Source organism: Zingiber officinale, chromosome 3A, assembly GCF_018446385.1.
Source record: "Zingiber officinale cultivar Zhangliang chromosome 3A, Zo_v1.1, whole genome shotgun sequence".
Lineage (NCBI taxonomy): Eukaryota > Viridiplantae > Streptophyta > Magnoliopsida > Zingiberales > Zingiberaceae > Zingiber > Zingiber officinale.
The window spans coordinates 163603537-163672262 of NC_055990.1; the positions used below are offsets into that span (position 1 = coordinate 163603537).

The 68726-nt window shown below is 43.5% G+C and overlaps 9 protein-coding genes across 12 annotated transcripts in view; 8 read left to right on the forward strand and 1 right to left on the reverse strand.

Annotated features, from left to right (window-relative positions):
• Positions 1 to 8967: 8967 nt before the first annotated feature.
• LOC122053293 (WAT1-related protein At1g68170-like) lies at positions 8968 to 10830 on the forward strand. The gene is made up of 7 exons (XM_042615288.1): positions 8968 to 9291; positions 9382 to 9444; positions 9523 to 9639; positions 9731 to 9974; positions 10051 to 10209; positions 10284 to 10435; positions 10501 to 10830. Exons 1-7 carry the CDS (start codon positions 9116 to 9118, stop codon positions 10721 to 10723), a joined length of 1134 nt encoding a protein of 377 aa, XP_042471222.1. The 5' UTR covers positions 8968 to 9115; the 3' UTR covers positions 10724 to 10830.
• A 1175-nt stretch (positions 10831 to 12005) lies between these two features.
• On the forward strand, positions 12006 to 14682 carry LOC122053291 (probable serine/threonine-protein kinase At1g01540). Its single transcript, XM_042615286.1, has 7 exons — positions 12006 to 12772; positions 12876 to 12980; positions 13100 to 13222; positions 13314 to 13484; positions 13589 to 13718; positions 13790 to 13999; positions 14376 to 14682. Exons 1-7 carry the CDS (start codon positions 12117 to 12119, stop codon positions 14490 to 14492), a joined length of 1512 nt encoding a protein of 503 aa, XP_042471220.1. The 5' UTR covers positions 12006 to 12116; the 3' UTR covers positions 14493 to 14682.
• Positions 14683 to 15117: 435 nt separating this feature from the next.
• On the forward strand, positions 15118 to 17190 carry LOC122053292 (RNA demethylase ALKBH9B-like). Its single transcript, XM_042615287.1, has 6 exons — positions 15118 to 15334; positions 15420 to 15722; positions 15811 to 15896; positions 15986 to 16296; positions 16399 to 16470; positions 16559 to 17190. Exons 1-6 carry the CDS (start codon positions 15307 to 15309, stop codon positions 16968 to 16970), a joined length of 1212 nt encoding a protein of 403 aa, XP_042471221.1. The 5' UTR covers positions 15118 to 15306; the 3' UTR covers positions 16971 to 17190.
• Positions 17191 to 17439: 249 nt separating this feature from the next.
• Positions 17440 to 19966, reverse strand: LOC122053295 (V-type proton ATPase subunit c1). The gene is made up of 3 exons (XM_042615290.1): positions 19780 to 19966; positions 19388 to 19673; positions 17440 to 17763 (listed from the first exon to the last, which is right to left on the reverse strand). The coding sequence occupies exons 1-3, from the start codon at positions 19853 to 19855 to the stop codon at positions 17631 to 17633; spliced, it is 495 nt and encodes a 164-aa protein (XP_042471224.1). The 5' UTR covers positions 19856 to 19966; the 3' UTR covers positions 17440 to 17630.
• Positions 19967 to 20056: 90 nt separating this feature from the next.
• LOC122053294 (DNA repair protein XRCC2 homolog) lies at positions 20057 to 27103 on the forward strand. 2 transcript variants are annotated; one of them, XR_006132181.1, is made up of 10 exons: positions 20057 to 20306; positions 20402 to 20549; positions 21147 to 21310; positions 22058 to 22128; positions 24071 to 24133; positions 25396 to 25530; positions 26244 to 26315; positions 26396 to 26432; positions 26511 to 26611; positions 26698 to 26709. XR_006132181.1 is itself a non-coding variant. In XM_042615289.1 (10 exons), the coding sequence occupies exons 1-10, from the start codon at positions 20100 to 20102 to the stop codon at positions 26716 to 26718; spliced, it is 1023 nt and encodes a 340-aa protein (XP_042471223.1). In that variant the 5' UTR covers positions 20061 to 20099; the 3' UTR covers positions 26719 to 27103. The 2 variants fall into 2 exon arrangements, 1 of the variants encoding a protein (XP_042471223.1); XM_042615289.1 differs by having other exon boundaries at positions 20061 to 20306; positions 26244 to 26319; positions 26698 to 27103.
• Positions 27104 to 27335: 232 nt separating this feature from the next.
• LOC122053296 (subtilisin-like protease SBT3.17) lies at positions 27336 to 29771 on the forward strand. The gene is made up of 3 exons (XM_042615291.1): positions 27336 to 27692; positions 27818 to 27915; positions 29515 to 29771. The coding sequence occupies exons 1-3, from the start codon at positions 27475 to 27477 to the stop codon at positions 29595 to 29597; spliced, it is 399 nt and encodes a 132-aa protein (XP_042471225.1). The 5' UTR covers positions 27336 to 27474; the 3' UTR covers positions 29598 to 29771.
• A 2863-nt stretch (positions 29772 to 32634) lies between these two features.
• LOC122053298 (zinc finger protein STOP1 homolog) lies at positions 32635 to 35272 on the forward strand. 3 transcript variants are annotated; one of them, XM_042615294.1, is made up of 2 exons: positions 32635 to 32993; positions 33481 to 35272. In XM_042615294.1, exon 2 carries the CDS (start codon positions 33568 to 33570, stop codon positions 35077 to 35079), a length of 1512 nt encoding a protein of 503 aa, XP_042471228.1. In that variant the 5' UTR covers positions 32635 to 32993; positions 33481 to 33567; the 3' UTR covers positions 35080 to 35272. The 3 variants fall into 3 exon arrangements, with proteins under 3 accessions (XP_042471228.1, XP_042471227.1, XP_042471226.1); XM_042615293.1 differs by having other exon boundaries at positions 32635 to 32942; XM_042615292.1 differs by having other exon boundaries at positions 32638 to 32959.
• Positions 35273 to 52307: 17035 nt separating this feature from the next.
• Positions 52308 to 53492, forward strand: LOC122054228 (myb-related protein 308-like). The gene is made up of 3 exons (XM_042616039.1): positions 52308 to 52470; positions 52557 to 52686; positions 52771 to 53492. Exons 1-3 carry the CDS (start codon positions 52338 to 52340, stop codon positions 53237 to 53239), a joined length of 732 nt encoding a protein of 243 aa, XP_042471973.1. The 5' UTR covers positions 52308 to 52337; the 3' UTR covers positions 53240 to 53492.
• Positions 53493 to 65071: 11579 nt separating this feature from the next.
• LOC122053299 (FT-interacting protein 7-like) overlaps positions 65072 to 68726 on the forward strand; it is a 3685-nt gene continuing 30 nt past the window's right edge. Inside the window, exon 1 of the mRNA XM_042615295.1 lies at positions 65072 to 68726. This exon is cut by the window's right edge and continues 30 nt beyond it. Within this exon, the coding sequence (XP_042471229.1) occupies positions 65379 to 68501 (3123 nt within the window). The 5' untranslated portion in view covers positions 65072 to 65378 and the 3' untranslated portion in view covers positions 68502 to 68726.

A 68726-nucleotide genomic window follows, 5' to 3' on the forward strand; every position in this document is an offset into this window, starting at 1 on the left:
ATGTCTTCCAACACAAGGAGCGTTGGTGCCGGGCCAGGGAAGGGTTCTCGATGTTGGCCCTCCGACGCTCAAGTCAGTGCTTGGTCTTAGAGAAGAAAGTAGTGAATTGAAGCAAAAGACGTGTGCAAATATGAAGCATCGCATACCTCTGTCTGTAAATGGAAACCTAATTTTATAGTGTCACTGTAGCGCCTATGCATGCATCCTAATGTATATATACGTTTTCCAAAGTCTTCTTAAGAAAAGATAAGTCGAAAAGTATCTCTGACACCTTTCCTTAAATGATCACGTAAATCTTTGTGATGTGACAAGCTAGAAGTTTCCAAAGTACGATTTGTTTGCAGAACATTCTCTGTCCTTTTCGACACAAACTTCCAAAAGAGTACGATATGACATATATGTGGGTCTTGTTGTGGGATATTGCCAGCTTGGTTGTATAGAATGTAGCTATTGACCTGTTCTTCCCTTAGCTTTCATATTGTCGGGGAGACACACTATGTCCAATCAACCCAGTCCATTCGATCGGCAAAGATGGTGGGTCGGGTAACTTAGCGTTGGACTCTCAACTTTATCTCTAAGGTACAGAAGACGACTGATCGGATTGTCTGGTCGACCCTTTGTGTTTGATCAGCTCTACACTCCCGCTCGACCAAACACTGCTTGATCCGTAGTCTTTAGGTCCATCCAACTCTATGACTTTGACATTTGACTTTGACTTTGAATTTCACGTCAACTGGCTTCGCTGCTTGAATCCACTTTTCTATTTTTTTTTTTGGAGGGGCATCTTTAATAGCGTATCAATCGTTATCAACTAGAATGGAAGTTCAGATGCTCTCATGTGTTGGTATTCGTCTTCCAACAATGGTCAGACATAGTAGAGTAGAAGTGTAGCTGTAGCGTGAAGACGAAGAAGCAGAACAATCATTTGATGTCGTATGGAAGTCGTACATGACGGGATGCTAGAACACTTCTTTTAAAGCTCATTGGAGGCGCCTCCAACAGCTTCGAGGCGCCTCCTTTGAGGCTTATCAGATCCGAGAGTTGTGCAGCTTATCTGTACAAAGTTCGCAACTTATCTATGCAAAGTCTACAACTTATCTGTGTGAGGGTTCCTCCAACACTTCGAGGCACCTCCAATGCACCTTTGAGGTGCCTCCAACGCACTCAAGGTGCCTCCCTGCAGCACAAACTTCATCTCCCTAAGGATGCCTCTAAGCGTTGCTCCGAGGAGCCTCTGAATACTTCTGAGGCGCCTCAGACAATGTTCATCCGAAGATGATTTTTGCCATTTAATCCTACAAAATGCGTTAGTTAAAAAACAAAATGTAACATGCAAAATAGAATTAGCACAATATAAAATAGAATGATTATTAATTAGATCTTGTCTTTCTAAAATAAGGATTTAGTTATGTTCTCAGCTTAAACTTCTAAAATGGATCTAAAGCTCGACTAGCGCCTACAATTCCACTGGGACTTGTCCTTACTGGATCATTTTTCTCTAGTGACTTACCTCACTTACCATTTGTAGTCTCTTGACTTACCTCTTGACCCACTAGGTTTTTCGGAATCTCACATCCGGACTTCAGCCAATCGTCTGGAATCGAACATCCCGACTGGATTTCAGCCAACTATCAAGTTTTGCAGACCCAGCTGGAATTCTTGCTAGAATCGCACATCTGGACTTCAACCTAGTGTTAGGTCGTATAGACTCGTCAATTCTTGCACACTCGGTAAAAAGGTTAGATAACATAATATCTAACTTTAATTTATTTGTCATTCATCAAAATCTGAGTTTGACAATCGGTGCCAACTGCACCAACACATCTAACAGATAAAGACTGATTTTGATTATGTAATTTTAAATTTAGATTATCCCCTGTAATCTCCGACAACAAAACTGTATAACAGGAACATGCAAATTACGCACTAGGTGACATCGAGGAACAATCATCTCCACAAAGCGGACCAGATTAGCCTAAGTTAATTCACATGATTCCATCCAACTAATGACTCAACTCTTCTCGAGTGCTTACCACAACTCGGTATTCTGCCAAGTCTCTCCCACGTGACATCCTAAGTCGCTCATGAGTACTCAGCAGCCCGAGTAGATCATTCAGCTCGGCAACTTAGCTCCCTAACTTGGCCTCCCCGATCACTCTTAGGTGCGTTTGGTTGGGGATTATTCTTGATAATCTTGGTTATTCATCCAAGATTATCAACAAAAACCCTTTTTGATTTAGGTAATCGATGATTCCCAAGTAATGTTCCATACCCGACACATCAGCAAAAGAGGCATGCAACCAGGAATCGAAAACCTCGGAAAACTGAGGTTTTTCTTGATTCCGGGGTTAACGATTTTTTTTTTACCCAAAATACCCTCGAATAAGATAAAAATGTGACAAAAGAGAAAAACGTAAAGAAAAAAATGAAAAATAAAAAAAATAAAAGAAAAATATTAAAAGAAAACATAAAAAATTTAAAAGTAATGAAAAAATAAAAAATTGGAAAAACTTAAAAAAATAAAAAAACATTAAAAAATGAGAAAAAAATATAAAAACTTAAAAAAAATTAAAAAGGGAAAAATATTAAAAAAGTTAAAAACCATTAAAAAATAAAAAAAAAGAAAAAAACATAAAAATTTTAAAAATACAAAAATAAAAAAAAAGTAAAAAAACTTTAAAAATTTAAAAAGTAAAAAAGTAAAAAATATTAAAAAAAATTTAAAAAATGGAAAAAATAAAAAACATAAAAAACAAACAAAATAAAAAAATATATAAAAATAAAGAAAAACGTAAAAAAGAAAAAGTAAAAAAACATTAGAGTTTAAATAATAATAATAATATAATAATAATAATAATAATAATATTATTATTATTATTATTGATAGTTGGTTTTATAACTAAGGGTAATATAGTAAAATATTAAAGTAGATTATTCGTTAAAACCTTCAAACAAATAAGTTTTTGTTATATTACCTAGATTGAACCAAACAACATTTTTTTATGTTTTATTCTCCATAACGTTGGTTATGTGATTACCTGGTAATCACATAACCAACGTTATACATGATAACTTGAACCAAACGCACCCTTAAGGCACATGTGGTCACGCAGATAATCTTGGTTATCCGCCTATGGTTATCCACGATAACCATGTTTGGTTCGAATTTTTCTCGATTTCGAAACGTCAGCAAATGCCAATAATTAAGGCATCAAACCCGGAATCGGAATACATTCGATTGTCTTGGTTTTTCTTGATTCGTGAGGTTAAGCAATTTTTTTTTCAAAATTATCCTCGCAACCATTGGACCCGAGCGTGGAGGCAGCAGGTGGCGGCGGCAGGTGTCGGGTGGTGGTCGGCGGGTGGCCGCAAGCGTCGCAGAGATGGTTGCAGATCGTCAGATGACGGTAGCAAGCGACGAGCGGCAATCGACAAGCGATGGTTGGTGGGCAGCAGCCGGAGTCGTCGAAGGTGACAACAGATCGTCAAATGACGACTGCAGACTGTGGGCGGCGGTTAATGGGTGACGGTCGATGGGTATTGGTCAGCAGGTCGCTGTTGACGAAGTGGCGAATTGGGAGGAAGCGTGGCGAATTGGGAGGAAGAAGAACGATTTTTTTTTTAACTTTAGTATTTTAATTAAAACTTTAGTAAATTAAATCAATCAACTCTTAGCTATAGTTGGAATAAACTAAATATACTTAATCTAAAGTCCAATAAAATTATCTAAACAAATTCTAAAATAAAAAAAATATAGTATCCAATTTTATTTATTTATATATTATTATTATTATTAATATTATCATTATTATTATATATATTTTGAAATTTTATTTTTTAGAAATTAAAATAATAAAATTTTATTGCATTTTCCTATAGAAAGTATATACACTACAACTTTTAAAACAAATAAGTTTTTCCAGATTTCCTCTCAGTTTGTTTCTAAATTATGTCAAAAACAAAGATAAATAAAATAATCAACATAAAACCGACTAGGGAATGGTTTTCCCACCATCAAATTGACACAGAATCTGTTTATATATCCTAAAGTTGAAATACATAAGTAGGTAAAATATGACTGTGTTCACCTCCCGTTCCTCATCAATCTAGCCCCGGCCGGAGGGTTTATAGACGCCGGATCGTCTCTCGAATTTTAACGACGGAGCTCGTCGGTCTTCCGCTCGGACGTTTATAGACGCCGGCTCGTCTCCCGATTTCCCGGCCGGTGGGTTTATAGACGTCGGTCCGTCTCTCGATTTTTAACGACGGAGCTCGTCGGCGCGGATATTTATAGCCGGTCGGCGCGGCTCTCGATCTTTAACGACGGAGCTCGTCGGTCTTCCGCTCGGACGTTTATAGACGCCGGCTCGTCTCCCGGTTTCCCGGCCGGAGGGTTTATAGACGCCGGACCGTCTCTCGATTTTTAACGACGGAGCTCGTCGGTCTTCTGCTCGGGGATTTATAGACGCCGGCTCGTCTCCCGGTTTCCCGGCCGGAGGGTTTATAGACGCCGGACCGTCTCTCGATTTTTAACGACGGAGCTCGTCGGCCTTCCGCTCGGACGTTTATAGACGCCGGCTCGTCTCCCGGTTTCCCGGCCGGAGGGTTTATAGACGCCGGACCGTCTCTCGATTTTTAACGACGCAGCGCGCCCGGGCGGATACTCATTGCCGCTCCGCGCCGCTCTCGATCTTTAACGACGGAGCTCGTCGGTCTTCCGCTCGGACGTTTATAGACGCCGGCTCGTCTCCCGGTTTCCCGGCCGGAGGGTTTATAGACGCCGGACCGTCTCTCGATTTTTAACGACGGAGCTCGTCGGCGCGGATATTTATAGCCGGTCGGCGCGGCTCTCGATCTTTAACGACGGAGCTCGTCGGTCTTCTGCTCGGGGATTTATAGACGCCGGCTCGTCTCCCGGTTTTTATAGACGCCGGACCGTCTCTCGATTTTTAACGACGGAGCTCGTCGGCGCGGATATTTATAGCCGATCGGCGCGGCTCTCGATCTTTAGCGACGAAGCTCGTCGGTCTTCCGCTCGGACGTTTATAGATGCCGGCTCGTCTCCCAGTTTCCCGGCCGGAGGGTTTATAGACGCCGGACCGTCTCTCGATTTTTAACGACGGAGCTCGTCGGCGCGGATATTTATAGCCGGTCGGCGCGGCTCTCGATCTTTAACGACGGAGCTCGTCGGTCTTCCGCTCGGACGTTTATAGACGCCGGCTCGTCTCTCGATTTTTAACGTCGGAGCTCGACGGCGCGGATATTTATAGCCGGTCGGCGCGGCTCTCGATCTTTAACGACGGAGCTCGTCGGCGCGGATATTTATAGCCGGTCGGCGCGGCTCTCGATCTTTAACGACGGAGCTCGTCGGCGCGGATATTTATAGTCGGTCGGCGCGGCTCTCGATCTTTAACGACGGAGCTCGTCGGCGCGGATATTTATAGCCGGTCGGCGCGGCTCTCGATCTTTAACGACGGAGCTCGTCGGGCTTTTAAGCCTAATTTGGACAACGTTTACCTGGCCGAACGGCACAGGGTCTTCGGAATTGAGCCTTTGGCTCGTACAATATACCTCCGGCTGAGCAGCTCGGGGCCTTCGTCGTCGAGCGCTTGGCTCGGATAATTTACCTCCGGCCTAGCGGCACGAGGCCTTCAGATACTATACCTCCAAATGAGCGGCCTTCGTCGTCGAGCTTGGCTCGATAATTTACCTCCCACGAGCACGGGGCCTTCAGATACTATACCTCCGGCAGCTCGGGGCCTTCGTCGTCGGCGCTTGGCTCGGATGGCCGAGCGGCGCGGGGCCTTCAGATACTATACCTCCGACTGGGCCTTCTTCGTCGAGCGCTTGGCTTGGATATTATACCTCCGGCCGAACGGCTCCCGAGCATTTCGGCTCGGATAATTTACCTCCGGCCGAGCGGCACGGGGCCTTCAGATACTATACCTTCGGCCGAGCGGCTCTCGGATAATTTACCTCCAGCCGAGCGGCACGGGGCCTTCAGATACTATACCTCCGGCTGAGCAGCTCGGGCCCTTCGTCGTCGAGCGCTTGGCTCGGATAATTTACCTCCGGCCGAGCGGCACGGGGCCTTCAGATACTATACCTCCGGCCGAGCGGCACGGGGTCCTCCTATCGAGCTCGGGGCTCGGCTAACATACTCCCGGCCGAGCGGCATGGGCTTCCCATCGAGCCTTGGGCTCGGCTAATACACTCCCGGCCGAGCAGCACGGGGTCTTCCCATTGAGCTCGGGGCTCGGCTAATACACTCCCGGCCGAGCGGCACGGGGTCTTTCCATCGAGCCTTGGGCTCGGCTAATACACTCCCGGCCGAGCGGCACGGGGTCTTCCCATCGAGCTCGGGGCTCGGTTAATACACTCCCGGCCGAGCGGCACGGGCTTCCCATCGAGCCTTGGGCTCGGCTAATACACTCCCGGCCGAGCGGCACGGGAGTTTTTGCTCAAGAAACTACAAATTTATGAGCAACAGAAATAATTGAAGAACTGACCTACTGACCAGCAGGGGATCTGACCCAATTTCTTGACTCCCGAATACCCGTGGAGTGAGAAGAATATATATACTTGTCGAAACTCATCAAGTCTTCCTCGTCGGACCGATATCGGGGCAGGCGTTGCTCCCGCTTGAATTCCTGTCGGGCTCCCATTTTGCCCCCATTTCGCCTGTTGCTCCGGTCGGTCCGATCAGCTGTGCTATCCGCTCAGTTTGAGCCTTCTATTTCTGTTGCTCCACGAGCTTAGCTGTTCTTGCCTCAATTAGAGCGTCGGGCCTTCCTGGGAGAGCATCACGGTGTGAGGTCATCCAGCCTCGTCCATATATTTCGCTCGGATACAGGCGCGTTCCCACAGACGGCGCCAAATTGATCCTGTCCGAACCAGGAGTCAACGGACGCTGGGGACGTGGCGCTCCCTGCTGGATTCTCGAGTGCTCCGGCGAACCTGCAATAAAACCGAGCCAGGAGGGGTGTCCCGGCGACGGCCCTCCGACGCTCAAGTCAGGCGAGGAAATAGCAAAGAAATGGCTTTTTAGTAGGAGACCCTCGTACCTCCGATGAAGAAATGGAGGCCTTATATAGAACTATTGAAAGAGCCCAGGCACGTCCAACGAAGCAGTCATCTGCTTTAGACCATACCCAAGTATGGGCCTGTCAGAAGAGCATATATGAGGCCATACTACTACTGTATCCACCTCTCCCTGATGTGACGGCTAGATCCTCCATCGTGCGATATTGCGTACGGCCTAATCATCAGACGTGCCTTCTCTGACATCCCATATTTTGGGACAAGCGCATAGGCCGCTCGGCTACCTTTGTACCCTCGCCCTTATCCTGGCCGAACGGACCACCCGATCGGCCCTTCGGTCCCAGTCGATCGGACTTCCGCTCGGCCCTTCGATCTTCCTGCCTTGGCGTCGGAAACCCAAGCCCATGGATGGGTTATCTCTTGCTCCGCTCGGACCATTACCCGCTTGGCCAGCCCTCCATCCATCCTTAGGTTGGTACCCTTCAGAAGGTGGGCCCCGCATTCTTACCGCCGGATCACTTGCCTTGAATGGGAGTCCCTATTTAGCAGAGTCAACGCCACGTGGAGGTCGAAAGGCAAAAGGCCAACCAGAAGCTTGGCCGAGCGGATAATGATGGTGACGACCGGCTGAAGCTTCCGAGCGGAAGCAATACACCCCGGCGGGAAGTCGGGGTTCCGACGCTCATGATGAATAGTATAGTAGTGCCGAGCGGATGGCCCGCTCGGCCAAAGGAATAAAGTATCAACACTGCGAACAGTCCAGAGCACATGACCAGGAATACCCCGAACGGACGTATACCTTAGTCCGGTCGGACGTGATGGGACTGCCGAGCGGCATGCCGCTCGGTGCAGAAACAGAAGGGCTAGAATGACAAGACAGAAGATTATGCTATCTCATCAGAAGATTATGCTGTCCCATCAGAGACGTGCTCGGACTGTAGCAGTAAGGGGTCAGGCAAGCTCCTCTGACAAGCCCATACTGGGTATGGGCTGAGGACACGTGTGTGCCTCGGTGTATGTGCATCAGCCTCCTCAGAGCTCTATATAAGAGCCCGCAGACTTCGCCGGAGGTATGAAAACTCTGATATTCGGAGCTATTTCATCGTCTTCTTCTTGCCTGACTTGAGCGTCGGAGGGTCGTCGCCGGAGACCCCTCCCCGGCCCGACTTCTGTGCAGGTTCGCCGGAGGTCTGTGCAGCTGGTCGGAGATAGAAGAGAGCGCCACGTGTCCAGCGTCCGTCGATTCAGCGACTCGGACAGGATCATTCAGTAACGACCACTTAGCTCATTTACAGCCGAGTAAATCTTGTTGGCCAGAATCTGGTCAGCTAGAAATTTTTATCTACCAATCATAATGCATACATGTACATACATGTAATTAATATATATATATATGATATTACTAAAATGCCCCTACATACACATGCATGTATATATTCTGGGTGACTAAATTCTAACCATTTAGTATTACCTTTTATGATCTTGGAAGAGATCAGACCTCTAATAAATATGTACACCTGTTAAAAGTTGCCATATGTCAACTATGTCAATTCGAGCAGGCAAGAGTATTCATCAGGCCAGCTGTATTAGTACAAGTAGTATTCTCAAATCTTATTACTTCCAGATCAGAGTAAAGTTTTAAAAAGGTCAATAGAAATCACGCTTGGTATCCAACAACCCTCCATCCTCCTCCTACTGTCACTTACCTATCACTTAATTTCCTCTTGACTTTGGTACCGTACGTCACTGGAGACGTCACCGTGCTCCTAGATCGAGCTGGGGCAGTGGATCTTTTGGCGAACGGCGCAGGCGTTCGCCACGCGGCGGCCCGTCGAATGCTGCCCTGCCGATCGAGACACGTGTTAGCCGTCCAACACGTGCGAAGATCCCACCCTGACGCAATCGCTTCGCTCGCTCGCACTCAACCGTGTAGCTACTTCTCAGTTTCTCTCGTGAATGCCACTGCCATGCACGGCCGTTCCTCTCCGGCTATAAATATACAGACTCCCTCTCTCTATTTAATGTGTTCATGTCATCGTGAAGGGGTCGGCAGAATTAAGGGAGGGGAAGAGAAATGGAAGGGACGAAGGCAGTAGTGGTGGCGATGGTGGTCGTTCAGGTGGTGTTCGCCGGAGTGAATATTTTCTACAAGCTGGCTTTGAACGATGGCATGGACACCAGGATCCTGATAGCCTACCGCTATCTCTTCGCCACTGCCTTCTTGGCTCCTCTTGCTTTCTACTTAGAAAGGTAATTTATCCATCAATCAAGTAGATACCTTAATTAATTAGCTTAATTATTCTTGCCAAAGCTAAATATATATATTAATTTTGTTTTCAGGAAGAGTCGGCCGGAGATGACATGGAAGGTGTTGATACTAATTTTCTTTTCTGGATTTTTCGGGTAACAATATATTTTCTATTATTAAGGAATTTGCCTCCAATACTGACAGAAGAAGTTAATTATTTGCATATATGACAGTGGTACTCTATCCCAAAACTTGTACTTATCATGCATTCGGCTTACATCCGCAACCTTCGCCTCGGCAATGACTAATCTTATTCCGGCAATGACATTTATTTTGGCAATCATATTCAGGTAATTTAATTTCCTCCTTAACATTTATTCCAGCAAGGGGCCTTGGCTTCTAAACAAGATCATATATCGATCGATCGCGATCATTTGCAAGATTGGAGAGCTTGGAAATTGGATCGATCTCTGGACGAGCCAAGATTTTCGGCACACTTACGGGTGTCGGTGGCGCTATGCTTCTCACCTTCTACAAAGGGGTAGCCATAGCTATTTGGCCAACACACATCGACCTCCTCGACTCTCATCGCAATGCAGTGGACCAAAGCTCAAGTGATCATGTCACGGGCTCAGTCTTGGCCATCACGAGTTGCCTAAGCTATGCAGTTTGGTTAATCATTCAGGTGAACCATTAGACAGTGCTAATTAGATCGGTTAGAGCTCTCGTGCTAAACGTTGCCATTAAATCGACTTCTTCAGGACAAAATTTGCAAAGTGTATCCTTGTCACTACTCGAGCACAGCCCTGCTGTGCCTAATGGCGGCTGTTCAATCTGTTGCTTATGCATTTTGTGTGGAGAGAACTATGTCCAGCTGGAAAATGGGATTTGATATCAGGTTTCTCACCGTTGCCTACTCGGTAGGTAATCGATCGATCGTCTTAATTACATACTTTACTACCCTGTGATCGATGATGAGTTTATACTTATACAGGGTGTAGTGGCATCAGGACTGATTCTTACAGTGATGAGTTGGTGCATCAAGAAGAAGGGGCCACTGTTTGCTTCAGTGTTCAACCCTTTGATGCTTGTTATCGTGGCATTGTTGAGTTCCCTTTTGTTGAACGAGAAGTTGCACCTTGGAAGGTATATATCTATATATCACTCAAAAGTGATCAAAGTTTTAATTGTTATTGTGGTTTAATTTGCAGTGTAATAGGGTCTGCCCTAATTGTGGTAGGGTTGTATGTGGTGCTTTGGGGGAAAGGGAGAGAGGTAGGGAAGGTGAGGGAAACTGCTGAGAATTATGACTTATCATCTATGGGAATAGTTGTCGATTCAGCAGCTTCAAACACAACTGGTTTCCAAGAAGAGAAGAAACAGATAATCCATTTGGGTGGTGAATGGGAGCATAGATTGATACCTCCCAAGTAAAAAAAAAAAAGACAATTCTTTGTTCTTTGTCTTTTATGCCTGTGTAACTATGTAAAAGGTGGTAGTTATATTTCAATTTATTGTTGGGGAAGTCCCAACACATTATTCACTTGTTTAACGAAATCTATTGTACTTTGGCACCCCTAGAAGTCAAACCCTCTTATAACTAAAGTTTTTAAAATTTTTTTTTTACGTTACGGAGAATCTCAATCTCTGGATTACCAAACGGGATCCTCATCACAATTCCTAATTCATTTTTAAATTAAAGATTATTCATAAATGAAATTTCATGAAGGTAGGATCATGAATCTCTATTTAGAAATGAATTAGTCTATTTTCTAAAATTTATTTTATGGTCCAGAGGATCTGTGCTCAAGGAGGTGAGATCCTCTAGACCAAAATGGTCCAGAGGATGCTCCCTTTGCATGCATTAGTGGGGATAGATGTTCTCAATCTATTTTATAAGTGAGGATCATCCATTCCCACCCATATATGCAAAAAGAAGTATCCTCTTGACTGTAAAATGAGATATAGAGGATCACTTCTCGTGCTAAAAAAAAATAATTAATTAGGTTGGAGAACGTCTAGTTTGGGGTGATCGATCTGACCCACGAAAGTTTCTTAAAGGTCACTAGGATAAATCAGGAAATGCTCGCAGCGGACAGCCCAAGAGCCCAGTAAAATTGTGTGCCTCATTTAGAAGAAAAAATCCTACAAATTTGTTATAATTGAGGTTTGAACCATGAGTATCTGAGTGACAACCTAAATGACATGTCGTTGCACCATAGCCCCGGGGCATCACCTCTCGTTGTGGCAAAAAAGGCGAAACGCTCGCCCCCCAGCGCTTTCGTCGTATTCGACCCAAGACCATCACGAGGGAGGTAAATCGCAGCATCCGAGCGAGCATGTGCCGGACAGGGTGTAATACGAGGATAGAGCTTTATTCCACAGCTGTCCCGAGGATCGACCCTGCGATCTCATTGTAGCAATACCCGCCACATACCAACTTGGATGACCCGCGGAGTTAAAAAAAAAAAACTGTATAGGTAAACTTTTTATAGTGACCGACATCACTACCGAAACGGACCCTTATCAGAAACCCCCGAAGGGATTTTTGGGTGAACGATACCACTTAATCGATAAGAATCTACGCAGGAGATGTTCGAACCTGACACCTCAGTCAAAAGGTACAACGTCATAACCAGAACACCCCTGGTTCGGTTGTTCGGGGCATCACCTCTCGTGCTCAAGGGGCATCGACGCATGGCTGCAACCTGCATGAGCTAAATCAGGAATCATAAATTTTTAACAAGCACGGAGTCACTCTGCTCACTCACTCCCACCGCCACCGCTGCGGCCACCGCTACGGCCACCGCCAGCCACCCCTGCATCAATGTCGTCGAGGTTGGGAAGTCCGCCGCTGCTCAACGACGAGCTATCCAAGCGCACCGCCGTCTTCGGCCTCCATATGTGGGTCGTCGTAGGTATCTGCCTCGGCGCCGCCTTCGTGCTCCTGCTCTTCCTCCTCTCCCTCTGGTTCACGTCCAAGCGCGAACCGGGACCCACCGCGGCGCACGGCGCACCCTGCATTCCCGCCGTCTCCAAGGAGATCCAGGAAATCCGCCCTTCTTCCCGCGCCGCCTCCGCCGCTCGCTCGCTCGGCGAGATCCTCCAGAAGCCGCTTCCGGACTCCGATCCCCCCTCTTCGGTCTCTATCGAGCGCCAGGCGCTTCTTACCCCGGCTCTGGAGGAGGAAAGCCCCATCAGGCACCAGAGGATCCACATCGAGATGGGGAAAGGGCACAGGATCATCTATCCGGAGCGTGGAAGGGGCGCCGCGGATGGCCGGGTTGTAGGGCACGCCCCGATCGCGGCGCCCGAGGTGTCGCATCTGGGTTGGGGTCACTGGTTCACTCTCAGGGAGCTCGAAGTGGCCACCGGCAACTTCGCGGATGAAAATGTGATCGGCGAAGGTGGTTACGGCATTGTGTACCACGGAGTCCTGGAGGATCGCACTCAGGTCGCAGTCAAGAACTTGCTGAATAACAGGTATCCGACAAGCAATACAAAATTTATCAAACTTTCCAAATAGAAATAATAGAACCTTTTAGCTTGATGAATAGCTTGCTCAATGTAATGTCATCATCCACAGGGGCCAAGCCGAGAGGGAGTTCACGGTCGAAGTGGAAGCTATTGGCCGTGTGCGACACAAAAATTTAGTGAGATTGCTGGGATACTGTATGGAAGGTGCTCATAGGTATTACAACATCAACTCATTCATTGTTGAATCTATCTTTATTTCTTTTTTCGATTTCTCAACCTGTGAGTTACAACATTGACTCTCAATTTTCATCTTTTTTCTGTCTACAAACAAAGGATTCTAGTATATGAATACATAGACAATGGAACCTTGGATCAGTGGCTTCATGGGGAGGTAGGACTTTGCAGTCCTCTCACCTGGGAGATACGTATGGACATCATTCTTGGAACAGCAAAAGGGTATACAAGAAATGCTGATTGTCACACTCTTTTATTTTATCATGTAGCGCAATGCCCGTTTTGATATTCACTGAAACGGAGTCTGGTACAGGTTAATGTACCTGCACGAAGGACTAGAACCAAAGGTTGTTCACAGAGACATCAAGTCTAGTAACATTCTGCTTGATAAGAATTGGAATCCGAAGGTCTCAGACTTTGGGCTTGCAAAGCTCTTGGGATCAGAGAGGAGCTATGTTACGACTCGAGTGATGGGAACATTTGGGTTACTTCTAACTATAAAAGCTTTATTGATTTCCAACCCACATAATGGTGGTGCCTTTGATGCCAGACTTGAGATTGACAATCTGTTCTATGTGACTTTTGTAGTTATGTGTCTCCTGAATATGCTAGCACTGGCATGTTGAATGAGAGGAGTGATGTTTACAGTTTTGGGGTTCTTATTATGGAAATAATATCTGGTCGAAACCCAGTCGACTATAGTAGACCAACTGCAGAGGTTAGTGTTGGAATATCATAGCAGAATCATATCATATATTCAGTTGCTATTCTGATTTTGGAGCTTTGCAGGTTAACTTGATTGAGTGGATCAAGGTAATGGTCGGCAACCGTAATGCTGAAAGTATTTTGGATCCTAAATTGGCTGAAAACCCTACTTCCAGGGCATTAAAAAGAGCTCTCTTAGTGGCACTTCGGTGCATTGATCCTGATTCACAAAAGAGGCCAAAGATGGGACATGTGATTCATATGCTTGAGGCTGATGGTTTTCCATATCGAGATGTAAGTTGATTTTATTAATGGTGGAGAAGAATGTTTTTTGTTTTGTTTCCTTGTGGTCAGAACAGTTTTGATACCTGTTTAACCTCTGAAATAACATGTGATTATCCTGTGTGAATAAACCAATAGATGTTTGTTTTAGATTAATGATTTTATTCCTCTAAAAGAAATGCTTCTTCATATGCAATCTCACTGTTGTTGCTTACTAAACACCATATGTGAAGCAATCACTCATCCTTGTAATCTCACTGTAGTTGAATAAAAGGATTGCTCCAATCCTTTTATTCAACTAGTAGAGTATGCTTCTTGTTTTTCTCATCACTCCTTCAATATTCAAGTAGCACAGTGTGTTTCTAATTTGTACTATTTGTTTTTTCAGGAACGAAAAACTGGAAAAAACCACAGAGATGCCCATCTGGAGAAATCAAAATTACAGGAAACCATTGAATCTGGTGATAGCAGTGGCTATGAGAGTAATATCAAATGCCAAAGTTAAAAAGCCTTGGAGGGGAAAAAGAAAGAGGCAGTAGCCATCTGATGAGTTCTTTCTTTTTCTTGTTTCACAAAGTTGTTAATCGAACCAAAAGTATCACGTAACCAAAACGTAGTTTCCGTAGTTTGAAGTTTTTCATGATGATCTTGTAAATCGACTTGTTCAATTTGTTGTACAAGATCTAGATTCTTTAGTTTGCTGTTGAGCATGCTATCTATGGCCTGGTTTAGCGGTCTTCCTCACTATTTTCCTTAAATACTTTTAATTCTTATTATAATTACCTACTATTTAATTTAGGTTATTTGCGTTAATAATTTGAATAATGCTTTGTTATATAAAGAAATAAATTTCAGGTAATTTTATTTTTTTAATTCCTTGATATAATACAATATAGTTATTGAAAATTATTGATACTATAGAAAATATTAATCACATAGTAACTATGATTAAATTAATTGAAGTTTTTCCATGTTTGATATACTTTTAATATATATATATATATATTTTGAAAACATACTATTCTATAATTAACAAATAATAAAAAACATAAATTGGAAAAAGAAAAGAAAGTTAAAAAAGGTAAATAATTTGAGATCTCATCGAATCTACAAAATACAGATTCCGCCGCCGCCGCCGCAAAATTCTCAACTGACCTCCGCAATCTAATCTATTATGTAAACAGAATCCAATTTAACGTCCAATTCTCCCCTCCCTTCTATAAAATACGCCGACCCTTTCCCATCCAACCTCCAAACCCTAGATCGCCGCAGAGCTTCGCAGTTTCTCTCCCCAGAGCCGTTTTCTCTTCGATTCAACGATGTCCAATACCACCGCAACCGTCGAAAGTAAGTAGTCTTTTCCCTTTTTCTGCCGCCTCGTTTTCTTTTGCTTTTCCATGCCTTTATTCAACAATTTTCCTCGCTATCTCAGGGAAGTTCAATGATCTTTTTATCAGCAAATCGCCTGCCCCTGCAGGAAGGCACCCCGTGCCACGGCCTGCTCAGCCGAATGGATATAATCCGAAGGAAGATGATGATTCAGAGGAGATCAAAAGGTCTTGGATGGTGAAGAGGAAGAAGGATTTTCAGAAGATGAAGAAGGTTCACGGTCGGCTGGTCAATATTCTCGAGGGGCTCGAGCTCCACGCCGGAGTTTTCAGCGCCGCCGAGCAGAAACAGATCGTGGATTGCATCTATGCCTTCCAGAAGAAAGGCCGGAACGGTGAGCTCAGAGGTATGGATCACCATTTCATCTTACGTTTATTCCTGCATTTGGATAATAACTCGCGTTGTTCATAAGGTTAACTGATATTTTTGTTCAGAGCGAACGTATTCGGAGCCGAGGAAATGGATGCGCGGTAAAGGGAGGATTACAATTCAGTTCGGTTGCTGCTACAATTATGCAGTGGTAATGTTACAGCTCTTGTAATTTGTAGTTATTTTATTGTCTTTTTTCTTTGTTTTAATTTTACTAAAGCAACCATTTCTGATTTACAGGACAAGCATGGTAACCCTCCAGGCATAATTCGCGACGAACAAGTCGATCCCATTCCCCCTTTGCTGAAATTTATGATCAAAAGAATGGTAGCATGGCGAGTCCTTCCCGCCACATGCATTCCCAACAGCTGCATTGTGAACATTTATGACAAAGATGATTGCATTCCTCCGCATATCGATCACCATGATTTCTTGCGGCCCTTCTGCACGGTTTCCTTTCTCTCGGAGTGCAATATTCTGTTTGGGACAGAGCTGAAGGTGCTCGGCCCAGGAGAATTTTCCGGCTCCACTGCCATACCTCTGCCTGTTGGGTATGCATTTGAGAAATTTGCTATATTTTCTTCTGTTTTTTGTAACTTTCTGTTGATTGTAAATTTGTTTATGCTCACCATATCGTTTGGATATCCTTGCAGCTCTGTGCTTATTCTGAACGGAAATGGAGCTGATATCGCTAAGCACTGTGTGCCCGCTGTGCCTTCTAGAAGGTATAAAGGACTTGAGTCCTCAAGTTTCTTGCAAGCCTCTCTCAAATTTTGGAAGTTGGCACTTATCAACTACTTGTTTGTTTTTCAGGATCTCCATTACATTCAGGAAGATGGACGACAGCAAACTCCCCTTCAAGTATTCACTGGATCCTGATCTGCTGAATCTCCGTGCACTACCGACACCAGCTGAGTCTGCGCGAATGCAGCAAACGAGAAGTCAGAGTTCGTCTTCGGTTCGAGTCGCCCCAGTGCAGCAAATCAATGGCGAAAGTGCATCGCCTGTCCCAGCTCCTGCTTCCCCAATTCAGCAAAACAGGGGTGGAAATTCAACACCCGTTCCTGCTGCACGATTTCAGTCGGTTCATAGACAGCAAGCGAAGTCGGAAGAAGTAAAGCCGAAAAGGAATAGCCCCAACCAGTTCAATCTGGATGACTTCCCTCCTCTTGGCTTTGGTTCGGCTGGCCACTCGAAGAAAACGACCCGTTCACTTAGACAGTGAAAGTGAATAACATCTGTTTGAGCAACATTGTCATGGATGTATAAGAGGAACTCAAGTCCTGTTCAACAATGAACAATTTTCTTTTTGGATTTGACTGAGCTTCAAAGCTCCTCTTTTCTTGTGTTATGTATTTGTAGATTTGTCTGATTGATTGGATAAAGTTTTTGCATTGTATAAGCTATACAAAAATATTGACAATAACACTATGCATCTTGCTATTGATGGTGATTTTGTTTTGTAATGTTGATTCTTGAAACAATATCTTAAGTAATTTATGAGCTTAGCGTTTGGTTGTTTAGCGATTGTGTTAGTGTGTTGAACAAAGAACAGAAAATATCCATTGCTCAGGATAATGTATAATTCTGCAGCGTCGTGCAAGCAAATGTTTCGTTTATATCAACTCCAAGGACGCGAAGAACATCCAATCTATGGCAATAATTTAGATGCACAAAGGTGATTCTCCATGACATGATATAGTATCACTACAGATGAGTGCAAAATTATTCGAGGATGAAATAAGAATTTGAACAACAACATGCTCTTGTCCCCGACAAGTCGTTGAACAAGGCGTAAAATCACGAAAATAATAAAACATGCAGTAGTTTTTCACAAAAATATATGACCAGAGCAGGCATGACATTGCCAGCTATACTAGTGTTCTTAGTCGGCTCGAGATTGACCAGCGCGAGAAGAAAGGATGATCCCAACAATAAGGCCATAGAGGGCAAGAGCTTCGGCAAAGATGAGGATGAGAATCATCCCTACAAACAGTTTTGGTTGCTGTGCGTTGGCTCTGCAATAAACATAAATAATAACACAATTCAAAGTGGAATTTAGCAGATTACTGAACACCTTTAATAGAAAAGCAAGACGTTAAAATTTAAACAAATAACTAAACATGAAGTGAATATAAAAGCATCACCAACAAGGCTGAGAGAGTCACAACAAATAGTTTCAAAACTTGTTAATTTCTAGGAATATAGCTGCTTCTTAGTTCATTAGGGGCACGCTAGTGATTGTTAAAAAGGATCAATGGGTGAGAATTCTGCCTTTTGTTAGAGAATACTTCTCACTTAAAGTAGCATACAATACTTTTTAGCGGGTGCTCCTTTAACAAAAGGAAAAAAATAGAAGCATAAGAAGAAAACATATGCATGAAAAATTAGTAGCATCCAAGTTTTAAAAGTACACCATCCTGTTATAGACATAAATTAGAATAGGTGAGCACCTAAAATTTTAACTACCTGCATTCATTTCAATAGTAGCCACAACAATACACTAACCCCTAAACTCAAACCTCGATATGGACCACTACTGCCTTTAACTCAAATCAATTTTAATCCTAAGTCACTGCTACAATTGGACATTGTCTATTTTGACTAATTTTTAGCAAACACAATTAGAAATATAAACTGATCGTTGTCTGCTAACTCATGACCCAAAGTAAGGTGTTAGTTATGAAGATGTTTCTACTTGAAAGATCATTTGAACAAAACAGTACATACCTTCAACCAATTTTCCAAAATAAACATTTCAAATATTTAATTTATTGATTAACTTATAATGCTTTAATAATTTGAAATCAGGCATTGTGAAGGTAACAAATAGCAACTCTAGTTCACAATAAATTAGTATTTTGAATAAGAATCCGAATAATCTCATTAGCTAATGTTACAAAGAGAATCAAACATGACAATCAGTTCTATTTCAGAAAACAAATTTCAACATTTCTCATTTACACTAAGCTTCTCCATCTTGGCTTCACTGGGTTTCTTTTGGTTGTTTCATTTTTATGAAGTTAATTCATTATATGAAAGCCATCATTCTAAAAAGATCCATATTGTACGGCCTATGTAAACTCTTATCTAGATGTTCTTTAGAAGAGGCTTCCCTCTGTTTCTTCTAGTTCTTCCGTATTTTCATATTTTTATTGAAAATGAATTTTTATTTTTTAGAACCATATTACATGAACTCAAGTCAACACAGATGAAATCCCCCCAAACTACAAAGGAGATGCAAGTTAAATGACAAATCATACTTAGAATGCAAAAAAAAAAAATAGCACTTTAAAAGAATTAACCTGATGATACGGTGTTGTTGCAATCTCTCTTAAGTTTATTTATCCACCAGATTAAGATTCGTCTTATAGTAATAGCATTGTAACAATAGAAATAGATCTCTAATGGCTAAAACAATCAAAATTTCCCATGCAATAAATCAAGGACCAGCTAATTGGCTATATGGCACTGAAGCAAAACATAATCACAAGGTATTGTGTATTGCTCTAATCAGATCAAGATAACACTCGACATCTACCTGTAAGTAATCTCTCGATTTCAAAAATAAAAAATAAAAAAAATGAACAAACTTGAAGAGTGAAACACAATTTCTTCAGATCTAGCAAGGATGAGTAGTACCTGACTCCAGCATCGCCAACGATCCCAATCGCCATCCCAGCCGAGAGTCCCGCGAGGCCACAAGCAAGCCCGGAGGAGAGGTGGGCATACCCGTCGAAGAGGTAATACGACTTGGCCTTAGGGTTGATCCCAGTGCTTATAATCACCGCGATAATGAGCCCGTAGATTCCAAGCACTCCAGCCATGACCACGGGCACGATCGACTTCATCACGAGCTCCGGCCGCATCACGCCCATCGATGCCACGCCAACGCCGCTCTTTGCTGTTCCATACGCCGCTCCCATGCCTTGAAACCCACCGAAACGTCAAAAAAAAAAAAACGGAACTTTTCGAGGAAAAAAAGAACGACAAGACCAAAAACCTAAGAGGGTGGAGTAGTCGAAAGAAAGTACATGAGAAAACGAGGGCCGCCGCTGCGCCAAGGAACCCAAAGAAGGGGGCGGTTTCATCGCCGCTGAAGGTTGACATCGTTGCGGCCAACTTGAAGATCCTGCTTTCCAGGGAGGAGGAAGGAGAAGGAACCGTGAGCGCGATGGAGATGAAGAGATCGTGAGAACGATGATGCGGGACTCCACGCTCCTGGATTTGGCATAAATAAAAATGGGCCGAAAGTGAAACTTTTAGAAAAAAACCTCTTATTCTTTAAAATCTCCTAATAAGGCCCTTATTTTTAAGTTGTTTTTACGTGAGAGACCTCGCGCGCCAGTCTCTCATGAACCCTAGAGGGATAAACGACGAGGCGGAGGATCCTCGAGCTTGGATCCATGGCGACGAGAGCGCAAAGACCATGCTCGCTAGGCTTCTTATCGAGCGCAGCCTCCTCCTCCTTCCTCCGCTCCACCGCCTTCCCCTTCGCGTCGGCAACGTCGTCGAGATCACCGGCCCGTCCTCCTCGGCCAAATCCCAAGTGCTTCTCCAGGTACGCTCCAACGAATGGCGCGCGCGTTCGTGGTTTTCCCTGCTTCTGGTTCGCCCCTAATTCCACCTAGTTACTCATCTGCATATTTTCGCCAGGCGGCTGTCCACTGTATTCTTCCCAAAGAGTGGAAGGGTATCCGTTTCGGGGGGTTGGAGCGCATAGTGATCTACTTTGATCTAGATTGCCGTTTTGACGTTCGCCGCCTCACCCAGATCCTGAAGTTCCGTATATTGGGGGTCCTTGGTGAGCGTTTCTAGCACCTTTGTCTTCGTTTCTGATGGTCGGCTTTACACATTTTTATTAATCCCGTGTCATCCAACTCAGCCAAGAATGCTGAACGGATTAAAGAAATAAGTGGGCAAGTTGAATTTCTGAAAAGAGTAATGATTGGTTCCTGTTTAGTATTTACTAGAAATTAGTGTTCCATGTAATTGTCTTATGCTGTGTTTACGTGGACTGAAAGTAGAGGGACAAAAACAAAAGCTATGAAATGTTTGATTTTCTTTGTTGACTTGGTAGGAAATTGAGAGGAAGGAATCTAATTCCATCAATTCATCCTATTTTACTTATGCCCAAACCGGGTGAGAATGGATGAAAATGAATTTATAGATTTAACAACACTAATAATTAGGTGAGAGTGTTTCTCTCTCTTCAATTCCGTCAGAGTAAAATAAGATGAATAAAAAAGCATGAAAACAAAATAAACACATTCTATTTGTTTTCTCTTCAGTTTTGTCTAAGTAAATGAGATAAATAAAATATTATTGTACATAATCTTGTATTTGTGAGTCTCTAGCAGTTGCTACTCTTCATAATTCAACATTATAATAACCTTTACAGGATCTATCAATGGAAGCAATCGAGCACATCAGGAGGGCTTTCAGGAATATCATGGCGAGGCTTCAATCATGAACTCAGTATATGATGAACTGATTGTAGCTTGCATGAAGCGCTTCTTGTATATCCGTTGTTATGATAGCTACGAATTCCTAGCTGCTTTAAAGGCAAGTCCTCTTTGTTTCATAAACTGCTAGTAACTTGTGCCCTTGCTCTTGTTATTATGAGGTTCTATATCCTTTCTTTTCACGACATGATGTTGCACTTTGCATATGCATTACTCAACAAGATAGCGGACTTATATAAATTGCTTATTGCTCTTTAGTTTTTGTGCTGTGCCTTCATTTGCAATTTTTTCCTTAATAAAGTGCAAAGACTTATATGCATTGCTTATTGCTCTTTAGTTTATGTGCTGTGCATTCATTTGGAATTTTTTTCCTTAATAAAGTGCAAATATCTGTTATTTCTTGAATATTTAATAATAGGTCCTAAGTACCAAAACTCCCTTCCTGGTTTTTTGAATTATAACTGATAACCATAGCAGTTGAAATTTGAAAATCTCAAGACAAATGTCTGTTCTTAATTGTCTTTGTTTCCTGTTTTCTAATTATTATATTAGTTTGTACAAATGAGTCAAGTTGAGTCGGATGAAATTCGAATATGCTTTTGGCTTGACTTGTAGTCATGAACTATGATCCTATACTTTTTTGCATGATAGATGTAGGAATCAATGACATCAATACTTTTTTGATCTTGTTAAGAAAAGTGATTAGGTGTTAGTCCACTGTTTAAACTGCAAATACTTGGATTATTTTTTGCTTTCTTGAAGATGAAATCCTTGGGATACACTTTGCCATAGCTAATTGGTGAATTGATGCTTAATTGAAAATTTGTCATATTGGTTGAATGTACAGACCATGCACTCACGCGCTCAAGTTGAAAGTGGAGTTCTTGGCGTTGGCATTCATTTTCTTTTGATAGATAGGTGATCATTTGTTGTTGAATTGTCTTTTCTGTTTGCTTTCCTCATGTAAGTGAACTTCCATGTTTATTTCATCAAAGATTATAGATACTTTTCATATCCCTTTCAGATGTCATCCAGAATCAAGTTCCATTCATGATTTTGAAGCATGGAATTTATGATGTAAAATTTACTTGTGCAATGTTAAGTGGGAGTCAGTAGATTGTTTGCTATCATGGCCAACATGTTGGTTATCTAAGTGAGTCATCTCAAGGATTCTTAATCTTCATACACCTCATCATTCATGGACAGAATGATCACATGGTTGTGTCACAACTACCAGGCTTAATACACTATTTATTGGTTCTAAAAAGTGAGCCTATATTCTATTTAGGTTGCATAAACATTTATTTTTCGTACTATTTACAGAAAATATTATCCTTTTTTTAAGGCTATTACACGAATTCACCATTCCATTTTATTGTCAATAGAGTTGTTATAGGTTCAAAATTTTCATGTTTTTTCATATAATTAATCATGTCATGTATGGAGCAGGAATATTGTGATTTTTTGTTGGCAAATGGCATGTCACATTTATGACTCACATTCCTGGATGGTAGCTGTCAGAAAATTCACATGTCCTTGGTTACATGATATGCAGAAATTTAGGCATGGTCTAGGTATTTCATCTGGTATTGGTTTTCCATATGTGGAGATAATGTTTACAGTTTTGTTGTTCAGGTCAAGTGGTGAGCTATTTAATCAATTTATTATAGCTGGATAGAATCTCTGTCTGGCTGTTTAGTTGGCTGTCTATTAAATTGATGGAAGAATAGTTGTAAAAGAGCCATATATTCATTTGTGTTTTTGGTAGTGATTTTATCTGTTTATTTTTTTCTTTCTTTCTTTCTTTTGTTTCCAAACAATTTCAATGTATGAATTTCCACAAAATTAAAATGCTCTTTGCTTGATTTTGTATACAAACATATCAATATGATTGCATTTCTAGGTTAAGAGATTTGGATGGGGACCATAATGGATATTATGAACTAGGAGACACAATCCAAATTGAGTTTCGGTAAACTATTAGATTGTTGTACACAGTGCTAGCTAACTTACCTGGTAAGCATGTAGGCAGTCTTGAGATTGATATATATATATATATATATATATATACAGTTTTGTTCCGCTGCGGAACAAAACTTACGGACTTGTGCGGACCGCCGACGTGGCAAGGTCCGCGTCAGTTATTTCCACTGGGGAAAAAACGCGAGGCGAGGTCCAGTTAAAGCCCTAACACGCTCTGCATCGCCTTTCTTCTCGCCGCCGCCGCGTCACTCAACTTCTCTCCCTCGCGTCGCAGGTTCTGCCCTCGCCTTCCTCCTCGTCGGCGGAACATCTTCTCCTCGCCGGCTAGTGATCTTCTCCTCGCCTTCCTTCTCCCTGCCGTCGCGGGTTCTGCCCTAACGCGGTTCGAGTTTTCTGCCCGCCTTCCTTCTCGGCGGCGGCGGCGAGAAGAAACTGGACCTCGCCTCGCGTTTTAGGGCGGCGAGAAGTTGAGTGACGCGGCGGCCGCGAGAAGAAAGGCGATGCAGAGCGTGTTAGGGCTTAACTGGACCTCGCCTCGCGTTTTTTCCCCAGTGGAAATAACTGACGCGGACCTTGCCACGTCGGCAGTCCGCACAAGTCCGTAAGTTTTGTTCCGCAGCGGAACAAAACTGATATATATATATATATATATATATATTAGCTGGTGTCTCTGCTTCCAATGGACAAACTCAAATTGAAAGAAAGATTGTCGTAGACAGTCATTTGGTTCCATTATGTTCTCAAACTGAATTATGTGGAGTTCCATTAGCCTTTATATGATTCATCTACTTTATTTTGATGAACCTTTAATATCTCTTGAAAATATGCTTAATGTGCTCAGAAACTGATTGTGCTTTGAATAAACTTTTTTCCACAGCATCGGTGCCTTCTATTGGATTGATCGTTCCATTCAACCTTCGAATTCCTTGGATTATAAGAGGTATAAATAATTTATGTTATAGCATAAGCATTGGCAAATGACTGGAAATCAGCCAACACTGACTGATCTCAGCTGCTTTGTTGAGGACCCGGAATGTCTGATGGTCACTTCTTACAACTGTAAAAAAAAAAGAAAGAACGAATGTACTCAACCAGACCTAAAAGCGAGAGATTTTGTGGAGCTGATAAAATAGGATCTATTGGTGAGAAAGACCAATATAGGAGGAAGAGGATCAGTCCTTGGTTTACCTTTATAGGCTGGACCATTGAATCACGGTTTCACAGGGACACCTCATTTAATCATGGGATATAAGGGAGCCCCTCATTGAAACATGGTTTCATGTAGATTCTTGTATTAGGAGGAATAAAAAGAATTATACCATATCTAGTCAAATAGAAGTATTACCTAGTAAATTCTAATAGAGTGAACGAGTAGCAGACACTGGATTGCTATCACTCTTCACTCTGCCCATTCATTTTTTAATTTTATATTTCTGTTTGGCAACAACAAACCTGGCACACATATGTTCATTCAATGAAAAATGAACACAGAATACTTGTATGGACAGCTGTTTAATTTGATTAGTTCATCACTTCAAATTAGAGAATGAGCAGATGATTCTTTTCCCTTGATATTAACTGTCCACAGTTATAATGCCCAACATTGTAAATCCCTTGATGTGACCAACATTGTTTGATTCAGTACTAGGACCTACATGCTTTATTTGTAAGCATTACAGAGGCTTCTGAGCCTTGTGACTAAATTACATGCTGGATTTTGGTTGAACAAATTATCTAAAAATTTGCGTCAACATGGTACGAGTTAAAATTCTGCTTTGTATATAATTAATTTATTGTTCAAATATTTAGAGAAACATATAGCCAACCTGAACTTTTCTTCACCTGGTGGTTGGGTGTCAAGAGCTTGGCTTACTTCTTGATAATTTGCATAGTAATTTCTGCCTTTTGATTAATAAAATGTAGATTGTATCATCATTAAATTGGAGCCTTTTCAGCTTAATCCAAATACACTGTAAAGACTTGGTTTATGCACTCCTCTTTGTCCTCTTTGTTCTCTTTCTATTTACCAAAATCTAATAGTTTTTTCTCTTAAAATATATAAATGACTACATTCGTGTATAACCAGCGCATAATTCAACTCTTTTTTTCCTTTCTATATTCCTTGAAGACATTGGACCTCTTCTATTGAATATCTACAACTAGTTTTCTATTGTTTGGCTCCAAACTTTACTTGTTTTCCAGGGGAACTATGTCTTTTCAACATCTGGTAGAAACTATTGTTCAGGAGATACGGAAATTCTTAGAGGTGCAACCTGTCCTGGTGTTAGTTTCTAAAGCAAGTATATTTGGTGCTGGAACGTCCATTGATGCACAGAGGTCAGTCAAGAGGCACTTAATTTGATGTTAGAATCTCAGAATACCCCTTGTACTTTATCATTGATATTGCAAGTATATATGCACTTTTTATAGATGTTGTAGTAATATAGGATATAACCAAGTATATGTAAGAAACTACAAAGTGATGACACATCCTCTCATGTCCTGCTGAGTTTTGACATATCATATGCCCAGTTGATGAATAAACCGTTTTTTGTCCTGTACCGGATGGTTGTAGGGCATTATAATGGGTGCTTGATTGTATTATGCCAGAAGTATATCAGGATAAAACACTAAAGGCCAAAGTTGATGATAATATAATGTATTTTCTCATGATAGAAGGATGTTTTTTATTATGACCTTGGAGTTTATGCATGAACAATATGATTTATGTTGCTTTTCTTGGGATGAAGAGAGGATTGATGATATGAAAAGTGAATTTTCTCCTTGCTAAATATAAATATTTTTCTATATGGCCACGAGTTTCCTCTTTTTTGACTACTTGAATTAGCACTTCTTTCATAGTTGATGAATTTACAATGGTTTTCCCTCATTGTCATACATCTTATTTGTCCCTGATTATGTGTGTGTATAGTGTCCATGAATGTGAAATCTGCATGATTTTTTTTCCCCTGTTGCTAGCACTTTATTTGTTGTTTATTCTTGTAGCCAGTTAGATATGTGCGTGTAATATGTTTTTTTGACATCATCAGGGATATTGAAATGTGTACTTCAAGCAGAGATACAGACAAGGTTTTGTACCGCGAATACATGCCTTCTGCATGGCAGGTCTTTTGTAGATTTTGTTTTTCTAGTGGTTCATGCTTTGTCTGAGGTTGGTAACTCTTGCTAATGACCATTGCAGGCATTTGTAACTCACCGGATAAACTTGCAACTTTCAGGTAATGCCACCTTTCCAAATTTAATTGTTGCGCTATCTCATTTCCAAGAGTGATGTGTTTTTAATAATGGCCATGTAGACAAGTATACTAATGACAAGAAAGGTGGTACATCGCCAATATATACATCCGAGTGGGTGCAACCTCCGCTTAATATAAAAGATCAATTTGCTGTTGCAGATGTAAAATTCCTTTATGTATTTATCATCTCATGAAGTAGTCACTCGTTAGTTACGACGACAAAATGACAAATACTCAACCTCTACAGGATGGAATCTACCTGATCTAAACATCCCAGATCTTTTTGTCTCGCTGTTCATTCTTCAGAATCATGCATACACCGACAGGGAAAGCTGGCATTTTGGTGCAAACGTGATTTGAACCGAGCATATACATATCCTTTTCCTGGTTTCTACACGCATGCCAGGGAAAGCTTCAAGTGTTTCAATTTATGGTGCAACGATCCGCTTACAGTTAAACCTGACATTTCTCAGCCTCAAGCTGTACTTTATTCTCAGCGTTGTCTTCCTCCTCCGCAGTCATTTCTATGATTGGGATCTGTTTGTTAATTTCCTCAGTCCATTTACACGTGTATAATTTCAAACATTGAGTTTAACAAAATGGTTGTATATGCATAATATTGAAACTCTGCCGTCCGTTTGGACGTTAATATATAGGCTATATTTTCAAAAAGCATGCTATATATTTATTAAAATTTATTTTTTATTTTTTAGATTTTGTTTTAAAGTAATATTATTTGGATGTGATAATTAACACGCTGCCCTAATAAGTTTTACAGGTGTTAATGGGTTGTAAGTAAAACAAATTTTGCCCTAGGGGAGTCCGTCCCATCAACTAAAAAACAAATTGTTGCCCTAAAAAAAGTAAAATTATTCCAAGAGGCAGCAGCGGACAGCGCGGTCAGCATCCCAATTTGGATGCGTCTCCTCGGCCGGCTTCCTTATCTGCCCCGTTTCTTAACGCCGAAGAGATCGACTCGGAGCCAACGGTTTATATTGACCTACTTCATCCGGCGACCATTACCATGAGCAGGTCATTCCCCTTCACCCTCCTTGCCCTTCTTTCCCTTCTCATAGTATTCGTCTTCTCATCTCTTCCTCTACTGACCTCCGCCATGGCTGAGCCGACCACGAAGCACCCGGAACCGGAGGAGGCCACTGTCCAAATTGTCTACGTGCAAAAGCCAGAGACAGAGGAGCCCGAGGCCTTCCACATCCAAACCCTTGCCGCAGTCCTCGGCAGGTCGGTCGATCCGCTCGCTAGGGTTATAGTTGCCCTTTTTTTGCTACGGAAATCTGATTTTTCATGGTTTGTATTTGAAGATTAGGTTTCTTTTTGATAAAGATCTAATTTCGTTCCTCTTGCAGTGAGGATGCCGCCAAGGAATCGCTGATCTACCATTACACGCATGCGGCGAGTGGATTCTCTGCGAAGCTGACCAAGTCGCAGGTCGAGGAATTGTCGAGTGAGTTCCTTTGCCTAGATTATTTGTTTTTCCGTTGACTACATTTCAAGGCGAATTGATCGGTTTTTCTTGGGTGCGAAATCTTTCTAAGGTCTCTCTTCACCATGTATTCACGTACGATACCTTGCCTTGACACAGGATAGATATCTCGAGTCTAAACTTTAGAAATTGACTTTTAGGCCTTGAAACTGAATTTTTCACTACCTAATTGTCCACTTTGGCCCTGAATTCAAATTGCTTATCTAGCAGGAATTGTTTTTTGAGTTATTTTGCCTAGATTATCTTTTGTCTGTTAGCTACATTACATGAAGAATTATAGGTTTTGTCTTATTATCTCGGTGCAAGATTTATTTTAATATGTCTTTCTTCAAACATATTTATATCTTTTGCCTTGCCACAGTATGCCATTCGGTTGTAATTTTTTGCTGGCCATCTCAGATGTCAACTTCTCTAAATTTGACTTTTACGCCTTGAGACTGGGTTTTTCTTACCTGTTTGTCCACTTTGGCCCTGAATTCAAATTGCTTAATTGGCAGGTTCACTGACCGACTAATTCTACTAAATCATACAATCTAATTTGCTGTTGTATGTGTTGTACATAGTATCCTTTCTGTAGTTTTTGTTCTTTATAACAATTTATGTATGCCTTGTCTTCTACCTTTCCTGTGCTATGATTTTCAATCATTTAGACTGCTCTATTCTCAGTTGCTTCAAAGTCATCAATGATCTGAAATTAGAAGGAAAATGTAATTCTTTACCTAAATTGAAAGGGTAATCTTTTCTCTATTATATTTCTTTTTTTCTTCTTGTTTTTAAAAGGTTAAGTTTGGAACAATTTGTTGTGACATTGAACTAAAAATCTTACTAGTTATCGATCCATATATTAGATTAGAAGGTAAAATTTGCTAGTAAATTCAAATAGGCATCACAAAAGCAATCAGAAAACATTAAAGGCAGGACTGACTATGCGTGGCCTCTTTTCAGACCGCACCACTTGATAAATTTCCAGATTATAAACATCTGTAAGCTGATAGGATGATGCCACAACGCTCCTGAATAAGTTGTGTTCAATTGTTTAACTGATCCCATCCAATTAAAATTTAGGTGCATCTGCAAAAAAATTTTAAACTGACTGAATTATTTTGAACCCTAAACCAATCAGGAATATATTGGTTTTGACACAATTATTATCATAATTATGCAGTATTGATTAGTTACCATTTGTTTCTACGAAACTATAAAAATCAAAAAGGATGTTTCCTTTTCTTCATTCTGGTTATTTTGTATTTAAACCAACGAAATAAAAGCAAACAGGAATTGCATTTACAGTCGTACGACTCCTACCTAAGTCAAAAGCACTTTTAGTTGGGCTCAGTTTCTTCTTTCCTTTTTTTTTCTTTACGTATTTTTATTTTTTCAACGTCAGCGTCTGTTCATTATGCAAGGTAATGAGTCGTATTGTTTCCCAGATTGTTAAGCTGTCGTGTACTCAGCACCTGTGTTAACCTGAGACAAATAACACATTGACAGCTAGTCTGTCCACTTATCAAGTTTCCAATATTTTACTAATTTTTCACTCCGTTAAACGGAATTGTGCAGAGCAACCGGGCGTTCTTCAGGTTGTGCCAAGTAGAACCGTCAGCCTCATGGGGGGAACCCAGCCCCACTGCCACCGCTGCTAGACACACGGCTCAGGGGAGTGCGAAGCTCTAATAAACGAAGAAACAGTTAATGCACAAGAGATTTGAGTGTTATATGTAAATCTAATAATGCCATCCTCACCACGACAACAGATGTACTGCTATGCTATGATAACTGATTGCGTAATATTAATCTTGTTTATTGGCAATGCTAAACTTGTGCATATTTGTTGAGTACGGTTACTTTCTCATGGTTGCATGCTTCACATTTCCTGACATTGTTTTTGAGCAATGCTAATGCTTTTGGTAAAGCCTCAGTTGCCATATTGTTTCAGAAGGGAACTGCCCGCATATTTGTAGCTTTGTATGATTCTAATTGTGCTTTTTTCCATGTTTTTTATAATTGACTTCTTGAATTATGGGGATTCGCATTTATATACTTATCATTGAGCTTCATTATCTTTGTATGACAGTCGGTCAGTCGCAAATTACAGTTTGATTTCTCTTTTCCAAATTTAAAATTTGTTCCTGCAATATCATATATTTTGATGTACTCCTTGTTTTTAAGAAAAAATAAATTCGTTACGTGCAACGATACTATTAGAGTAAAAGATAATAATATTTATCCTAAACAGTCTAGAATAATAACTCTTGATTAGATATAAATAGATAAATTTAAATAGATTATGTTAAGATTTTATCAAGTTATTTGAAGACATCCAAGAAATCTGAGCCGTTGGGCCCACGACCTTTGCAAATCGTTTTGGGTTGGGAAAAACAAATTCTAATAATTAAGTCTAAAGTGGAAACTCAAGCTCACGAAATCAAAACTTTAAAATTTAATCATTTTCTATATATTATTAATTTTTTTTTACTGACTATCTAAATTATATTTCTATTATTTATTTATCAATTTTGAAAATAAAAACAAACAAAAAAATCCTCGACACTGTAGGGATACGATCAGAATTTCACTCTATGGCCGCAATCATGCGACGTGACGCAGGTATTAAATTTATTCTCATCTTAATATTTTAATAACTCTTATGCTTTGTTTAAGCATTTAATATTTTTTCTGTGCGATTTGATTGCAATTACATAACCAGCCAATCTCAAAATATTATTTTAGATGGTTACGTGATCAATGACTCATTAAGCTTGATATAATTTTATTATTTGACTTTATTATATTTTTTTTATTTATTTATCATGCAATATTTAATTAAAGTTGATTAACAGTCATTGATACTTGGTATTTGGGTTTGATAAAGTCTCCGGAGCTACGATATTGCGTTAAGATATTCAGATTGTCATCCAGATATTCATGATTCAAACCTCAATTATAATATATTTATAGAAAATTTTTCTTTAAATAGGAGGCGTAACCAAAAAGATGCTGAGCTTCTGGACTGGCCACCGGATGCGCTTCTCGATTTACCCTGATGGATGGTGAGAAACTTCCGTGAGGTCGGGCCAGTCACCCCAGAAATAGTTAATGAGGTTTACTAGGATTATAATTTTGTCCCTCGGGCTATGGTGCTAAAGTAGGATATCCAGGTTGTCACCCAGGTACCCGCGGTTCGAACTCCAGTTACGATGTATTTACAAGATTTTTTTTTCCAAATGGGTAGCGTAATCAAAGGAGACTTCTGGGCTGACCACCGCGTGTGCTTCTCGATTTACCTTTGTGGTCGATGAAAAACTTTCATGGGATCAAACCGATCAGCTCAACGATAATCAATAAGGTTATATGTGATTATTATTTGTTTGTGGTTTGATAAAATTATCATGTTAGATTTTGTCAATATCTTGTTGTATGATAAACAATAGGTTCACTAAAATTAAAAAGGAAAGAAATAGATTTCCCTATAAGTAATAAAGGCTAGGGATAATTAACAATTAACTAATTTTGTTAATTATTTAATGTGGGAAAATGGCATGTATTCTACGTGTTGCTGCACCAGCGGTGATTAATTAGTGGGATAAATTATCTGGCTGCAAATCATTACCATTCAATGGAAATTCCACTTTACTAATAATCTCAAGTAAAGTTGATAAAACAATAAATTAAACCTGTAAATTCAACTAGAAAGGGCCCTTCAGACATTCTCCATTGCCTTTCCCTCATTCCCTGTTTGATTCATGGATATGGGATAGGGCCAAGCTGTTCATACAATAATTTGATGTGATTGCATGTGGACCTTCTAACATACTGAATTATTTGTATTTCTAGCCTCTCTTTGTTTTTCAAATCTAAACGAAGCACATGTAATTCTTCATCAGTTTTTAAAATTTAGAAACTAAGTTGACCTCACCAATAGCTAACTACCACATTAACCTCTGAAAGTTGGCAGAAAACCAGCTCTTCTTTGTCGTATTGACTGGTTGAGAGGTTTCAGAAGAAGATCATTGCTCTTCCACTTGCAGGATTCAAAACATTAAGGAGATTGTTGGAATGTTGCTATTCTGGCTCGTGAACAGATATTCCACTCGACAGAGATGACTTTGGATGCAATGATTGATGAGACTTCTGAGGAGATAACGTTCGTTAGCTATTAACCAGTCACCAAATGGCAGCCGGACTTATCAATTTGCAATGTTTGTCTGCAATTCAGGATCAATGTTAAACGGAGACAAGTTTCAAATTGAAACCAGGATGATGAAGTGAGGAAGAGGATGAAGTAAGGGACCAATCGATAAGCTTGCAATCGTTAGTAAATAGCTATTTCACATTTTTCCCATCTGAAGAATGACAAAATTAGTCCATCTGTAAGCGTTAACCAAGCAATTCGTAGAACAGAGAAAGGTTGGATTTTTCTGACCATGGAAAACGGGAAAGAGATGACCTTTGGCACGCAAGTGAACGAATCTTTCAATTTCAAAATTTTCAAGCAATTAAAGCTGATTTTTTTATTCACTTTTGCGCGTTGAATTCCTATTTTATGAACAAATTGGAAGGAGATGATGGCGTATCGAACACTTCCCCGTCGCTGCCGCCGGCTGTCCTTCTTCGCATGCTGTTTATTCCTCCAGTGCTCTTTGCTATTAACCGGTTCCTTCACTGAACATGGCGGCGGACGACGCGTTGGCGTTTCTCTCAAGTCGTATTCGGTCGCGACGCACGTTAACGTAGAAAGACGAGTAGGTGTACCAGCGACTACTTTTCTGGGTTCTAGATATATTCCTTTTGTGGTGACCGAACCAGAGACAGGGTCAGCCAGAGAGTGCCGTAAGAGAGAGGGAGAGATACGGAGACAGAAAGGCCTATGGACGAGGAGCTTGAGTTGGAACACGATATGGATGGATTGAACAGGTTCATGACGCCGGAGATGGATCGCAGGTGAGAAGCCGAACGGGGGAGGGCCAGCTCTTCGTACTGCTCAAAAGGCGCGTTTCATCTGCTCGTAAGCGGTTTTCTTCTCTCTTTTAGTGGGAAAGGTGATTTCGTGGGTTCTTCTTGTTGAAACTTCAACTTTTGATGATTAATCGTTAGATGTGGGAATTTTCGACTCGGGTTTGTGCTGTATCATGGAAAACTTGGAGATTTGGTATCACACTCGTTTTCTCAGCAGATATTCTGTCGATGTTAATCTGTTTATTAGTTCTCTCTCGACTTGTATATGGTGAATTCTGTACGATTGATTCTCTATTATTTCCTTCAAGATTTGTTTCAGTCTAGAACATTGTTTTCGTCCATATATATGTGTAACAAATAAGATCAATTGTGTTTCTTATCGATGACCTTTAGATTGATAAATGCCCTTTACTTTTCCTTCAATTCTGTAAAAATGATAAAATCTTTGATGAATCTGTTCTATTTCTCATTTACTTCTGTGGAGAAATTTCTGTTTTTCTCCCTCGTCTGTGTCTTGTTACTTTGCTCTTGCTAAGCAATTAATTGGTTTCATTTTCTGGGGCTCTTCAGTGTTGCTGAGCAACCCGACGCAGGGCATGGCTCCAAATGGTCCTTCAAGTGTTTGACAATTGAACCACAACTTTACTTTCTTGGAAGATGGATCTTAAGCTGAGAAAACCCCCAGAATCATCATCACTATCTTCCTCCTCGAGAAACCTCAAGCCAGACATGCCGTTCGTCCAATTTGATTCTGCAAGTTTGGACCATGGCGTTCCACGGGATCAATCCTTCTCTGAAGTGTTTCCACAGTTTGTCAACCAATCTCGTGGTGTTTATGTTCCAGAGACAGTGACAAAAAACGATCTGGTCATCGATTGGAACCCTAGACTTATGCTGATCAATCTCTCATTCCTCGAACAAAAGATACACCAAGTGCAGGACGTTGTGCGTTCGATAATCAGTCAGGAAGGTCATGCGTTTGATAGAGGTAATGAGTTGGCAGTGCAACAACAGCTTGTCACAGCAGATCTAACTTACATTATAATTCAGTTGATCTCTACGGCTGGCACTCTTCTTCCCAACATTAAAAATGCACTTCTTTCGACTGATCCTGCTGTCGATCGGCCGGATAGTGGCATGGGCATGAACACTAACCTGTCCTCAGGAGGTGGTCAGAAACTGAATGAGATCTTGCCTCAAGAGGTTGCTAAATCTTGCGAGTATGATGAGTTGATAAAAGACTTTAATGCTTGTGTTGGTGAAGGAGGTGAGCTGATCAAAGGCTTGAATCATGCTGGAGATGAATTATCAGAGTCTATGCCGATCGACGACCATGATGTGAAGGACTATGATGATGTTATGGACGGAGAGAACCTTCCCCCTGGTTCATATGAGGTACTGCAACTGGAGAAAGAGGAGATTTTGGCACCACATACCCATTTCTGTATGATATGTGGAAAGGGGTTCAAGAGGGATGCAAACCTGAGGATGCATATGAGAGGGCACGGTGACGAGTACAAGACTCCAGCTGCTCTCGCTAAGCCAAGCAAGGAGGCAAGTTCAGTACCATCAATAATCAGGAGATATTCATGTCCTTTTGTTGGTTGTAAGAGGAACAAGGAGCACAAGAAGTTCCAGCCTCTCAAGACTATCCTCTGCGTGAAGAACCACTACAAGAGAAGCCACTGCGACAAGAGTTACACCTGCAGTCGATGCAAAACTAAGAAATTTTCTGTCATTGCGGACCTGAAAACACATGAGAAGCACTGTGGCAGAGACAAGTGGAACTGCTCTTGTGGCACTACTTTTTCAAGGAAGGATAAATTGTTTGGGCATGTTGCTCTCTTCCAAGGTCACACACCTACCATTCCCATAGACGATGCAAAAGTCTCAGGAACACCAGATACAGCTCAGAGCAGCGAAGCAACAAATGGAATGGTGGGGAATGTGGGCTTCAATTTTTCTGGGAACAGCCCGAATGATGGTCAGAGCCTCGATATAAAAAGTGCTGCTTATAGCCAGGGTTACTTCTCACCCATGAATTTTGACGCATGCAACTTCAGTGGTCTTGACGAATTCCCTCGTTCAGTATATGAAGTTTCTGAAAGCCCTTTCTCCTTCCTTTCGACTGGTTCTTGCAGCTTCATGCAAAGAAATGGAGAAAATTAGTTCCAGTTGGGACGGACAGATGAATGATATAGAACGAAGCCTCTATATATCTAGTTTGATAAGCTGTTATGATGTATGGTTGAAGTGGATTGCTCAGTATCAGCATGTAGGGTGGATGGTGAAAAGGGTTACCCTATTTGATGTACTGATCCTTTGTGGCTGGAACTTTGAACTTTGAACTTTGATTTTATTACATAGGTTTTACACCCTATCACTAGGTCTGAAGACTCTTCACGTCAACTATGATTTTATTACATAGGTTTTACACCTTGACACTAGGTCTGAAGAGTGAAGACTCGTCACGTTAAGAATCTCTATCTCCTTAAAAAGACAAATGCTGTCATTTTCTTTGTCCTCACTATTTTCTATCATCAAAGTTTTTAATCATTGTAATGCAACTAGGTAGACTTTTGACCTCCATTTACTCAACAAAACTACCCCTGGTAGAAGACAGATTCTTGAATCAAACTTAAACATTAGATGGAGATGCAAAAGAGCCGACAAAAACGTGAAATGTGATTCAGCCCAACACAAATGATGAAGATGGAAAAAAAAACACCAAAAACGTGAATCAGATGGTAGAACGATAGTGTTGATGTATATGTTTATTAGAGAAAGCATCTAGCCACTACAACTGCTAATTGCCTACTTGCATTGTTGTCACATTATTGCAGGGTGTAGAAAATAATCAAATCTTTACTTGTAAAGAGTCAATCAAATAATAGGTGGGAAAAAAAATCAATTTGATTGAGAATAATTTATTTTTTGGTAGAATAGTTACTCAATATACAACTAAAAAAACCTCTGTAACTCTCTTTTCTTTTTTCAGAAGCGATATCTCATACTTACAAATTACAGCTCATAAGCTCAATGACTATAATTATTTGCACTTGGCTCTGTATGTAAAGATAATTATCTGCAATAAAGGAAAATTAAATTATCTTATGGGAGACTTCTCAATCCACATCAAGTGATGTATCATACAAGATCTAGCTGGCCGAGAATTCAATCATGCTTTCCTGACAAATTAATTCCATGCGACTTAACATTAATCATCGTTGATCCTGTCCGAAAGCTGAATCAACGGACGCTGGGCACGTGGCGCTATCCGAGTCGCTGGTGTAGATCTCCGATTGGTCGTACGAAGCTTCGGCGAACCTGCACAGAAGTCGTGCCGGGATGAGGTTCCCGGCGGCGACCCTCCGACGCTCAAGTCAGGCAAGCGAATAATGAAGAAGTGGCTCCCAAAGTTGTAGAACGCGTACCTTCGGCGAAGTATAAGGCTCTTTATATAGAGCAGTGAAAGAGCTCACGCACACATACCGAGGCAAACACGTGTTCTTAGCCCATACCTCGGTATGTGTTTGTCAAAGAGCTTACCTGACACCATACTACTACAGTCCAAGCACGCTCTCGATGGGACAGCAGAACACCTCGTCGCCAGATTAGGAGTATGGCCTAGTCATAGGACTTGACAGCTGTCATAAGATATAAATAGTCCTTCTTTTCCTACCCCATGACGAGGTGTCCGTCCGGCCGGCTGGACGGGGCGTCCGGCCGGACATCATCATCTTACACCCGGCCGGACGGCACTCACATCCCGTCCGGCTCTTCGCATGCCTCGGTATGCTGGGGAGATCCTCGGTAAGGTGCTGTGGGGACTGCTAGCAGTATGTCACCTTGTCCTCGACCTTCCGCTCGGCCCTTTGCTACTGTTCAATCGAGCGCCGGAACCCCGACTTCTGTCGGGGTGTCTTTTGCCATCGGTTATTCTCCGGTCGGCCGACCGGGAGGTCGGCCCATCCTTCTCCGGTCGGCCACCTGGCCCTTTGACTTCCACGTGGCATTGACCCATCAGAGTGGGGGTCCCCTGTTCTAACCGCCGGATCAATCGTTATCTCTGATTTAAGATAGCGAAGGAAGTATAGGATGCAACCCAGAATATGTATTCTGATTTAGGCAATACTTATCAAAAAATTGAAACAAGGTTCAAATTTTGTAACACTGATCTATTTTTTGAAATAATCTTTAACGTCTTTGGAAAGAACTTGATCTATTTTTTGAAGAAGATTCAATGTGAACTGACTGTAGTGTTAAAATTTGCAACAATATTTAAAAGAAGCATGCATTTGATTGTTTGGCTGGTCTTAATCGTAATTTGGATAAGATATGTGGCCGTATTGTTGCATGTAACTCATTCTCATCTCCTAAAGAAGCCTTAGCAAAAGTCCAATAGGAAGAAGCCCATGATATGGTTATGTTTACTGATGAGATTATTCCACCACAATCTATTATAGCAGACATTCCAACGATGGTTTCCAAAAAAAAAAAAACTCTACATCAAATCAGCATCAAAACAATATTGGTTTGCACCTAAAATGGCTTTGATACTAGCTTTACTCAAACATATGGGATTGACTACATAGAGCTTTTTGCTCTTGTTGTCAAATTTATTACTTTCAAAATTCTTCTATCTTTGACAGCGAATCTAGACAGCTTGAAGAAGAAGATATCTTTCTCAATGGAGAGGAGAGCTTGAAGAAGAAGATTCTATGAATCAACCTCCATGATTTGAAGAAAATTTGGGTGACAAGTAGTATGCAAGCTCAACAAATCTCTCTATGATTTAAAAGTCACCTCGTGCCTGGTTTCGTCAATTCTCTAAGGTAATCAAGAACTATAGATATATTTAGAGACAAGCAGATCATACACTATTTGTGAAACACTTTGACAGAGGAAAAATCACCAATCTTATAGTGTATGTTGAATGATGTGGTGGATAGGGGAGCCTACATGTAGTAGGGTTATGTCAGAAGTCAAGTCAACTGGTCAAAAGTCAAACAAAGGTGGAGGTTAAAGTGGTCCACCAGACCCCTTGACTTGGTCAGCAACTTCCTACTCAGTCAACCGACTCTACTCCTCCGACTTGGTCAACATATCCTAACTTAAACATTGGAGTGGTCATGTCGAGTCTAACATCGACACTCATTCTAATCTCTTGCTAAGTGTTTGTAGGGACTCTGTGAGTCCCCTTTTACTATCGTGTCATCTGCAACCTTCTCCACGATAGTTGCTTTTCATTGACTCACCCGACAACGATCTCAGCCATAAATAAATTGATGTCATTTGTGGGAAATTGCTAGATCTGAGACTTTGAGATGGTGGAACACTAGAGAATTATTGAGGATCCCAACTCCTCATATGACATAGCTTACAGTGAGATTACCACCATGTCCTAAGAAAATTTCTAAATGCTAATTGATCAAGCGATGTAGTGGATTCTGCAAAAAAACTCCCTTTAGCGAATCCAACTCCTGAAAAAGTACTCATTGCCTCGATCGAGGTACCGCTTATCCCCAGTTAAGTATCTATGGGTGGTCTAGCGGGTCCTCCCATGATGCCTTCATCAAGCAACGGGGCAAGACTATGATCTCACTAGAAGAATAGTTGATGGATCGATGGCGGGAGAGAAGCCTCCTCAAAATCGGGAAAAAAAAATACAAAGAGCCCTTTAAAAGCGAATTATTCAAAATGACCATTTCACAACAAGTTAATATTAGATCATAATATTTATTAGACTAAAATTTTCCTTATTAATCGATCAATTGACCGTGTCCTTAAACACATTATAAATTGTATCCCTTGCATATGGACAAAACATAATAATAAGTTTATTATTTGCATCTTTCCTCTTGTTCAATTACTTTAGTATGGTATCATAGTTATATTTTCTTTAGACAAATATCCAGTACACAGTGTCCAAAGACGGATGACGAGATCCAAGAGATGTCAAATGTTCCTTATGTCAGTGCAGTTGGTTGTCTGATGCATGTCATGATTTACATGAGACCAGATTTGACGCAAGCAGTTAGTATGATAAGCAAGTTTCTCTCAAATCCTAGTCGACCACATTGGAATGCAGTGAAGTGGATTGTCAGATACTTGAGAAATACAATTGATTATAACATCATGTTCAATAGACAACCGGAAGATCCTTCAGTTGCTGGGTACGTAGATGTGGACTATGCGGGAGATTTAGATAACAGGAGGTCAACTACAGGATACGTGTTCACTGTGGTAGGAGGATCTATTTGTTAGAAATCTATAATACAATCTATTGTTACATTGTCTACTATGGAGTCAGAGTACATGGCAGCAGCTGAAGTAGCAAAGGAAGCTTTATGGCTTACAGGATTGATCAAAGAACTGAGTATTCAGCAAGATGGAGTCAAGTTGTATAGGATAGTCAGAGTGCTATCTATTTGGCGAAAAATCAAGTGTATCATGCGAGAACCAAGCACATTGATGTGACATTTCACAAGATCAGAGAGTTGATTGCTTCCGGAAAAATTCAACTTGAGAAGGTTCACACTACAGACAATACTGCAGACATGCTAACAAAGCCAGTGACCGTAGAGAAGTTCAAGCATTGCTTGAACTTAATCCATATCTCTAGATGCTAGAGGAAGGAAACTCAGATCCAGAGATCCAGGTGGAATTCTGTTTAGATACTCGTGTTCTTCGAAGGGATGAATATTCACCAAGGTGGATATTGTTGATGGGTGACTCATATTTGGATGAAGGTCAATGAGATGGATGTCATGGAAGAAAAATCTTTTAAGATTTTTCATAATAAAATTCTGTTACGATTTTATATAACAGAATTCTGTTACGATTTTTCATTACAGAATTCCATTGTGATTTTTCATAACAAAATTCTGTTACGATTTTATCGGGTATGGGGTTTATGTATTATTTATAGGGATCATTGTAAACCTAGTACAATACAATCATAAGAATCATGTAATGTGATTCACTTGTGTAGAGAGAATTCTAATAAAGCTTTAGTTATTTTTGTGGAGTAGACACGTCGTTGAACCACAGTAACTCTTCTTTCTCTTCTTCTTCTCCTTCCTCGTGTTTGCTCTCCTTTTGTGCGTCTTTATCTTGTTGCTCCACGCGATCTCTTTCTCTCTTCCTTTTCTTAGTTATAGAAATTTACACCATGATTATTGTTGCTTGCATATACCAACAAGATGAATTTATATTTCATAACATGTTACTTTTGATGAGTCTCTATTCCCTTTTTCAGTAGTTTCTTCGATCTCTCCTTCAGATATAGGTGGCACTTTCTTGATGCCACCTAATATTGTCATAAGTGTTGGCATCCTAGGTCCTACTCCAGAGCTCTCTAATAATTCTCATAACCCATCAGAATCTCCTCAAGTTGTTAATCCAATTTCTGAAGCTTCACCAGTCGAAGATAATACAAGTTCATCATCAAAATCACCATGTCAGTCTGCTTCCTCGTCGCTATCAACAAGTGATTCAGATAATAATCCTCTTAGTCACATTGTAAAATACTGAAAATTAGCGAATAATGATAAGGGATTTTTTCGAAATTTTTAGAAATTTTTCGAGAATTTTTCGGAGCTCATATGGACGAGTTTACGGGGATAAAATAGGGCCCGGGGAAAAGCCTGTTTAGGCTACCTTGTTTTAGTGAGGAAAAATTTTATTTTCCTTTTTCCTATTTCTTTTTCTTATTTTTTTTCTTTTCCCTCTGCTACCCGTTTCCTTCTTCCTGTTTCCCCCGCGAGTCGTGCCCTATTCACGCCGATTCCTCCTTTCCCTCTTCCTCTTAGCCGCTGCCCTAGCGCCGGCGCCGCCTCTTCTTTTCTCCTCTGCCCGACGCCGACGACGCCAGGGAACAGTGAGCCGGCGGCAAAGCATCTTTCTCTCCCTCTTCCTTTCTTCTTCCCTGTCTTCGCCACTGGGATCGGGACGCGACGCCACTGCCGCTGCCCTCTCCGGCCACTCCTTTCGTGTGCCCTAGATTCACCACCGGCCACAGGAACCTCGGAGCCGATCGCTCCTCTTCTCGCCGACACTCAAGTTGTCGCGTGCCCTAGCCTCTCCACCGTCGCATACTTTCCTTTCCTTTCTTCCCCTCTGCCCTAGCCTCCAGGTCGTGCCCTAGTTCCTGGTTGCTGCCCCTCTTCAGAGCCGCCGGCCATAGAGCCCGACGCCAACAGTAGTGCATCCGGCAGAAGGGTTGAAGGTGAAGGCTTAAGGTTTGTGTTTTCAAATTTGGTACTCTGGTTCTTGTCATGCTGTGAGCAATACTTGGGTTGGGTGGAAGGCTATGCTAACTACGGATTATGGTTTCTAATTATAGATTCATTGCGACGATGGTGTATTTTGTTTCAGCGGCTGACCTTATTCCGACAAGAACCACCTGTTGTGGACCAACAGAAGAGACTTTGGTGTTGAGGTAAGGAATAGAGTTTTGATTTTTGTTATAGATCATGATGTAATCTAGATTATGTGATTACGTTGTTGTGAGGGATTATAATTGTTGCAAGTTCTAATTTGTATGAACTAGTTATGAAATGATTGAGGAGTTGATGATCCAATTAAGGTTTAAAATTGGATTTGGATTTAGGTTAGCTTCTCGGGAATTTGATTTATCTAATTAAGAAATATGTAATTAGCTAAATCTGTATATCGTGTTGTTACAGGACTGTGATTTGAGACGGGCGTCTCGACATCGGATTAGTTCGATTCGATCTATATCGGAGGCGGGTACCTCTTGACTTATCTTTATGATATTGTCTATTGGATATGCATAGTATTTTATAGCTGCAAGCAATGATCATGTTTGCATTGGTATGTCACGGTTTGATACTCATAGCATGATCTGTTGGCCATTTGGTATGTATCCATGTTTACGTTTCAGGATTATTGCCATGAGTACCTTGGTTCCTAGAGTAAGTGGCATACCATACCTACTGAGGTTCGGACTAGGTTCTGGATTTTATTTTTCTGGCATGTGTATCTAGATTATCTGATACCTAGGTTTTTATACCATACCTGACGTGTGTACCTCTATTTGTATATCATATATGATTCGTGTGCCTAGACCTTGATTCTTGGATCTGTGTATATTGTTGGTACACATGCTATGGAAGAGGGATATGTTTAGGATCTAGGTTGTTATACCTTAGAGGACTTGTATACCCTAGATCCGTGGATTTAACCTACTGATACTGTGGTACCCATATTATATATATATATATTTTTCTATGCTGATCAGGATATACCATACTTGTTATGTTCGGGACATATGTTTTGATATTCTATCTGACCTGGGTACCCTAGATTTTTGGTATGTGACCATCGCTTTTACAGTACCCATTTTGTATATATGGATATGGTTATGTTGATCCGTTTTTATTATGCATAGTGACATGCATCATGATTGCATGCTGTGCGATTGTCGGCTCCACTATGGTTGAGCCCATCGCCAGTTACATGTACTGCACACACCCCCACTCATGGTGTAGTGGCATATCAGGCAGGTGTGTGGCGGTTCTGCTGTTTGGCTCCGTTGGTCATATGACCCAGCGTGGTAGCCGGCAGTCAGTTCCGCTCTGTTTGGCTCCGCTGGCATTTAGTGTAGCAGCGTAGTAGCCGGCAGACGGTGGACTCTGTTTCGCTCCGTTGGTCAGGTGACTCAGCGTGGTAGCTGGCAGAGATACCTCCCCGTCATCGTGTTCCGAGAGTTGAGAGCATTGAGCTCCCCCATTTATGATTTGGGGTCACAGGACAGGAGTACTCCGACAGCATCCCGTCCACTCGGTCACTCATCAGGAGCAGTGACGACAGAGTGCACGGTTGTCATAGTCCTACCCACTCGGTCTCGCCATTTGTGTGTGAGAGGACTGACTGGCATCAGGGGTGACCAGGACGCATCATTAGCATCATATGCATTGATGTATTTATATTATTGTGATTGTGTTTGCTGCATTTGGTTGTTGCATTTTGGTTGGATGCATACCTTTGACCTGCATACAGGATTATTGACACTTTCGGTTTGACGACCCCTTTTGTCTGGATAGGAGTTCCTGGTGAGTACAGCTTCCTCAGTTACCTTTCAGTTTTGCATATTCCCTATATATGATTAGGAAGCTGTATTCCATGTTTGTTGCTGTTAGATATATCTTACTACTCATGTCCATTGGTATTCGCTGAGTTGTTGAACTCACCCCCGTTGACACTATCTTTTTCAGGTACCAGGTTATTTATGGTGTCGCTTGGAGCATCCTGTCTGCTGGTCCCTACGTCACATCAGAAGACTTATCGGTTTCACGTATGTTTTGCTTGTTTTATGTATCAGTTTGTTTAGCTCTGTACTCTGGTTTTATTTTTGGAGTGTTGATGTTGTTATGTGATATTTTGTATTTGTTGTTGGTTGTGTAAGCCTAGCCGGCTAGCAGTTTTTGTGCTTTGGTTAGTATTGGGTTTCTGTCATTTTCATTGTGTTGGTTTTGTTCCAGCCGTGTGGGCTGATGATATATATATAACTGCGTGGTTGTGTGTATATTCCAGCCGCCTGTGGCTGATGTATATTATGTCTGTAGAAATGATTCAGATTATCACCGGTACAGGGGAGGTGCTGCCGAAATTTCTTCGGACAAAGACTCCTCTGGGGCGTGACACACATGCTTCCCTTAAGTGATATATATGCTTGATGTCCATTGATGACAACTCAACATCCCCTTCCACGAGCTCTAATGGTCTCTTCAAAATCTATTAAACCAACTTGTTTTACACAAGCAAATAAGGATCTAAATTGGCGTAGTGCAATTGCTACATAATTTGATGCACTTCTTCACAATGGAATATGAAGTCTAGTTCCGCGCACTCCATCCATGAATGTTGTGGACTCTAAATGAGTGTTTCATCTTAAGCATTGAGCTGATAGTTCTCTTAAATAACACAAAGCTCGACTTATAGTCAAAAGATTTAATCAACAATCAAATATTGACTTTAATGACATTTTTAGTCCAGTCATCAAAATTACATGTGTCAAATTATTATTATCGATAGCTAATTACATGGATCAATAGGGAGGGGCGCCTCCTCATAATCGGAATAAAGGCAAGGAGCCTTTGTCCACTGAGGAGAAGAATTCTCAATGCACACTGATCCGGCGGTAAGAATGGGGGGCCCACCTTCTGAAGGGTCCCAACCTAAGGACGGATGGAGGGCTGGCCAAGCGGGTAATGATCCGAGCGGAGCTAGAGATAACTCATCCATGGGCTTGGGTTTCCGACGCCAAGGCAGGAAGATCGAAGGGCCGAGCGGAAGTCCGCTCGGCTGGGACCGAAGGGCCGATCGGGTGGTCCGTTCGGCCAGGATAGGGGCGAGGGTACAAAGGTGGCCGAGCGGCCTATGCGCTCGGCTCAGGTTATGGGATATCAGCAGAAGCATGTCTGATGATTAGGCCGTACACAATATCACACGATGGAGGATCTTGCCGTCACATCATGGGAAGGTTGATACAGTAGCAGTATGGCCTCATGGACGTCTTCCTGACAGATCCATATCTGGGCATGGCCCTTCTGACAGACCCATACCTGGGCATGGTCAAAGGCAGGTGGTTGCTTTGACTGGCGCGCCCAGGCTTCTTCGAGAGGTCTATATAAGGCCTCAATTTCTTCATCAGAGGGATGAATGAAAGAAAAAAGTCTTCATCTTGAGGCCACCTATTCTTGATTCCTCGCCTAACTTGAGCGTCAGAGGGCCGTCGCCGGGACACCCCTCCCGGCTCGGTTTTGCTGCAGGTTCGCCGGAGCGCTCGAGGATTCAGCAGGGAGCGCCACGTGCCCAGTGTCCGTTGACTCCTGGTTCGGACAGGATCACACACCATTCTTGAGTTATATCTTGGATGATAAACTACCCCTAACTTTTGGGCACTTCAGCTCGGAGAAAATATCGGGTCAGTTGATCCTGAGAATCATCTGGATCGGTTTAAGAACGTTGTCTTGCTACATTTATATACAAATGATGTCAAGTACAAAGTCTTTTTAACAACTCTTTCTAGCTCTCCTTAGAGATGGTTTAACTGATTACCATCCTCATCTATCCAAACCTTCGCCGACTTCAAGGCTGCATTCCTGCATCACTTCGCCAACAATAAGTGCTATCATAAGGCACATCTCAATTTGTTCACTTTGAAACATAAACTAAAGAAAGCTTGAGAGAATATATAGCGGTAAACACTTATTCCAAGGCCTGAGTTACTCTATTTGATGTACTGATTGGTTTGTGTCATGTAATCTATAGATGTGATCTTCTTGACCATGCATCAAAATTTATAAGTTTTTTTCTATTTGATGCTCTTTGTTCTCTCGATACAATATCTTAAAACCCTTTTCTCAGTTCCTAGATCTCTAACGTATGAGGTTTATTATTTTAACAGAAAACTTAAGTGAATGTCATCATGGTTTCATTATGTACAGAAGTAAACAGGAGACCATGGGAATGACCAACTGCCTTGGCTTTCTGGAGAAGATCATTGTAGAGCCGCATTCTGCTATTGTCTCTGGTTGTAGTATTAGTGATCAATGTATCTAGTGATAGATGTATTTATTTTAGCAGTTCTAAATAATAACTCTAAGGTCGTCCGTTGCTTTGTACTTTGATTTTATTACACAAAGATTTTACATCCAATCATTAGGTCTGAAGACTCTTCACGTCAACGAAATATAATTTTCATTTGAGAACCTCTATCTCATTTAATCATCAAAGAAAACTTTGTAAATAATTTTAATCATTGTAATGCAATTGGGTAAGCCTTTGACCTCCCTTTACCCAATAAAATTTCTCCTAGCAGCAGAAGACAGTTTCTTGAATCAAAATTCAACATCGGATGGAGATGTAAAAGAGCTAACAAAAATATGAAATACAATGATGTGGTGGATAGGGAAGCCTATATGTGACAGGTCAGGTCAGAAGTCAAGTCAACTAGTCAAATGCCAAGCAAAGGTAAAGGTTAAAGGGGTCCACCTGGCTCCTCCGACTTGGTTAGCAACTTTCTAGTCGGTCAACTGACTCCTCCTACTAGGTCACCCAACTCTATCATCTTGGTCACTCGACTCCTTCGATTTGGTCAACATGCTCCTTTAGGTCCACCAAATTCCTTCTACTCGCTCACCCAACTCCATTAGCTCAATCACTCAACTCTTCGACTTGGTCAACAGGTTCCTTTAGGTCCACTAGACTCCTCATACTTGGTTGCCCATCTCCATCAGCTCAGTCATCTGACTCCTCTGACTTGATCAGCAGACTCTTTCAGCTCAATCACCCTCGATTGGGACCTACATCCTACATAATGTTAATTCGTTTCTCACGGAAGGTGTAGGCAACATAGTCATTTCTTCCGGAATACATGGGCAACATAACTATTTCTCCCGTAATCTATGGGCAATGTAAGTGTTCATCTCGGAACACATGGAGAACATAAAGGCATAGTTACACCTCTTTAATTGGTCGTCTGCTTCCACGGGCGCATGTACACGCACACATACATTGAAACTCTACTACTGTTCCATTATTTTTCATCTTTCTCCTACCCCTGTCCTAACATAAGTGTTGGAGTGGTCATGTCGAGTCTAACCTTGATGCAAATTCCAACCTCTTGCTAAGTGTTTATAGGAACTTTGTAAGCCCCCTTAGCCATCGTGTCATCTGCAACCTTCTCTATGACAATTGCTTTTTGCTACCTCACCCGACAGTGATCTTAGGTAAGAATAAATTGATGTTGTTTGTAAAAAATCGCCAGAACTGAGACCTTAAGGGGGTGGAACCCTAGAGAATTGTTGAGAATCCTAACTCCTCATATGACACGGCTCGGGGTGAACTATCACAATGTCCCGAGAAGATTTCCAAATGCTAATTGATCAAGTGGTGCAGTAGGTTCTGCAAAGACTCCCTTTAGCGAATCTGACTCCTGAAAAAGAACCCACTACTTTGACCGAGGTGTCGTCTATCCCCAGTTGAGTGTCAATGGGTCTGGCGGGCCCTCCCCGTGCTTTCTTCACTAAGCAACAAAGTAAGACCATGATCCCATTGGAAGAATAGTTAAATGGATTGATAGGTGGGGGTGCCTCCTCAGAATCGGAATAAAGGCAAGGAGCCCTTGTCCACTGAGGAGAAGAATTCTCAATGCATGTCATTCTTGAATTATATCTGAAAGCGCTGGAATTCCGTTATATTTCAATTTTCCTGTACAAAAATTATACAACTACAGAACTTTTCCTAGCAACCCGCATGTTCGATCAGACATGTGTTTGATCAATCAAACAAATTCTTGACGGATCAAAGCACATCTTGATCGAAGTACAAGATCGTCGGCCTCTTGTGTTGGTATTCAAAATCGATACAAAGAAAACTAAACTAATTACGCAGCGAAATCAAAGAACAAGTTGTACCTTTCCTTTGTAGCTAAAGACCTCTTGATTTTCTGTTATATTCCTCTCCTCTTCTTGGACGTCGTGTGAGCGACGATCTACCAAGATAACAAACACCCTTCTTCTCTTCTTTGTTTTCAAATTGCCGACCACCAAAAGGAGGCTCTAGGATGGGCGTCCTCTCCTCTTCTTCCTCTCCTCCAAGCCGCCGGCCCTAAGGTGGAGTTGGAAGAGATTTGTGCCACCGGCCCTAAGGTGGAGAAGGAGAACCTTGTGCCGCCGGCCTTAAGGTGGAGAAGGAGAACCTTGTGCCGCCGGCCTTAAGGTGGAGAAGGAGAACCTTGTGTCGCCAGTCCTAAGCAAGAGAGAAGGAGAACCTTGTGCCATCGACCCTAAGAAAAAGAGTTATGGAAAACTTATGTTTAGGGGGTGCCACCTCCCCTTTTTATAACCCTTGCCACCGGCCCTAGGAAGGTAGAGAAAAACTAAACTAAAATCAAGTTGTGGATGGGTGGATGCGATGCTTTATATAGAGACTCCTGATGGGCTTGGGCTTCCTGTGTTCGGCCCAAACACTCAACTCAAGTCCATCAATAATAACTCATACCACTAAAGGGTTATTATTGAACTACCGCACCAATCTCATATTACAATATGGGCTCCTTCTTATCATGAGTGTATTAATCTCCCTGTATTTAAGATATCGTATGTCCGTTAATTAAATAAGTTATTGACAACTCAATTAATTAACATTTGATTCTAAGAGTAGTACCACTCAACTTTATTATCATGTCGGACTAAGTCCACCTGCAGGGTTTATATGATAATCCTTATGAGCTCCTCAAGGGGACATCATCAGCCTAAATAATTAGAACACAGATTTCTTCTATAATCAACAACACACCATATAAACAGTACTATCTCCCAACTCATCGGGTCTATTGATTTAATGAATAAATCTCATCCATTGATAAGTTAAAGAAATAAATACTAAGTATACGTGCTAGTTATTATATAGGGATTAAGAGGACGCACATCCATAATAACAGACGTTCTGTTCTTTTATGTAGTCAGTACAAATCAAATAACCTCAAACGGTCTTGCTCAATACACATATAGTGTACTAGTGTAATTTTATAGTCACGACAGACTAATACCAAATTACACTACAACCATTCCAATGGTTTGCCCCAATCCATCTTGATTGTGAGCTACTATTTATAATTTATAAGGAACCGATAACATGATCTTCTGTATGGCATGATACACCATGTTATCTATAATATAAATTAAATGAACAACTTTATTGACATATATATAAATATAAAATACAAACATTTGACCAAAGTGATTCTCATTTCAAAATAATTCAAAACAGATGTTCATACAAAAGTTAGGCTTATAGTATACATCCCAACAATATCTTGGATGAAAAACTACCGTTAACTTTCGGGCACTTCAGCTAGGAGAATATATCGGGTCAGCCAATCCTGAGAATCATTTGGGTCGGTTTAAGAACGTCATCTTGCTACATTAATATATAAATGATGTCAAATACAAAGAGTCTTTTTAACGACTCTTTCTGGCTCTGTTTAGTGATGGTTTAACTGATTACCATCCTCATCTATCTGAACCTTCGCCGACTTCAAGGCTGCATTCCTGTATCACTTCACCAATAATAAGTGTTATCATAAGGCACATCTCAATTTGTTCGCTTTGAAACATACGACTAAAGAAAGCTTGAGAGAGCATATAGTGTTAAACACTTATTCCAAGGTCTGAATTACTCTATTTGATGTACTGATTGGTTTGTGTCATGTAATCTATAGATGTGATCTTCTTGACCATGCGCCAGAACTTATAAGTTTTTTTCTATTTGATGCTCTTTGTTCTCTCGATACAATATCTTAAAACCCTTATCTTATAAGTATTTTTCTATTTGATTCTCTTTGTTCTCTCGATACAATATCTTAAAACCCTTATCTCGATTCCTAAATCTCTAACGTATGAGGTTTATTATTTTAACAAAAAACTTAAGTGAATGTCATCATGATTTCATTATGTACAGAAGTAAACAGGAGACCATGGGAATTGTTGGTGCAATCGACCTAAGTTTGATCAGTGATCATGGTTTTGATGTGTGTGTCAAAGATATTAAGTTAGGCTTTTATATGTATTTGATATGTGTTTGAGTCTTGCAGGACTTGATGAAACACATGAGAAACTTGGTGTGGCCAAGTGATGGAAGCTCATCCAAGGGCTCAGATCCTTGAGTCGGTGAAGGATGGAATAGAAAGACATCCGAGGGACCGCCGAATGAGGAGCAATGGAGTGGAGCCGAGGGAAGCGGACTTCAAGGCAACGTGAAGAATGACACGAAGAAAGGTCGCAGGCTCAAGTGCATCTGAGGGACGAAGGCCGAGGAAGAGGGTTTCAAAGGTGACTCTGAGAGGATGAGTGTGAGTGAATGTAAGGTACCAGTTGACTGGTACTTGGACCAGTCGACTGGTCCAAATTCACAAAGAGCACAGAATGCTTCTATGCTTGTCAGCTACGGGGATCAGTCGACTGGTCTCGGGATCAGTCGACTGGTACATGGCCGTTGGCAGAATCACGGATTCTGCGGAGTACCGTTGGCTGTGTCCAACAGTCACACCAGTCGACTGATGTATGGATCAGTCGACTGGTGTCAGGCTGAGTTGATTTGTTAATCAACTCTCTCCACTTATAAAAGAGGAGCTTTGGGGAATAAAGGAGGTTACTGATTATTGTTGAATCTCTCATTTGTTATTGTCCAAAGCTTCCAAGTTCACTCTTTCTCTCCAAACCTAAGTTCCATCTTGTAAGAGGAAGAGAGCTTTGTGAGAGGTTGTACTTCACCAAGAATGAGTAAGATCTACCCGGAGATTGTCGAGGATTGATCCACCGAAGGATCAAGGGTTCGTCCACCTCAAGGACACACCGTGGAGTAGGAGCAAACAGTCTCCGAACCACGTAAAGGAATCATATTAGCGTTTGTATTCTCTCTTGTTTGCTCTCATTGTTTTAGTTTTCGTATTTCCGCTACGCACTAATCTTTTGTAGAGAAGAAATCAAAGTTGGGGGTGACCTAGCTATCCAACCTCCCCCTTCTAGCCGACCACTAATCTCCTACAAGAATGACCAGCTACCTTAGCTTTCTGGAGAAGATCATTGTAGAGCCGCATTCTACTATTGTCTCTAGTTGTAATATTAGTGATCAATGTATTTAGTGATAGATGTATTTATTTTAACAGTTCTAAATTATAACTCTAATATCATCCGTTGCTTTATCCTTTGATTTTATTACACAAAAATTTTACATCCTATCACTAGTTCTGAAGACTCTTCACGTCAACGAAATATAATTTTCATTTGAGAACCTTTAACTCATTTAATCATCAAAGTAAACTTTATAAATATTTTTAATCATTGTAATGCAATTGGGTAAGCCTTTGACCTCCATTAACCCAACAAAATTTCTCCCAACAGCAGAAGACAATTTCTTGAATTAAAATTCAACATCCGATGGAGATGTAAAAGAGCTAACGAAAATATGAAGATGGAAAAACAGAGCATCAAAAATATGAATGATATTGCTGATGTTTATGTTTATTAGAGATAGCATCTAGCTACTGTAATTACTAATTGCCGGTCTTCTCGGGGTGGTGTGATGGTTAAAGTATGGGATGTTGTCACATGAAGTATTGGGGTCGAAAAATGGCGTGACCGAGCATAACCTCCCCCATGTCTTGGCCATTTGCACTATTGACTAATAGTCACCCATGATTTACCTCTTTCGTGTTAACCTAAGGACAAATTAATAAGAACACTGAGGCTAACGAATGTTTTTATGCCACATGGAATTACTAATTGCCTAATTGATGTGCTTGCATTGTCCTGACATTATTGCAGGACAAAAGCTGCTGCTTCTGCTTTTGTGTCTGTACATCTTGCCAGTGTGTCTTTTACTACTTACTCTTGGTTGCTTAAGACATCATCTGATCTTAAGAAACAAATTAATAGACACAGAAGCATGGCTAACCTGTGTTAGCCATTGCTAATAAACCCATATGTAACTAACCGTTTCTTATTTGCATGCACGACTCTTCGTCTGCAGCACTCTCATCGCAACCTCATCATCTCGTCACTCCTTTATCACTCGCTGTCAGTAACAAGAAGATGCTGTTGCTATGGATTAGTTACAAAACTCTCTCCTCCCACGGGCCGATAGATTTTTTTAGCTAGAAGTTGGTGAAAACAGAAGTAGTTGGTACATGATGGAGCTCGTCCCTTCGGTCCTTCGATCATGTCGCGACTTCAGCAGTCAAAATGGGTTAGTAGCTACTGCAATGCATGCACAACCTGTCAAATTAATGGTATCCTCATGGCAGTAGGATGAATGTGTGCCATGTGCAGTGATTCGCAAACATCACCAGAGAGTGAACCACCTCTCCTGAGTCCTGCCTGTCCCTGTTTCCAGTTTCCATTTTAACCGGCCAGCCTGGTTTGATCAGCAAACCAATGGCTCTCATGGCCCAAGTGAGCTGTCACATATATAACTATTAAATTTGCTAGAGTGAATATTCACTCAGCAATTAGTATCATCACAGTAATTAATGCTTTCAGGAAGTCACTCAGCAAAAGTAGTTTTAGCCAAGAAATTAGAGAGCATGAAGCACTCGTCATCATCTCGTCAGACTTTTATCACTCTGTGTTACTGATGCTTACGTTGATAGATTGGAAGTTACTGCAACATTATGAGAAAACAACACCAGAGATCTTGTTCATCATGCACGAGCCTTATCATTCAACACTGTTGGTCTTCGGACCACCCGGACCTTTCAACAACTCGGTCAACATGTACCAAGTGGCAGTTGCAGACCACAACCTGCTCCCTTCCCTCCTCGTATAAATAAAACTCATTCTCGACTTCTCCTTCTAAATTCCAGCTGCCTCGACACTCTCTCACAGCCATCAGCCATGGGCAGGTCTCCTTGTTGCGAGCAGGCTCACACCAACAAAGGAGCTTGGACCAAGGAAGAGGACGACAGGCTCATCGCCTACATCAAAGCTCATGGCGAAGGCTGCTGGAGATCTCTCCCCAAAGCTGCAGGTGACCTTCCTTCTTATAATCCATAATTGGATATACCATGTATTTGTAAGCTTAATTGCTATATGTTTTGTTTGACTAATTACTAGGCCTTTTGCGATGCGGAAAGAGCTGCCGGCTCCGGTGGATGAACTACCTCCGACCCGACCTCAAGCACGGCAACTTCACCAGCGAAGAGGACGAGATCATCATCAACCTCCATGCCTTGCTCGGAAACAAGTACGTCGTCCTTATCAAGAATTCAATTCTTTGATGATTTGGGGCTAAATTCACACGATCGATATAATTTCGTGGCGTTGGTAGATGGTCGGTGATGGCAGCTAGGCTACCGGGGAGGACTGACAACGAGATCAAGAACCACTGGAACACCCACGTTAAACGCAAGCTCATCGGCCTCGGGCTCGACCCCAAGACGCACCGCCCCTTCAAGACCACCACCACAGTTTCACCGGCGGTGGCAGCGCACGATATTGCCGCTGCTTCGTCCAACGACATCGAGGAGGGGCAGAGCAGCATGACCTCCGGCGAGGTTGGAAACCTCGACCTCGACCTAGACCTCACCATCAGCCTTCGCCTTCCTTCTTCGCCGGAGGAGGCCATCCCATCTCTGCCCGATCGTGATGCCGCCGCCGCCGCCGCCGCCTCGTCTCCGGTGACCATCTGCTTCTGCTACCACCTGGGATTTCGCAGCGGGGAGGCTTGCAGCTGCCGTCCGAGCTCCAGCACGCATTCCCTCGGCTTCTACACTCGCCTGGAAGAAGGGCGAACTTAACCATGATTGATAGTTTTTTTTTTTTCCTCTGGTTAATGAGATTGCAGAGATCAGCTTCATGTAACCATGGACGTAGACCTGTCCACTGCGTTACTTACGCAGCAGAGAACTGTAGAAACAGAGTCGATGGCCACTGTGTTCTGTTCTAAACTTCTACGTACTTGATTCCTCATCTATTAATCATTTGTGAACTTTGGGAGTTACACAAAAATTATAACTCTCTGATTATAATTTTCAGATCCATTCACTTTAATTTGGAGAAAACTAGTTTTTCAACAAAATATAAATTTCAGGGCAAAGTAGGCAGCTCACATTTGCCGATTTGACTTTATATTTCTATGACTATATATTCTTTTCAACGAACTAACTACGTGTATCGGACACTGAAATGGTGGGCTGAAGTAGCAAGATAACTCTAATCGTCCTCGAATCGAGGAGCATATATCTCTATCAAATTTAATTCCTGACTGTTTTTTTTTTCTGTAAATAATTTAGCTGCAATATTAAAATGGTAGCAGTTGGAGGTTGGTAGGATAATGGTGTCAATTCATTCTGCATAAATTCCACAGAATTGCTAAAAAAAATGAGTTACGAATTGATGGATAATTTGAATTGGTTTGGTCAGAGATGTGAGTTGTTAATGAATGATAGCTCTCGCTGTCTAAATCAGCAGATATGTGCAAATTGCGACAGAATTCGGAGTCAAATTTGGCTTTTAATCATCTCTTACTTCACATGAAACTTTCTGATCCCTGATATTTTCCGCTACAAATCAACCAACTAATCGCTCATGGTTCTTAGCAATTATAGAGGGACGAACTATTCAGTCAACTTTTAACGTCTTCAAATAATAAATAGGCCTCGAAATGGCCCATCTTGTTGCTCGTTTACTATCCATACACCTCTAAATATCCTGTATCCATTTACCAAATGCCCCGTCGAATTGAATGCAGAACATGGGATTTGATCCTGTCCGAAAGTTTAAGAGACGAAAAATTAGAGATGTGGTGCTCATGCTAACCTCCTGTACACTCCGCGTGGACCTGCAGCATAGACTACGTCAGTGCCGAGTCAGAGAAAGGGTCCTCGGCGTTGACCCTCTGACGCTCAAGTTAGTCACCGGTGATGAAAAATGAAGCGGAGCAACAAGAAGACTGTAGCACAAATAGTGAATATTGCATACCTCCTCCGATGCTTGGTGATCATATCCGGAATCTGAATTAGATGAAGACCGAATGAGCTATTGCTGGCGTTGACCGGGGAGGGGGACTGAGACACCTGTCTCGTATGCGCTTACAAGAATGGACTCCCACGTGATGTTGACGGCCGACGATGACTGAGCCGGCGGTACCTGAGCAGACAAGCACACGGGCGTTAGAGGTCAGAAACCAGGGAAAAAGTCCCCGGAGAAGGCCCTCCGACGCTTAAGTCAGATACTTTTTTCCCAGAAGAACAATGTACGAAGGAGAAAAAAAGTAGAAGATAAGTACGAATGTGTGAGAGAGCGTACCTGCGCAAGGGAGAGGACCTCCTTTTTTATATGACAATGTGTACCTCTGGAGGTTGACCGATGTTAGAGAATGTCGGGTGTCAGGTCTTGTCGGGTGATGGTGGAGGACACGTGATTTCCTTATGTAGGCTGAAGGAAGGTTTCATTCGCAGATGATCGGAAACCGTTGGAATATTTTCTGACACTCAACAGTTATTCTCTGACAGACGATTACGATTCCCTGACTTTGTTGTCATGTAGCGCCTTCTGTCCTGACCTTCCGGTCCGACCGCGAATGAATAAGGCAGCTCAGGCTATTCTATTGGGTATAACACCTGACCTAAATCTTGAGGGGCCGGGAGGTGTGGTGAGGTCGTCCAAGAGCAGACCAGGAGTTGACTGATCGGGATTTAGCTCTGAAAGAATCAGGTCTGGATATAACCAAGCCGCGATAACCTAACTAGTTAAATCCAGATTAGATATCACCCCAATTGCTTCCCATGTCTTAGAGCCAGGTGCTCAGATCTGGAGTCCTGGTCCGTGAGAATCCGCCCGGGAATCATGTTGCTGACGTAGTCACACGACCCTACTTCCTCTTTCCAGACCTGTTGACTGTCACGTCTCCTTGACTTCTGACTATCACGTCCCCTTGACTCCTGACTATCACGTCCCCTTGACTTCTGACTGTCACGTCCTCTTAACTTTCGACTGTTACGCCCCCTTGACTCCTGACTGCTACGTCACATTGACTTCTGACTGCCCAACTTTATCGGACCCTACCATTATGCACCGTATCACTTGGACCCCCCTTTATATAGGGCTCCGGTAGCGCACGTGCACACTTCCCAAGGTGAGCACGCTTCTCAAAGTTTTCCCTGAAAAGACTTGTCAATAAAGTGTCCCTGACACAGTACCTTAACGGACCGAACATATCTCTGAAGTGACAGTGGAAGCTTCCGCTGTACAATCTTCTGACAGTCCATCCCTAGTGTCGACGCCACCAACTCCCAAAAGGATGTTGATGGATTTCAATGTACTATACCACTAGGCTGAACGGGTTGGTTGCTCGTCCAGCTATTCGCCGCTCTGGTGCCCCATCCGGTCAGCAAGAACCTCGATACTCTACTTGCCCGAAGTTCCACTCTGTCGCTATCGAGACCTGCTGTCAGGCCGAGTGGGGTAGTCGCTCAGCCGAAGTTGAACTCTGTCGATGTCAGGCTCTACTGCCGAGAAGGGTAGCCGCTCGGCTCGGCTTCTTTCATCAACCGTCTGACTCTCCCTCAGCCTATGAGATAGGAGTTTCTGTTGGTGCAATCGACCTCCAAGGTTTTAATGTCCGACAAATATATTTAAGTATGTTTAATGGAGCTTGATAATGGAAAGTCCTAGTCATGGCTAGGCAAGGGTGAGAAGTCAACTGAGTCCTGGAAAGTCCTAGATGTAGGCTAGGCAAGGGAAATCTCGGTATATCGTGGAAGCCAGGTGGATAGGTCTGGAGGACCTGATCCCTGGGTAGTCAAATACTGAGGCAAGGGAAATCTCGGTATATCGTGGAAGCCAGATGGATAGGTCTGGAGGACCTGATCCCTGGGTAGCCGAATACTGAAGCAAGGGAAATCTCGGTAGATTGTGGAAGCCAGGTGGATAGGTCTAGAGGGCCTGATCCCTGGGTAACCGAATATTGAGTCTTGGTGAATGAAGTCAAGTGGTGAAAAACCTAGGGAGAGATAACCTTAGTTACGAGAAGTCTTGGAGGAGTAAACTTCAAGTAAGGTTGATCGGATGGTTTCCAGTCGACCGCGCGGTCGACCAAACCAGCGGATCTCAGTAAATCTAGGTTTAGGTTTACCATTGTATTCTGCATTATTATTGTTGTTGGCTAATATAGTATTGCAGGAAAGGTCTTAGTGGATCAAGCGATCAGACACTGAGCACGCAAAGTCCAAACAGGTATAAATGACCAATGTTTGGCAGGTAAGTTGAGGTATACAACTGGAGGAGCGATAGTGAGGTCGTGTTCCTGAAAGGAACAACCTAAGGTCGCTGATCCAACTGAAGAAACCGGAAAGGTTTCCAAATTAAGATCAAGACAGTTCTACTATCTAATATTACTCATGCATTATATATATTACTATGCTGACCTCTGTGTTTCAGGGATACTTTGTTTAACTCTGTGTTGTAGGTTCGGCTGGATCGGTCGACTGAACGTAGGGATCGGTCGACCGAACCAAGTTGACTCAGCACAGATCAGTTCTGTCAGCAACGATTAGAAGCAAAAGGAAATTGAGCTGATCGGTCGACCGAACTCATGGGTCGATCGACCGAACGATCAACATTAAAGGCACAGTAAATGTGAATCTCGACAAATCTCGACGAACAAGGAAGGAGCATATTCAGTCGATCGAACAAAGGGATCGGTCGACCGAACCCTTAATGACCAGTTAATGCAAAAGATCGGGTCAGCGTCAGACTCCAGCCAGGAAGGAAGGGAGCTGGTTCGGTCGACCGAACAGAGGGATCGGTCGACCGAACCTCATAGACACTTATAAAAAGGGGGCTTGAGGTCTGAGGCTAAACTATACTTTTCTGATCATCTCAAAGCTCTTCTTTGCAAGCGGACTGTGCTGCAAGTTCTCTACGACTCTTCAAGCTACTCCGTCAGGAAGTACCGACCAAGCTTCAACCTTCACTTACTATTGTCGGTATACTTTATTTGTATTGCACTTAAATTCATATAAGATAGTAGGTTTGTTACTATCTTATATCATTGCATACTGTACGCATTACTTCTTTCCGAGGTTTTCGGGATGAAGAATCTTAGTGGATTGTCCATCGGTGCGGTCAAGAATGGGGGACCTTAGAGTAGGAGTCGACCTAGATTCCGAACCAAGTAACCGAATGAGTTTCTTTTACTTTCTGCTGCACGACTCTGTTTTCTAAAGTAAAAAAAAGTTTTAAAAACGCGATATTCACCTCCCCCCCTCTATCGCACTCATCCGATCCAACAAGTTCGACTGACTAGACAATTGTCTAAGTAGATTTCCTCTCGATCGGCCTTCAACACTATGTGGTTTATGATCGGGATGTGATCGTTCCCCGTCGATCGGCCTGTTGAAGCTTGTCGTAAGACCGTAGGTATGCTCCCTCAATCCAATTGGCACAACGAAGGTTTGCACTTGTAAAATCTTTGCTTGGACTTTCTTGGGCGAGCGCAAGTGAGGCTTACGTCACCCATATTTCTAGAAAATCGTACAAATCTCTGCGCATTAAGGCTGAGCGCGCTCCCATGCCGCCATTAAATGTCGACCTGTGGCGATGCACCACGTGTCCTGCCCACTACCGTTGTATGTCTGACGTGACAGGGTACCGATGTGACGTTTGACGGTTTAAATTCAACGGTCAGATCTCAGCTTAGGTTTCTACAACCTAGATCAGATGGCTCCGGTCGGCCGACCCCGAGGCTTATAAGCCCATCCCGTCGCATTCCTCCTCTACGCTTTGCCATCTTCAAGCGCTTCCGGCGACAACCCTTCTCTGCTCCTATGCACCCTTCGGCCTCCGGCGACCTTCCGCCCTTGTTCTCCGGTGATTTTTCTTTCTTTGTTGTTTCACCAACGACCCATTTTCAGTAAGCTCCCTCCGTTGACCTTTTGCTTTTGCGTCTCCCAGCTTCTGTGTTTCCTCGTCTTTGTCTTTGTCGGCGTCTGTGTTCAAGCGACTATTCCGCCATTTTTTCCTTCTCTTGCTTTCTCGTTTTGCAAAGGCAATTTCATCGCAACCTCCCGCCGGTATCCCTGGGCTCTGGTACACTTCTATCGAGTCCCGGTTCGATGCCGACAATGCTGAGAGTCTGAAAGCCACTTTTGAGCTTCCTCACGAATACGAAGTTTTCCTTCCTTCACCTTCCGATTGGCCAGATTCTCCGCCGCCCAGCTGTATCACCTTCTTTTGGGATCATTTTACAATCAGTCTATGGTTTTCCATCCACCCCTTCTTTTCTTCCGTGTGTAAATATTTCTGAGTCTCCCTCCATCAGCTTATGCCGAACTTCTTTCAGCTACTGTGTGGGGGTGGTTGTTCTTTTTTGCCTGCACGACATTCCACTCACTCTCCAACTCTTTCATTACTTTTATTATCCCAAGTCGTCCGAGCCGGGGACCTTTCTTTTCCAAGGCCGAGTGGACTTGATTTTCTTTGATAAAATGTCGACTTCCAACAAACATTGGAAGGAGTACTATTTTTTTGTGCGCTTTCCCGAGCGGCCGGACTTCCCAACACACTGACAGCTCACCATGGTGACTCAGCCTCCACTAAAGAAGTACAAGAGCCGATCGGACTACCTCGACGCAGCTGCGATGTTGGCCGGTCAAAAATATGACATCCACAAGCTGATGCTGGAGGGTGTCCTTTATATCTTTGGTTTGAGCCCGATCCGCACCCGGCTCCCATTCAGCCTAGGTATGCGATTACTTTACTCCTTTCTTTGATTCTAACTGATTTTTCTTCCTTTCATGCAGCCGAAGTCATGTTGCGCGCACGTCTGGTTGGCAAGGCGAAGCTCGCGGATGTCGCGATCAATGCGACCACTATGAAAGAACTAGGGAGCCGAGGCTTACAGACAGTCGGCTCACAAGAGGAGCCGCAGGATGAGAGCGAGGCGGCTCCTGCTTTGGCAAGTGGCGGAGCGACCGGTGGCTCCCAACCTCTTTCTAAACAGCGTCCGATCATTCTAGTTGAGGGGGATTCGGGCTCAGTTTCCTCAGACGAGCCATTGACCTGGCGCCGGGCGAAGCCTTCATCGCGCTCCACCACGTCCAGGGTGCGGTCCACAGAACGGGTGGAGACGTTGACTCCTGCTCCCTTCCAAGAGTCCACTGTCCCTGAGTCATTGGATCGGGCGCCCTCCCTATCCAGTCTGCCTCAAGAGATAGTTTACACACCGCCGGTGGCCTTCCTGCCACCAAAATCAAAGACCAAGAAGTCGGGCATCCGGCCGGCTTCTTCATCACGGCCGCCCGGGAGGGTCACTTCTGCACAGTCAGCCTCGAGCGGCCAGCGCCACATTACGACGATTTTACATCTGCTGACCAAGGAATGGGGTGAATCCAGTGCCGTGTCTTGAGCTCTGGAGCACCAGATCATCATCCAAGGGTTGCTCGCCAAAATATGGGAAGATGTCCAGGCTCGTGCGACGATGATACCTCCGAGGGCACTCGTGGACAGCCGCACCCAGATGTTTGCTGGGGTAAGTTTTGCATTTGCATAGTTTACTTCTGATCGGTGCTTATATTCGCTTTGTTTGCAGTACTGGGTGGAGAGTCTGACCATGTGCTTAGGGATGACAATAGGTCGGGTTCGGATCGGATTCTATATCCTCCGTCCCCATACCCATCAAGTATAGGATCTCCGATGAATATACTCATACCTATTAAAGGATCAGATATCCTATATAGTTTTAATTTTTCTTCTTTCTATCCAACTATTATCATTCAACAAAAATATATTAAAATTAACATCCTATTTATATATATATATATATATAATTAAAAAAATAGATTAAACATCTATATAGTCTCCTCCTAATATCAACAAAAATATCAAGTTGATTTTAGAAAAAGAAAATTTTCTTTAATATATGTATATATATTAGTTAATCGGGCATTCAGGTCGGGTATCTGGTATTGATAATCCCTCTATACCCTCCTCCATTCGGGTCGGGTATCGGATTCTCCATCGGGTTCGGGTGAAATTGTCATCCCTACATGTGCTAAAGGCTCGTTTTTTAAGGAGGAAGTGAAGTAAATTAAGGCGTCGAGCGACCAATCCTCTGTCGATCAAGAGCTGATGAACACCGAGGTGGCCAAACTCCAAGCCGATCTGACAAAGAGCAACAAACTGCTCAAGGCCAAACGGGCAAAGAGCGTCGGGCAAGCCCGAATGCTGGATCGGCTCAATAAGCAGGTCGCCACCTTCAACATTAAAATCAAGTCGGCCAACGCGCGGAAGAATCGAGCCATCGAAGACCTCGAGCTGAAGAATAAGGAGGTCGGGGCTCTCGCTAAAAAACTGAAGCTAAGGACTTCCTGGTCGTCGAGCGGAATAGTTGGTCGACTGAAGAAGCCTCCCGAGCGGCCTGGAAGACCTACCAAGAAGCCAAGCCTAGCCATTTTGAGGCTATGAAGAAGAATTATCTTCGCTCGGATGTTTTCAAGGAAAAGGTCGCTGATCGGGCTCTACGCCTCTTCGATCTAGCCATAGATGGGGCGATCAACCAGTTCATAGAGGGTGGTTACCTGTCGGCGGCTCTGACCAGCAGCGTCATTAGTCGGGATAAGCTCACTGCCGCACTGCCTGACGATCTCTTGGACTATCTTGAGTGAGGCCGAGAGTCCCTGTAAATTTCCAAAAAAATTTAAAGTCTTAATGAATGTTCATCCATTCGGACGAGTTTTATCTCCTTGAATGTTTTTTTTTATTCCCCTTTTCTTTGAGCATTGCACGAACTCGTGGCCTCGTGACTTCAATCGTCTGTAATTAGTCTATCCAGCCGACCGATCCCTTTTGTGCATAGTGTTGTCATTATTCTATAAACCTCCGATCAGTCCCGGGGATATCTTGAAGAATAGTATCGAACGGTCATTATATTTTGAAGACTTAGGCTTTTGAGTAGCCAACGCTTGCCCTCTCCAACCGCCGAGCGTATGCCTTCTTGGCTCTATTGGAGTCACCGTCGGTCGGCTCTCCGGCGATCATGTCGATCATGTCTATCTCTCCTCGGGAAACATTGTTCCTATTTTCTTCTTCATGAGCGGATGATCTATTTTGCTTGGTCGAAACTCGGGAGGGATGATAGTGTTCAGACTCCCTTCTTTCTTCCTCTCGCCGCCCGGTCGATCGGTGCCTTTGTCGCCAATCGGGAGAAGGAGATCGGCGGCGGTATCCTCTTGGTGCTGGTCGGTTGACGATCGATGTCAGACCGCAACAATCATGCGTGTTGTGGGTCGCCGACTGATGGAAAGAACAGAACATCGGCGTCCACAACTTGCCTTTTGTTGTCTTTGGCCGACTGGAAGCCACATGCTGCACATTTGTGTCCTGATCTCCTAGTGCGGCCACGCTCCTTTGGCCCTCGGCCGCTTAAGCGGCTGATGACTGCTCGATGGTCGGCGTCGAGGGTTCGGTTAGCGCCTCTTTTGTCCTGGCCGCTTGGGCTTCTTCCACGTTATATACTTGTTGACCTTCTTAAGCATGTAGTCGAAGTCCCTGGGCGGCTTCCTGATGAGCGATCAGAAGAAATCTCCCTCGATTGGCCCCTGGGTGAAGGCGTTCATCATTGTTTCGGACGAGACCGAGGGGATGTCTATGACCACTTGGTTGAAATGTTGTATGTATACTCGGATCGCTTCCTTGGGCCCTTGCTTTAGGCCAAAGAGGTTGATGCTCGTCTTCTAGCAGCGCTAGCTGCTGGCGAAATAATACTGGAATGCAGCTCGAAAATCATTGAAACTTCGTATTGAGCCGTCCGGCAGTCTTCGGAACCATCGTTGCGTCGATCCAGAGAGCGTAGCAAGAAAGACTCTGCACTTCACTCCGCCTGTATACTGGTGCAGCGTGACCTCATTGTCGAACCAATCCAGATGATCATCTAGATCGGTCGATCTGTTATATGTCCCGATCACCAACGGGGTATAGTATCGAGGCAGAGAGTCTCGTAATATCTCCTCTGAGAACTACTAGTTGATCCGTTCGGGCAACGTGTTTCTTCGGGGTGCCTTGCCTTTTCGTGCATCCCGAACGGGAGCATCATTCGAAGATGATCACCGCTCTTATCTCTGAGGGAGTTTGGAACAAGACGCGATGGGGGGATCGGCGCGGGCGGCGCTTCACCCTGTGTGCCGGTCGACCTTCTGTTCTGCCCCCATACGGAGATTTGCTCCGCTCGTTCTTCCTGCCCCGCTCATCTGCCGGCCACCGATGTTGCAAGCTGTGGCACTTGCCGATCGGCTAATGCCTGTCGTCCAGCGTTCTCCATCTTCTCGGCTCGGATGCAGGTGACGTTCCCATAGACGGCGCCAAATATGATCATATCCGAAAGTCAAAGAGATGGAAAGATGGGGATGTGGCGCTCACGCTGACCTCCTGTGGACTCCACGCGAACCTGCAGCACAGACCACATCAGTGCCAAGCCAGGAAAGGGGTCCCCGGCGTTGGCCCTCCGACTCTCAAGTCAGTCATCGACGATGAAGAATGAAGCGGAGCAACAAGAAGACTGTAGCACAAACAATGAATATTGCATAGCTCCGCTGATGCTTGGATCCCCCCTTTATATAGGGCTATGGTAGCGCACGTGCACGCTTCCCAAAGTGAGCACGCTTTTCAAAGCTTTCCTTGAAAAGACTTGTCAGTAAAGTGTTCCTGACACAGTACTTTAACGGACCGAGCATATATCTAAAGTGACAGTGGAAGCTTTCGCTATATGATTTTCTAGCAGTCCATGCCCGGTGTCGGCGGCACCAACTCCCAAAAGGATGTTGATGGATATCAATGTATTGTAGCGTTAGGCTGAACGAGTTGGCCGCTGGGCCGGTTATTCGCCGCTCTAGTGCCCCGTCCGGTCGGCAAGAACCTCGATACTCTACTTGTCCGAAATTCCACTCTACCACTGTCGAGACCTGTTGTCAGGCCAAGTGGGGTAGCCGCTCGACTGAAGTTCAACTCTATCGATGTCAGACTCTGCTGTCTAACCAAGCGGGGTAGCCGCTCGGCTCGGCTTTTGCACGTCGTTCTCCTTTGAGCGTCGATTGTTTGATTGTTCTCCGTGTCGAAGGCGACGGCGGATCGGAGTCTTTTCCCTGGTCGGGCATGCATCGCCCGATCGGCCTATACTATCTGTTAGAAATTATAAATGGAAAAATAATCAAAAAGGTTTAAATGCCTTTTGGATGATTAAAGGGTGCATCTAATAAAGATATAGTATGCCTCTTAGGAAAGGATGCAATCTACATCATCTATTTTGAAATAGATGGATGAAATCTAATTGAACCAAAAGGTTCTTATACCCTTTCAAATATATAAATAAAGTCTCTCACATACTCATTCATTCACTCACTTCCTTCCAAGCAAAGCAAGCATTACATTCTTGCATTGGAGAGTTCAAAAATCTTTCTCGGTTCGGAGGTCTTGCGATTTGTAGTGCTGCTATCGCAAGATAAAAGTCGTTGTATCTTAAGAGACGATTGTCGTATTCCGTGAGCATCATGTGCGAGATAAATTCGTCTTAAAAAAATAAAGTCTAACTCTAATCTCGACTTAACCGAAAATGATAATATATCATCATTCTACCTACACTCAATTTATATCAATAATAAAGAACTCAACATTATCTGTATATTGATCACCTTAATTTTTGATCTCCTTTAATTTTCACTGTAATAACAGAATGGGACCTTCCATCATCACCGTACCAGGGCTGTAGCATGAAATTCACATGGCAGGTCTGTGATTTGGCCTTATCATTATAATTGAATGCCTGTCCCCGTTTTTTCACTGTTTTCAGCTCAAACATGTGCATGGTTCCAAAGCATGAGTTTTAAAAAAAAAGAAATTATTAATAAAAAAGAAAGAAATTATCACGGCGTACATTTTCTTGTAATATATTTTCGCACCAACCGGCTTAATTATTATCAAGAAAAACAATACAGGAAGGCCAAGGATTCACATCACAGAAGGTCCCAATGTTGGCCAAGTAAAAGTAACAACACGATACTTGGATACTCAAGTTGTTCGATATGTGTTTAAGTATCAGAGTGTGGTTACGTTACCATCTTCCCTTCCAATCTGTCGGCAGCTATCGATTATCATTCCATGACAAACTCTCCCTTCCACCAAACTCCAAAAAACCCCAACCACTGTTACTGAAACCCAAATGATTGAGAGCGACCTCCAATCCAACTTCCTCCGTCATCTCTATTTTCTAATCTCTTGTCCTTTCCTCTGGTCCAGGTTTCTGATCACGGAGTATCTCGATAATCGTGGCTAAGTTACTCTTCTTTTACCATCGAAGCTCAATCAAGAAGCTCTAGACGTCTCACCAATAAAGCGCAATTAACAGTGACAAGTTCCTACGACTAGTTGATGGCTCTTTTGAAGTGGACAACTAGGAGCGCATTTGTTTCTTAGGAGATTAATTAATGCGCCATCGACCATTAATGAATGAAAAAGGTTGGTGTATTATATATCATTAAGTTCTGTCTGTTTTATAATTTGTTTTTGATAAAAAGATTGATATACATGATGCATTGCGTGGCGTACAGCTACGCACGCCCCCACAATCCTTCAAATCCACCGGGAATTATTGTTGAGTCAACCCAAATGCTTCGATGACTTCCTTCCATTGCAACCCAAGAAATACTCCATGTGATGCAGTCACCAACAGCTTTTGGAACGACATCAATCTCCAATCCATTCCCACTCCACTTGCCGATTTCATTTCTTTTGCCCTGATAATTGACCACTCTGTTCACCCAAAGTCTTCCCATTCGATTGTTCCTTTTCTTCTTCTTCTTCTTATCTGACGATCGTGAGCGGCATCGACTTCGTCGGTCGCCGGGGATTAGTGCAATCTGTGGGGGGAAAGAGTGTAAAACGGAGATGAAGGTGGTGGTGGAGGTTGCGGATGCAGCGGGGTTGATGCCGAAGGATGGCCACGGGTCTGCGAACCCGTTCGTGGAGGTGGAGTTCGACGACCAGCGCCAGCGCACGCAGACCAAGTTGAAGGACCTTAACCCGGCGTGGAACGAGACCTTCGTCTTCAACGTCTCCGACGCCGCGCAGCTCGTGGACAAGACTATTGAGGTGTCGGTGTACCACGATAAGAGGTCCGATGGCGTCGGTCACCGACCTAATTTCCTTGGCCGCGTCCGCATCTCCGGGGCCTCCGTCCCGCTGTCCGCCAGCGACGGGGTGCTGCTGCGGTTTCCCCTCGATAAGCGCGGCATGTTCTCGAACGTCCGCGGTGATATCGGACTCCGCGTCTACGCAATGCCGGAGTCAGCCGCGGAGGTCAGCCTCGCGGCGGATGTGCCGCTCGCTGGTCCTTTCGTCGCCGTCGAGGAAGCTCAAACGGAGAACAAAGAGAAGAAGAAGACGACGACGAAGGCCTCTTCGTCGGTCGCTCCGGAGGAGCCGCCTCGGGCGTTCTATTCCGTCGGAGTCGGCGATACCGGTAGCGCTGCCGCTGCCACCGCTGCCGGCGGAGGATTGGCGCACGATATCGCGCAGGTGAAGCAGGCTATGTCGGACTTACCTCCGGTCATGAACATGTCCCAAACCCAAGCACGGGCAGCAGCAGCGGAGGCGAAAGCTGCGCCTCCGCCGGCCCTGATCCAACTCCTCCCTCCTCCCCTCCGACCCGGCAGTCAGTACGACCTCGTGGAGACACCGCCGCCCCTGGCAAGCCGCCCCGGGTTCCGCAGCGCGATCCTCGGCGCCGCAGGGGAGAAGATCGCCTCCACCTACGACCTGGTGGAGCAGATGCGATACCTGTACGTGAACGTGGTGAGGGCTCGGGACCTCCCCACCATGGACATCACCGGCTCCCTCGATCCGTACGTGGAGCTGAAGCTCGGGAACTACAAGGCCAGAACGAAATACATGGACAAGAATTCCAATCCCGTGTGGCAGCAGATCTTCGCCTTCTCCCAGCACAATCTCCAGGCCAACGTCCTCGAGGTGGTCGTCAAGGACAAGGACTTGCTGAGGGATGACTTCGTGGGACGACTCACCTTCGACCTGGCTGAGGTGCCCCAGCGGATGCCCCCCGATAGCCCCCTGGCGCCGCAATGGTACAAGCTGGAGGACAAGAAGGGGGACAAGATTAAGAATGGCGAGCTCTTGCTCTCTGTGTGGATGGGGACGCAGGCCGACGAGGCCTTCCCCATTGCTTGGCAGTCCGACGCCCACGACATCAGCCTCGAAGGCCTAGCCAACACCCGCTCCAAGGTCTACTTCTCTCCCAAGCTCGTCTATCTCCGTGTCATCGCCATCGGGGCGCAGGACCTCGTGCCACACGACAGGAGTCGCCCGCCGGTCCAGGTCTTGCTCAGAGCACAGCTGGGCCACCAAATGTTATGCACTCGCGGCGTCCCCGGCACGATCAACCCTGTTTGGAACGACGAGCTCATGTTCGTGGCGTCGGAGCCGTTCGAGGAGCCGCTCGTGTTGACGGTGGAGGACCGGGTGGCGGCGAACCGCCACGAGCCGCTCGGCCGGCTGGTGCTGCCGCTGTCCTACGCGTATAAGCGGATGGAGCATCATCACAAACCGGTGGAGCCTCGTTGGTTCAGCCTCGCCAAGCCGACGGCCTCAGACGAGGTGGCCGGCGAGAGCGAGAAGAAGAAGGAGCAGCACAAGTTCTCCAGCAAGATCCACCTCCATCTCTATCTCGAGATGGGCTACCACGTGCTAGACGAATCGACGCTCTACAGTAGCGACTTCCAGCCGGCGTCGGCGTCGAAGTTGCTCCGGCCTAGGCAGAGCATCGGAGTCTTTGAGCTCGGCATCCTCGGGGCGCGCAACCTCATGCCGATGAAGGCCATGGACGGGCGAACCACTGATGCCTACTGCGTGGCTCGGTACGGATCCAAATGGGTCCGGACACGGACGGTCCTCAACAGTCTCTCGCCGCAGTGGCACGAGCAGTACACTTGGGAGGTGTTCGATCCCTGCACGGTGGTCACCATCGCCGTCTTCGACAACTGCCATTGGGGCGGCGGCCACAAGGAGGGCGTCAGGGACCAGAGGATCGGCAAGGTCCGGATCCGGTTGTCAACACTGGAGACCGACCGAGTCTACACCCATTTCTATCCCCTGTTAACGCTACACCCCTCCGGCCTGAGAAAAACAGGGGAGCTGCATTTGGCCGTCAGATTCACCTGCACCTCGAGGGTGAACATGTTGGCCCTCTACGGGAAGCCGCTGCTGCCGAAGATGCACTATGTCCAGCCGATTTCGATGAGGATGATGGACTACCTCCGGCGCCAAGCAATGATCATCGTGGCCGCTCGGCTGGGCCGCGCAGAGCCGCCGTTGCTGCGGGAGGTGGTGGAATACATGCTTGACGTGGACTCCCACATGTTTAGCCTGCGGCGGAGCAAGGCCAACTTCAACCGCATCATGTCGCTGCTCTCCGGCGTGACCGCGGCAGCCGGATGGTTCAACGCCGTGCGGAGCTGGAGGAACCCGGTGACGACCATCCTGGTTCACGTCCTGTTCGTCATCCTGGTCTTCTATCCGGATCTGATCCTGCCCACCGTGTTCCTCTACCTCTTCCTGGTGGGCGCTTGGAACTACCGGTTCCGGCCGCGAAATCCGCCGCACATGGACACGAGGCTGTCCATGGCGGAGACGGCCCGACCAGACGAGCTCGACGAGGAGTGCGACACGTTCCCGTCGTCGAAGCCCGCCGACGTCATACGCAACCGGTACGACCGTTTGCGCAGTGTGGCGGGGAAGGTGCAGACCGTCATGGGCGATATGGCGACGCAGGGCGAGAGGGTGCAGGCGCTTCTCAGCTGGCGAGACCCACGCGCCACCACCATCTTCATCCTGCTCTCCCTCGCCACCGCCGTCGTCCTCTACGTGACTCCGTTCCAGGTGCTGGCGGTGCTCGTCGGAATGTTCCTGCTCCGCCACCCTCGCTTCCGGAGCCGTATGCCCTCTGTTCCCTTTAATTTCTTCCGGAGGTTGCCGGCGAAGTCCGACATGCTTCTATAGACTCTTCCCACGACTCCATTTCCAGTCCAAGATCAACGTTGTGCAATGAATATGGAATCTCAACTTTAATCTACGTGATACGGTATCATTCTTCTGAATTCAGCAGCCAATCGATTTGGATTGAATCTGAAAGACATCATTCTGCTCGATCTTTTCGATACCAGCGAGAAAGCTGCAGCCCTTCATAAATTAGCATGCGGTCAATTTACTACTTTCCCTTCATTA

Bases quoted from the DNA above. Each gene is read 5' to 3' on its own strand.
- LOC122054228 (XM_042616039.1), top strand. From the start codon at position 52,338: ATGGGCAGGTCTCCTTGTTGCGAGCAGGCTCACACCAACAAAGGAGCT. The intron at 52,471-52,556 runs GTGACCTTCCTT...ACTAATTACTAG, and splicing joins ATCTCTCCCCAAAGCTGCAG to GCCTTTTGCGATGCGGAAAG. The intron at 52,687-52,770 runs GTACGTCGTCCT...TGGCGTTGGTAG, and splicing joins CATGCCTTGCTCGGAAACAA to ATGGTCGGTGATGGCAGCTA.
- LOC122053293 (XM_042615288.1), top strand. From the start codon at position 9,116: ATGGAAGGGACGAAGGCAGTAGTGGTGGCGATGGTGGTCGTTCAGGTG. The intron at 9,445-9,522 runs GTAACAATATAT...CATATATGACAG, and splicing joins TTCTTTTCTGGATTTTTCGG to TGGTACTCTATCCCAAAACT. The intron at 9,975-10,050 runs GTGAACCATTAG...CGACTTCTTCAG, and splicing joins CAGTTTGGTTAATCATTCAG to GACAAAATTTGCAAAGTGTA.
- LOC122053296 (XM_042615291.1), top strand. From the start codon at position 27,475: ATGAGCAGGTCATTCCCCTTCACCCTCCTTGCCCTTCTTTCCCTTCTC. The intron at 27,693-27,817 runs GTCGGTCGATCC...TTCCTCTTGCAG, and splicing joins CTTGCCGCAGTCCTCGGCAG to TGAGGATGCCGCCAAGGAAT. The intron at 27,916-29,514 runs GTGAGTTCCTTT...GGAATTGTGCAG, and splicing joins GCAGGTCGAGGAATTGTCGA to AGCAACCGGGCGTTCTTCAG.
- LOC122053295 (XM_042615290.1), bottom strand. From the start codon at position 19,855: ATGTCAACCTTCAGCGGCGATGAAACCGCCCCCTTCTTTGGGTTCCTT. The intron at 19,674-19,779 runs GTACTTTCTTTC...GTGGGTTTCAAG, and splicing joins GGCGGCCCTCGTTTTCTCAT to GCATGGGAGCGGCGTATGGA. The intron at 17,764-19,387 runs GTACTACTCATC...TGTTTATTGCAG, and splicing joins GTTGGCGATGCTGGAGTCAG to AGCCAACGCACAGCAACCAA.
- LOC122053292 (XM_042615287.1), top strand. From the start codon at position 15,307: ATGTCCAATACCACCGCAACCGTCGAAA. The intron at 15,897-15,985 runs GTAATGTTACAG...TCTGATTTACAG, and splicing joins GCTGCTACAATTATGCAGTG to GACAAGCATGGTAACCCTCC. The intron at 16,471-16,558 runs GTATAAAGGACT...TTTGTTTTTCAG, and splicing joins CCCGCTGTGCCTTCTAGAAG to GATCTCCATTACATTCAGGA.
- LOC122053291 (XM_042615286.1), top strand. From the start codon at position 12,117: ATGTCGTCGAGGTTGGGAAGTCCGCCGCTGCTCAACGACGAGCTATCC. The intron at 12,773-12,875 runs GTATCCGACAAG...CATCATCCACAG, and splicing joins AAGAACTTGCTGAATAACAG to GGGCCAAGCCGAGAGGGAGT. The intron at 14,000-14,375 runs GTAAGTTGATTT...TTGTTTTTTCAG, and splicing joins ATGGTTTTCCATATCGAGAT to GAACGAAAAACTGGAAAAAA.
- LOC122053294 (XM_042615289.1), top strand. From the start codon at position 20,100: ATGAACCCTAGAGGGATAAACGACGAGGCGGAGGATCCTCGAGCTTGG. The intron at 26,433-26,510 runs GTAATGCCACCT...ATGGCCATGTAG, and splicing joins GATAAACTTGCAACTTTCAG to ACAAGTATACTAATGACAAG. The intron at 26,612-26,697 runs GTAAAATTCCTT...CAACCTCTACAG, and splicing joins ATCAATTTGCTGTTGCAGAT to GATGGAATCTACCTGATCTA.
- LOC122053298 (XM_042615294.1), top strand. From the start codon at position 33,568: ATGGATCTTAAGCTGAGAAAACCCCCAGAATCATCATCACTATCTTCC.